The sequence below is a fragment of the Pyxicephalus adspersus genome, chromosome 10 (assembly GCF_032062135.1).
Source record: "Pyxicephalus adspersus chromosome 10, UCB_Pads_2.0, whole genome shotgun sequence".
NCBI classification, from domain to species: Eukaryota; Metazoa; Chordata; class Amphibia; order Anura; family Pyxicephalidae; genus Pyxicephalus; species Pyxicephalus adspersus.
Window position 1 is genome coordinate 48,634,509 of NC_092867.1, and position 67,741 is coordinate 48,702,249.

Consider the following 67,741-nt stretch of genomic DNA (forward strand, 5'->3'; position numbering starts at 1 on the left):
GACAGAGGAGGATATTGAGGGTACATGGCATCCATCCACCCAAACACAAGGCAGCATGTCCTGTGGATGGCAAGACCAGGCAGAGAAGGAGGAGGACAACCCTGTGCTGCTGTTCGACCCACAGGAGTGTGGATCCAGAATTAGCCTTTATGCAGGAGTGCATAGCCAAACATCCACGCATACAACACATAAAAACAAAGACTGATGACTATTGGATTGCTACATTACTTGATCCACTTTACAAGCCTAAGATTCAACAACTCATCTTGCCCCAATACAGGAGACCTAAAATGCAGCACTACCAAGAAGTGCTTGTAAGAGACTTGTGCTCAGCCTTTCCGTCTGCCAGAAGCAGCAGCTATGGCAGTTCGACCAGTCATGGGAGCCAAACAACTACCTTAACCGGCATGGGTGGCAGCAGCAGTAGAGATCGTCTAAGCCAAACTATGCAACTTTTTTCAGTGGAAGCAAGCAGCCAATTGAGCAGCAATTGCCAATGACACTCAGCAGTGCTACTCAGTCATGGTGCAGGACATATGCAACCAGCAAAGCCAAGACCCACTGGGCTACTGGGTATCCAAGCTTGAGCAGTGGCCGGAGCTGGCGGAACATGCCATTCAGATCCTTGCCTGCCCAGCCGCATGTGTGTTATCTAAAAGAGCGTTCAGTGCAGCTTGGGGCGTAGTGAATAACAAGCGTATTCGCCTCTCTGCAAAAAATGTCTACCAAATCACTTTTATTAAAATGAATAAGGCTTGGATCGGCAATGACTTCAACACCCCTTCAACCCCCCTTCTGCAGAGTGAACTGATTAGTTGTCAACTGCTGCACGGCCTACTGACACCCTGATGGAAAGAGCACTTTCACAGCCTTCTGCATCTCCTTCTACTCCTCCCCCTCGTGGCTACTCTGTTACTGAGGCCTATAACTTTCAATGTAGCTGAGTAATTGGCTAATATTTTTATGGAGGACCTCCTCCAGGGCCCTATGCCCCTGTCTACTTTGAAGCCTATATCACTTAACGGAGCTGTGATTCATAAATAAATATTTGTATTTTTTGTAGAGAAATACAAAAACTTTTCTGGTTTTTTTGATAGATAGCAAGTGGTATCAGAATAAAATATCTGTATTTTTTTTAGAGAAATACAGAAACCTTTCTGCCTTTTTTGACAGACAACAAGTGGGATCAGAATGAAAAAATACAGATAATAAATTCTAGGAGGACAGCACTTGGTATCTATCCAAAAGGCCATAAAATGTCTACATTTCTTTACATAAAATACAGATATATTTTTCTGTTCACACTTTGCTATATATCCCCAAAGCCATAAAAATTTCAGTATTTCTCTCCAAAAAATACAGTTAATTTATTCTGATAGTACTTGGTATCCATCCTAAAATCCATACAAATGTATGTATTACTTTAAAACAAATACAGATATTTAACTTTGATAGCACTTGCTATATATCAACATATGTATCTGCATTTCCCATATGATTCTGACAGGCCCGTGCCCTTTTATGTGGTTTCACTAGATAGTAGGTATGTAAGATGTGAATCTCGTTCATCCATTCAATCTCCAAAAGCAGTCTCCAATAGCTACAGCTTCTATTCTGTCCATAGAGGTGATGACCTCAACCTGTAATGCCGTCCTTGCCCAGTCTCAGGGTCAACTGCCTTCTCCTCCTGCTGTTACTGATGCTGCCTGCCCAGTTACCAGCTCTAGATGCTGGATTCCAATGCCGTCCAGACTTCATCTCAGAGCCCACAGCCTCCTCCTGCTGTTACTGCTACTGCCTCCCCAGTATCCAACTCTAGATGCCAGTTACTAATGTCGTCCACACTTGGTCTCAGGAACTAATGCCTCCTCCTCATGCTGTTACTTCTGCTGCCTGCCCAGTACCCAGCTCTAGATGTCAGTTCCTAATGTCGCCCACACTCCGTCTCAGGGCCTAACGCCTCCTCTTCATGCTGTTACTGCTGCTGCCTTCCCAGCACCCAACTCTAGATGCCAGATACTAATGCCATCCATACTTGGTCTCAGAGCCCACCGCCTCCTCCTCCTGCTGTTACTGCTGCTGCCTGCCCAGTACCCGGCTCTAGATGCCAGATACTAATGCCGCCCACACCTGGTCTCAGAGCCCACCACCTCCTCCTCCTGCTGTTACTGCTGCTGCCTGCCCAGTACCCAACTCTAGATGCCAGATACTAATGCCGCCCACACCTGGTCTCAGAGCCCACCGCCTCCTTCTCCTGCTGTTACTGGTACTGCCTGCCCAGTATCCAGCTTTAGATACCAGTTACTAATGTCATCCACACTCCGTCCCAGGGCCAAATGCCGCCTCCTCATGCTGTTACTGATGCTGCCTGCCCAGTACCCAATTCTAGATGCCAGATACTAATGCCGTCTACACTTCGTCTCAGAGCTCCTTGCCTCCTCATGCTGTTACTGCTGCTGCCTGCCCAATACCCAACTCTAGATGCCAGCTACCAATGCCACCCACACTTCATCTCAGAGCCCAACACCTCCTCCTCCTACTGTTACTGATGCTGCACGCCCAGTACCCAAATCTAGATGCCAGTTACTAATGTTGTCCACAGTCCGTCTCAGGGCCCACCGCCTGCTAATCATGCATTTACTGCTGCTGCCTGCGTAGAACCCAGTTCTAGATGCCAGTTACTAATGCCATTCACACTAGGTCTCAGGGCCTACCTTTTCCTGTTGTTTCTGCTGCTTCCTACCCAGTACCCAGCTGTAGATACAAGTTACCAATGCTGTCAATGCCGCATTTTTCAAAGTTACAGCTAGCAGATAGGAAAAGGCAGTCCCCTACAGAGCGATGTCTCCAGTAGCTACAGCTTCTACACTATCCATGTAGGTGATGGCCTCAATCTTTAATGCCATCCTTGATCTGTCTCAGGGCTTACCTCCTCCTCCTCATGCTATTACTGCTGTTGCCTGCCCAATACCCAGTTCTAGATGACAGTTTCAAATGCTGTCCACACTATGGCGCAGGGCCTATCGCCTCCTCCTCATGCTGTTACTGCTGCTGCCTGCCCAGTACCCAGCTGTAGAGACAAGTTACCAGTGCTGTCCATGCCGCATTTTACAAAGTTACAGCTAGCAGATAGGAAAAGTCAGTCCCCTACACAGCAATGTCCCCAGTAGCTACAGCTTCTACACTGTCCATGTAGGTGATCGCCTCAATCTATAATGCCGTCCTTAATCCATCCATGGGCTTGCCTCCTTTTCTCATGCTGTTACTGCTTCTGCCTGCCCAGTACCCAGCCCTAGATGGCAGTTACTAATGCTGTCCACACTACGTCTCAGAGCCTAACACCTCCTCCTCATGCTGTTATTGCTGCTGCCTGACGAGGACCCAACTCCAGATGCCAGTTACTAATACTGTCCACACTTTGTCTCAGAGCCCATGCTGTTATTGCTGCTGCCTGACGAGGACCCAACTCCAGATGCCAGTTACTAATACTGTCCACACTTTGTCTCAGAGCCCACAGCCTCCTCCTGCTGTTACTGCTGCTGCCTGCCCAGTATCCAGCTCTAGATGCCAGTTACTAATGTTGTCCACACTCCGTCTCAGGGCCCACCGCCTGCTATTCATGCAGTTACTGCTGTTGCCTGCCTAGATCCCTGTTCTAGATGCCAGTTACTTATGTCATTCACACTACGTATCAGGGCGTACTGCCTCCTCTTCCTGCTGTTACTGCTGCTTCCTACCGCCCTGTACCTAGCTGTAGATACAAGATACCAATGCTGTCCATGCCGCATTTTACAAAGTTACAGCTAGCAGATAGGAAAAGTCAGTCCCCTACACAGCGATGTCTCCAGTAGCTACAGCTTCTACACTGTCCATGCAGGTGATGGTCTCAATCTGTAATGCCATCCTTGATCCGTCTCAGGGCTTACCTCCTCCTCATCATGCTGTTACTGATGCTGCCTTCCCAGTACCCAACTCTAGATGCCAGATACTAATGCTGTCCACACTTGTTCTCAAAGCCCACTGCCTCCTCCCTCTGCTGTTACTGCTGCTGCTTGCCCAGTACCCAACTCTAGATGACAGATACTAATACCGTCCACACTTTATCTCAGAGCCCACCCTCCTCCGCCTGCTGTTACTGATGCTGCCGCCTGCCCAGTACCCAACTCTAGATGCCAGATACTAATGCTGTCCACACTTTGTCTCAGAGCCCACCGCCTCCTCCTCTTGCTGTTACTGCTGCTGATGGCCTCAATCTGTAATGCCGTCCTTGATCCGTTTCAGGGCTTACCTCGTCCTCATCATGCTGTTACTGATGCTGCCTTCCCAGTAACCAACTCTAGATGCCAGATACTAATGCCGTCCACACTTGGTCTCAAAGCCCACCGCCTCCTCCTTCTGCTGTTACTGCTGCTGCTTGCCCAGTACCCAACTCTAGATGACAGATACTAATACTATCCACACTTTATCTCAGAGCCCACCCTCCTCCGCCTGCTGTTATTGATGCTGCCGCCTGCCCAGTACCCAACTCTAGATGCCAGATACTAATGCTGTCCACACTTCGTCTCAGAGCCCACCGCCTCCTCCTCTTGCTGTTACTGCTGCTGCCTGCCCAGTAAGCAGCTGTAGATACAAGTTACCAATGCAGTTTTTTCTGCATTTTACAAAGTTACAGCTAGCAGATAAGAAAAGGCAGTCCTCTACACAGCAATGTCTCCAGTAGCTACATCTTCTACAATGTCCATGTAGGTGATGGTCTCAATCTGTAATGCCGTCCTTGATCCACCTCACAGCTTACCTCCTCTTGGTGTTACTGCTGCTGCCTGCCCACTACTCAGCTCTAGATGCCAGTTACTAAAGCCATCCACACTACATGCCGCATTTTACAAAGTTACAGCTAGCAGATAAGAAAAGGCAGTCCCCTACACTGCAATGTCCCCAGTAGATACAGCTTCTTTACTGTCTATGTAGGTGATAACCTCAATCTTTAATGCCGTCCTTGTTCCGTCTCAAGGGTTACTTCTTCATGCTGTTACTTCTGCTGTCTGCCCAGTACCCAGCTCTAGATTCCAGTTTCAAATACTGTCCACAGTCGGTCTCAGGACCCACCACCTTATCCTCCTCCTGTTACTGCTGCCACCATCCCAGTACCCAGTTTTAGATGCCAGTTAACAATGCTTTCCATGCCACATTTTACAAAGGTACAGCTAGCATATAGGAGAAGGCAGTCCCCAACACAGCAATGTCTCCAGTAGCTCCATGGTTGATGGAGCAGGCGATGAGGTTGAGGCATTATGGGTGGAGTTGAATGTGGGGATGAATAACAATCAATTAATTTTTGGAGTCTGCTATAGGCCCCCTAGTGCTAAGGAAGAAATAGAGAATAAACTACTAGAACAGTTAGAAAAAGCAGCAAAACATGGAAAGGTTTTATTCATGGGAGATTTCAATTACCGGACATTGACTGGAGTAATGGCACTCCAGGAACACCAAAAGGGAGGAAATTTATGAATTTAATACAAGATAATTATATGGTACAGTTTATAGAAGCCCCCAACTAAAAATTATATTCTGCTGGACCTAGTTCTTTCTAACAATGCAGGGCTTATAACCAATGTGCATATAAAAGAGAATCTGGGTAGCAGTGACCATAATATGATTTTCTTTAATGTAAGCTGTAAACTGGAAGAAAAAACAGGAAAGATAAAAACATTTATTTTAGGCAAGCAAGTTTTCCATTATTAAGGGCAGCTCTCTGTGAAGAATGTAAACAAAAGATGTAAAAATGAGATATGAAGAGAATTTTGCACAGATATACCCGGGTATTTATACAGTCTATAACCACAAATACCTTCAGTTATGATCAGTGTCAGGATGAGTTGCAGAGGCCTCTTGAGTTGATTGTAGCAAAGATGTCCTGATGGGATGATCCTGGAAACAGCAGCAAGGAAATCCTCCAACCGGCAATTAGGCTGTGTATGCTGGGATCCTGGATTGCAGGGATGCAGGCAAAGTCTCTGGACTTCAGGAACAATGTATCTGCACTATCACTTAGACCCTAGCAATCACACTAATCCGAGAGTGCAACCGGACCTCTGCTACCTATGGGCCGTCGGATGCCTAACCTATGCTAGATGTTACTAGACAGAGGGTGAAGATCAGCAAATATAACTGAAAGGGCAGAGCCAATATATATTTGTGTATATAGCTGATATACTGACAGTAGGGATTTCCCAAAGTGATCTCTGATAACAGATATCACATATACTTCATTAACCCCCCTAGCGTTCTAATTCTGTAATTTTTTGATGCAAAAAGTGATCCTATTTTTTTGCATAGAAATTTTTGTTTATATTGTGGGCTTGTACATTGGTGATCGCATCTGCATTTAGATGCGATGCACCAAGCAGAAATCCTGCTTGGTGCATCGCATCTAACTGCAGATGCGTGCAGCGGGGTGGCGGGGACCCCCGGGCAGGCTTTAAAAGCAGATTACTCTGTAATCTGCTTTTAAATTTCCCACCCGGCCACGCCCCCCGACGGAGAAGTGCCCCGCCATCGCAGCGGGATCCTGCGATCGCCGCTGGACCGCGGGGATCAGGTAAGGGGGACCCCCAAAGGTACCCCAAGTGTGACTCGGGATTACCGCTTTTTGCAATTTTTCCGGCCCCGAGTCACACTCGGGAACACCCCTTAGGGGGTTAATATAGAGGGTAATGATATAATACTGCACTACACACAGACACAGCAGTCAGTGTGTTCTGGAAGGGGTGCAGGCACCTACCCTGTCTGAGCACATGTTCTCTTCTCTGCCCCTGTACTTCCTGCATTTCCTTATATCCTAGTGGGGTTTCTAAGGCCACTATCAGGGGCAGGAAACACTTCAACAACTTTATTTGCAATTTACAAAGTTACAAGTCAGCTAGAAGATAGAAAAAAAAGGCAGTCCCCTACATGTGCAAAACTTTGAATTGAAAGACTTATTGCAAAGGAAAGTAAAGCAAACAGCTCTGAGCATGTAGGCACCTTAAAGGATGTCTCTGGGTTGGTAACTGGGGATAAAGAAAAGGCTGATTTACTAAACACTTTTTTAGCTCTGTGTACGCAGAGGAAAATGGCAGAGCTCAGGTAAAAGTTTATAACAGCAATGTCACTGTCTTAAATAAGTCATAATGGCTCATAATTGATATAATTGAGAAACAGCTGGGAAAAATTAGGGGTTGACAAAGCACCACGACCTGATGGATTACATCCACGTGTCCTCAAAGAGCTGAGCTCAGTTATTTCAAAGCCATTTTTTCGAATTTTTAGAGACTCTTTAATCACCAGCATGGTACCAAAAGATTGGCGTGAGGCCTATGGGGTCCCTATCTACAAAAAGGGAAGAAAGTCATCACTACAGACCAGTTAATTTAACATCCATAATTGGAAAGGTCCCAGGGAGTTTGATAAAAACCACATAGAGGATTTTCTGCTAGAAAATATTATTATAAGTGATAGTCAGCATGGCTTCGAGAAAGACCAAAGTTGTCAAACAAATTTACTCTCTTTTTATGAGGAAGTAAGTAAACAGGTAGACAGTGGAATAGCAGTTGATATAGTGTACTTGGACTTTGCTAAAGAATTTGACACAGTACCCCACAGACTGGTATATTGCAAGTTAAGGTCAAATGGTTTGGAAAAGTCAATCTGTAAATGGATAGAGAACTGGTTTAAGGACTGCATCCAGAGATTAGTGATTAAAGTTTTATACTCTGGATGGTCTAAAGTTATGAGGAGAGATTAGCTGAACTGAATCTATCCTTCCTTGAGAAGAGACATTTAGGGGGGATATGATCACCCTGTATAGGTATATAAATGTTCCATATAGAGAACTTTCTTCCCAATTATTCACTTTGAGATCATTACAAGGAACAAGAGGGCACTAAAAGCACAGAATAGAACTAGGTATTCAGGCTTTAAAGTAAAAATAACAGTGACTGTTGATCCAGGGAACATCCGATTGCCTCTTGGAATCAGGAAGGAATTTTTCCCATGTTGAAGCAAATTTTAGCGGGGTTTTTTATGCCTTCCTCTGGACCAACTATGTCCATAGAGTTTTATATCTAGGATATGTTTATTTCCCTAGTGGTTGAACTTGATGGTCTTTTTACAACCTGACCTACTATGTAACTATGTAACTACGAATATAATGTTGGTGAAAGGATATACAGGGTTAATTATTTGTTGGATATTTCAAAAAAAATAGTCAATAAAGGAGAGAAAGTTAAAAGAATACATGTTAAAAAAACAAAAACAAAAAATGCACAGGCTCTGGTGAAGAACTAGACAACTTCAAGACAATAAACACTATTGCCGGGAACACCATATTACATGTGGTAAGCTCACGTTCCAGTTCTCTAATTAAAAGCATCCATTACAGTCAATACCTTAGAACAAAAAGGAATTGCTCTTCAAATGAGGATTTAAAAAAACAAAACAAAGCCAAAGCACTCCAACTGAGGTTGCTTGAAAAGAGCTTACCAAAAAGTCACAGCGCAATCAAGGCAAGAATTACTTTTTATAGTACCAACAAAAAAACCAATGTAGAAAACACCCAAACAGGAATTATAACAACATACACAAAACAGTATGATCCATCTGTCTAAAACCTGGAGCATTCTGAGCAATGATCCTCAACTGCAAAGATTCATATGTGATAAATCCCCAACTGGTTTTCAGGAAGTCGTCATCACTTAGAGATCAACTAGTCATTTTCAAACATCTCCCCTGTTGACTAAAATCAAGGGTAGCTTCAAATGGGGACATTACAAACAATGCTCATGGATTAACAAACCCCTATGTATTCCCCTTCCAAATGGTACAGTACACCACCCAAAAAAACATATTAGCTGCTCCACGCAAGGGGGTCATTAACCTCATCACATGTGCATGCGTCTCCTATTATATAGAAAAATCCAAATGGGCTTTATGAAAGAATATATGAACACATAAATTCTATTACAGCATGAAGAATAATTACACCAATTGGCTACCATGTGGCACAAAACATAAGTACAAACCGTCCATAATCACCTTTTTCGGACTTGAACATATTCCACCCTATCCACGAGGGGGGTACCCAGACACAAAACTGTTACAAGCAGAGTGCAAATGAATTTTTAATCTCCAAGCAACTAAACACCCAGGTCCAAATGACATGTTAAGTTTCAAACCATTTTTATCCCCAATGTAAGTCTATACGTAATCATTTTGAGATATATAAAATTTTAAACTATTGTTATTTCACTTTAATTGATAATTTATCTAATTATGTGTCACCTATGATCTTAATTTTGTAGAATAATGGCATTTTTTTAATATTCACAGTTAAAACCATACGTGGCAATCATTATCTCATGGTCGACCATGTACTATGTTATGCAATTGTGAAATGGTAACATTATGTAACCATGATATAAATCCAGAACTACAACAGTAACAATTAACGGATCTCACTTGCAAATATAAGGCAAGAGATCTGTATCACCAGCAAAGAATGGTTTCCTATGTTTCCTGCCTAAATAATCCTAACATGATCCTGCTATGATCTTGGTCCTGTCATAAAATGATCCTGCCATGGATCCAAAATACTAGCTGTTGTCACACGATATTGTTATGTGAGAAAATATTACAATGATTACATTGCAGAATGTGTAGCAAATGATGGCATTGCAAATATGTACCAAATGTAGCAAATTACATTGCAGAACATGTAGCAAAAGATAAAAGGTTATATATCGTCAAAGGACTTGTTTATGATGGTTCATGTAATTTTTCTTATGGTCAGATTTCTTGTATCTGACAAGTATGCAATTTTTCAATCACTGTAAAGTTAAATCTTGTTATTATTTGCATAATAATCACTAAACCTAATGCAATTGATAATGATGTATATAATTTTTATGACTGAGAAAAATGATACCAATTAGGCTGCCTGTTTTAGTGCTGTAATAATCAAGCTGACCACTTACAACAAAAAAAAATGTTTTTGTGTTTATATACATAGTAGCTATTCATACATGCACACTTCATTGACACATATAGCTATAGTAATATACAGGGGCTTTCTGGTATCCTTCTCTCTCCCCCTCCCCAATAGCGTTAACCAAGCGCACATCTATAGTATTCCCTCCCCCTCTCCTGCTATGCGGGGTGTCCAAACAACAACAAAAAAAAAAAAATACCCGTGAAAAATAACTGCCAGGGGTCGTATACCAAGGGGTGTGTACAATGATGTAATCGTCAGGAAAGTTTCACAGCTTTGTTTGTGTTAGAATGCAGCATGTCATCTACTGTCCTCTACTGCAGCCTTACATCTCTCCCAGTACAAATATCCATATCTCCTGAAAAGGATGTCACATCGACCTGAGATTTTCAGGGTACACAGAGGACCCTCATAGCTAGCACCCCAAATTTCATCTCCCCACCTTTAATAACTTCCAAAATATGGGGGTCATAATTATTAAAACTAGTGAAAACTGAACATCAGGGTTGCTGTTTAAAAAGTAAGTGTGTCTAGAAGACCAAAATTAAACATAGAAATTAGGGACCCCCGGGGCAACATACATAGCAAGGAGGTGCAAACCCCAAATTTACACCGACCTGTCACCAAACTAGAAAAGTCATACTACACTACCCTGTCCCCTTCCCTACTTTGAACCCCAATTTCTCTGGAACAGGGAGATGTACAAAACCAAAAATGAGGGTGCAAGTGGGGGACGCCTGTGGTTAACACCCACTAAAATTTCATCATTAGGCCATTGTCAGAACATGTAGAACTGCGCCCATCAAAAATAACTACCCTGTTACACATTGCAGGAGGCTTCTAGCACCTGAACCCCAACTTACTAGGAACAGGGGTGGGGGGTACAGGTGAACAAAATTAGAGTTGCAAGTGGGAGACACCTGTAAATAACCCCCCTTAAAATGTCATCAATAGGCCATCGCCAGAACATAGAAAAATCTGCCCATCAAAAAAAACTTCCCTGTTACACCCTGAACCCCAATTTCTCAAAAACAGGGGGGTACAGGTAAACAAAATTAAAGGGTCAAGTGAGGGACACCTGTAGATAACTCCCCCTAAAATTTCCTAAATAGGCCATCACCAGAACATATAACATTGCCCATAAAAAAAAAAAGGGGGGGGGGGGGGTACTGTTGACCCAAAAATATCATCAGAAACTGAAAAAACTTTTAGGGACTATTGATCAAAATTTAGGGGGTGTTAGCCATAGGTGTCCCCTACTTGCACCTCTAATTTTGTTCACCTGTGCCCCCTCGTTCCTGGGAAATTGAGGTTCAGGTGCTAGAAGCCTCCAGCAATGTGTAACAGGGTAGTTTTTTATGGGCAAAGTGTTTTATGTTCCAACAATAGCCTATTGTTGAAATTTTGGGGAGTGTTAGCCACAGGTGTCCCCCACTTGCACCTCTATGTTTGTTCACCTGTACCCCCCTTTTCCTTAGAAAATAGGGTTCAGGTGCTGTAAGCCTCCAGCAAAGTGTAACAGGCTAGTTTTTATGATGGGCGGAGTTCCTTAAGTTTTGACAATGGCCTAACGATTAAGTTTTAGGGGGTGTTAGCCACAGATGTTCTCCAGTTGCACCTACATTTTTGGTTTTGTACATATCCCCGTTCCTGGGAAATTGGGGTTCAAAGTAGGGAAGAGGACAGGGTAGTGTAGTATGACATTTCTAGTTTTGTGACAGGTCGGTATAAATTTGGAGTTCGCACCTCCTTGCTATGTAAGTGGCCCCGGGGGTCCCTAATTTATATGTTTAATTTCGGGCTTGTAGACACACTTACCTTTTAAACAGCAACCCTGACGTTTATTTTCACTAGTTTTTATAATTATGACCCCCATATTTTAAAAGGTATATAAAGGTGGGGAGATGAAATTTGGGTTACTGCTAGCTTTGAGGGCCCCCTGTGTACTCTGAAATATGAGGTCGGTATGACATACTATATAGGAGGTATGGGGGTTTGTACTGGGAGAGATGTAAAGCTGCAGAACATGACATGCAGCACTCATACACAAACACAGCTGTGAAACTTTCCTGACCATGACATTATTGTACACACCCCTTGGTATACACCCCCTGGCAGTTATTTTTCACACGTATTTTTTTTTTTGTTAGGACACCCAGCATGGCAGTAGAGGGGGAGGGAATTTTTCCTTGCCTGCTGTTTAGGCATTCTTCTTTTCTGTGTGTGCAGCGAGCCATATCACTGCCCATTATTTGCATATGGGCGGTCCAATAGGGTTTCCTGCGAAGTGCATTCTATAAACATTACCACACTTTCTGGACGCCAAAGACCTTACCATAAAAGGGCAGGATTTCCCTACTCCCAACCCTTTCTTCTGACACAAATATCATCTCATCTGCTCTGCAGCATCATGCTACTTTCTTAAAAATACAGGACTACTTGGGAACTTACACAACTCCCCTAAAAGTAATAATAGTTATAATCTAACCCATCTTCTGGACCTAATACATTGTTCCATAATGAGTAAAAGGCATTTTGATATATATTTATATCTGTTTTTATAACATGTATTCTTTCAACTTTCTTTTATTGACAATTTAATCTGAAGTATCCAACAAAATAATTAACCCCCTATATCCGTTCACACACATTATATTCATGATTAGTTATTCAGTATGTATTCTCATTTTTAGTGATTTTCTATGTGGGGAAAAAAACTTTATTACATATCCTGACAACACAATGGAATTCCTGTGGGAAATTTTCTTACTATCATCTAAAAGTAAGTTATTGGCATATCTTTTTACTATCGTACAGTATAATGCATCCTAAATTGACTATTGAAATTGACTAAATTGAGTTCTTATTTTCCTATGTATCTGTTTATCCTTTTGACAAGAAGGTCAGGGTTGAAGTACCAGGTTTAATGCCCATGAGCTTCTTGGCCAGGTTAGGGAGTTAAAGAGGCCTGGGTATGATCAGGTGTAACTGTCTCACCTGAAATTAGAAATTAGGCTGGGGATATAAACTCCCAGCCTGCTTATTAATATTGTGTCTCTGTCTTGGCTGGTGAGCTGGGAGGAGGTCCAAGGTGAACTGTGAACTGTAAGTACAGACACAGTCACAGACTTTGTTGCAAAAGATGTATGGTTAGGGCCTTTGAGTCCTGCACAGCACTAGGTTGGGCTGGATTGCTAGTTAAGGGAACTAACAGTGAGTTAGTGGCCTCTTCCTTCGATCGGTCCCCAGGCGATTGCATTGGCGTTCCCGATGACCTTGGTGCATTTGGCCGTCGCGAGGGGGCGTGGTGGAAATTTCTAGTCATTTTATATTGGATTCAATACAAAATAACTGCATTGAATCCGATACAAAGTAATCATTATATTTCTGGACTGCTACAGTGATTGTTACAGTGCCCTGCCTGTCTGCCATTACCTTTACTGATCTTTGCCTGACCCTTGACCATTCTCTGCCTGCCGCCTGACCTGACCTCTGCCTAAACTTTGACCACATTTCTGCCTGCCACCTGCCTTGACCTCTGCCTGGATTCTGACCACTTCTCTGCCTGCCGTCTACCCTGATCTCTGCCTGAATTCTGACAATGTTGTCACTTTATGGAGCATGTACCACCAAGCACAAGAAAGCAAGCACCAACAAGAATGTGCATGGTGTGTTGCTGTAAGCGGGATGATGCCTGGAAAAAATAAGAAAAGAGAACTGGTTCTACAGCCCGGATTGTGACGTTGGACCCTGTGCCACACCTGGAATGTTTTTTAGTTTGTCCGTTTTCTGGGATAAAGACAGTATTCTGTTGGTGGACTACCTACCTTAGGGCTCTAGTATCACCAGACAGTAATATGCTAACCACCTGGACCAGCTGAAGGAGGCAATTGATGAAGCGCCATGGAAAGTTGACCAAAGGGATCATTTTTTTGCAGGACAATGCACCTGCGCACACGTCCAATGTTGTGACTGCCAAATTGAACACCCTGGGTTTCCAATTGGTCCACCATCCCCCCTACTCACCTGACCTGGCCCCTTCTAACTATTATCTGTTCCAGCATTTGAAGAAACACCTGGAGGGGCAAAGTTTTGAGGACATTTCTGTCGTCAAAGATAGTGCTGAGAGCTGGTTTGCGGCCCAACCAAAGGACTTTTATTTGAATGGTCTAGAAAAGCTGCAACTATTCTGTACCAAGTGCATCGGTCTCAGGGGGGAATATGTTGACTAAATGTGTTATTTTATAACTCTGGCTCTCTTCTTTCTAGGCAAAGCCAGGACTTTCTCGGCACCCCCTCGTAAATCCAGACAGAAAGGTTAATTACAACAATACTCTTGTAATCAGGGATATTTCAGTACTATCAGTAAATAGTTTTTTTCATCCCAGTGACATTAACTCGGGATCAACCTACTTAAGTTGTTAACTTAAATTATGAACAAACTAATATACTTTATATGGTGTTGAATACAACTTATCTTAATACAACTTTGTTTGCCAAAAAACCCTATCTTTCTTTATTTTCATGTATTCCTGCCAGTGGAGTTGACTAACTATGACATGTCACAATAATAGATGATAGGTAGATGCTTTTTCACCTTTCTACTTCCCCATTTTGTTTATTGCATAGTGCTCTGTACACATGTAAAGGTCTTCTCATGCCTTTTTTGTTCCATTTGGCTTCATTACAAGTACTTCACAGACCAGAATATAAACCAGATATATTATATTTATTTTTATGGATAACATGAACGATTTATGCATGATTTATTTTGATGCATAAGATGTGGTTAATACAAAACTATAATCAACAAATTCTTTAAATCTATAAATGTATGTGTCTTTTCATGTTTAGTTTATATGTACTTGCTATCTGAGTTTAACTTTTTGTTGATTTATCAAATTGTCCTAAAAATTTCATTGCTGTAATTGTTTATAACAACAGTAATCAGTTGTTGCACCTCCAGGTTGTTTATAGATATTTATCGATATATGTGGATAGATATAGATGTGTATATATAATGTATATGTGTGGGGATGTTGGTGATCTGTTTATCTTTGTCAGACCACCTAGGATTTCCAAGGAGTTCCAATGACACTAGGGACATTAGACAAACAGATTCAGTTCCCATAATAATGAAGCCTGAGTAAGCAGGAGTTGGATGAATCTCTGGACAGATGGGTGGGGGTGATGGCCCATCCAGACCTTTTGATGACACCTAAAATTAGACTATCCTGCCTGGTATTACCTCCAGCTTCCCAGCTAGGAGGCCTAGTAAATTCCTGAAGTTACAGTAACCAATCTTAGTCTGGGGGGTGCATCAACCAATAGTGATCTTACAGTACATCCAGTAGCCAATCCAAGAGACTCAAAGATAGCTAAAGAGAATAAACTATATAACAATTGGAGCTGAGAGAATTTAGGTCTCTTCTTGTCTTGCTTGATCTCTTTGTCTCCTGAGTTTCCTTTGGTAAGCTGATATGGAGTCCTCTTCTAAAAGAAATAAGCTCCAGAGGTATCCATTAACCTCTTAGCAGGTAGCTATAAGATATTCCTGATTGTAGCCTTATGGGTGTCAATAGTATTAATGCATTACTTTGCCATTTTGTAAATACTGTATTGTGTACTAAGCATTATTAGATTATTACAGGGGTTACCTACTAATCACTACTACTATTTCCCTGTACTGTATATATTATTGATTGGAGTTCGTTTATCTAGATATCAAACAGTATTGCTGTGTACTTTATGTTTCACCTTGTTATCTTAATTAAACTGTTTGACTGACTAGCTATCATTTGTGCATGAACCTTCTTTTATTGAATATCTTTATGCATTGTCCTGGTGTCACGTGGGACACAAAGCCCTGTATCTGACTCTACTCTACAATCTACATTTTGCCTCCACTCATCATGACAACTGACGCACCATGTGACACCAGGGTTTCAGAAAAGAGCCCCATGTGTCTCTGTCCCAGATATTACTATATCCCCTTCCTCTAGAGGTAGGGATCAGTAGCCCCATGTGAACGCTGTCATTACAGCGAAAAGATTTATAAGGGGACTATATGCATTTAGTCATATGTCTTTGTAGTCTAAGGTCAATTTTTATGAGGGGTAGCCAATAATAAAATTGCATGTTTTTGTAATGTGGGAGGAAACCAAAGTACTCTAAGGAAGCCCCCACAGAAACAGGGAGAGCATGTAAACTCCATGAAGATAGTTCCTTGTCTGAGATTCACACCTGGGATCTAGCACTACAAAGGCCAGAGTACTACCTGAGCCAACATTGCTGCCCCAGTTTATATTAAAGCGTTATATAAAAGGTTACTTGGGCTTTGATCCTTGATTGTGTTTTTTGTATATAATTTTAGTGTGGAGTTTCTTGTAAGACAATACATTTTTTAGTACAAAAATGAAGATGTATAAAAATAGTGATGGTAATACCTACCGGTATTAATATGTGACAAGTGCCCCCCTTCTTTTTATGCAAATTGGTCCCCCTTATTTCATTTAACTTTGGCCACTTTGGATCTGGTTTGCTTCATCATCCAAAGCTTTATTTATATGAGGTGATGGATTTTGACATTTATTGATTGGTTGTTAAATTTTATTTGTATAGTACTTCATCAGTTCTCATAAGCAGTTAAGGTTACCTTGAAGGAGCACGCTAATTTTACAAAATACATTGAATGTACAAGCTATTCAGTAATGGTGGTTTATTCAGTTTTGGGTCATGTTTTAGCCCTTCTGGCAAACTTATATGTTCTAATGACAGCAAATTATTTTCAAAGAGACTATCTGCATCATTTTTTTGTCTTTATTGATGTGCACTAGTTCAATATAAAATTAGTTGTATATTAATTTCACAGACTTTGTTAATAGACTTTTTTCTGTAGAAATCTTCTTTTAACACCTTATCTTAATCTTCTTTGGGCACCTTATGCCTGTACTTTGCCTTGCCAACATGGTTAACTCAATGCTTTGTAACAACTAAACTGGCTTACAGCCACTAATGGATAGGATTTTTCATTTTTGTTAGTTTTACTCTTGCGAGCCCTCACTCTTGCGAGCCCTCAGGACCCTGGGTCCTCAGGAATAGGAGGTTTTAGCTGTAAATGGTTTACTGCTTACAAAATGACCCTAGCATATGTTGTGTTATAACACTAATCATTACTGGGTAGCCACCCTTTTGTAGGCCAAAAATGTCAGAATTCCAGCTAACATGCAGCAAGGATCCCTTTTCTATTTACTCCACCCCAATTGCAGACAAGCAGGAAGCAGCAGAGTTACAATAAATGATAGGGGATGTGGTCTAACAGAGTTGTTTCTTTTCAGGAAGCATAGCAGCTACAGGGTGTTCAAGATGAAAAGGAAGCATGAAAGTTGTGGAATATTTGCTAGAGGTGCTCTCCTGCCCTTCTGCCAGTGTCTTATCAGAAAGGGTGTTTTAGCACAGTTGGGGAAATAGGGTGACAGGGACCATCAGATCTCTGCTGGAGCACGGGGCAAAGGTAAGCGGGGCTTCTAAAGTTACCCCGAGTGTGACTCAGGATTACCGCTTTTTGCTAGTAAAATCCACCCCAAGTCACACTTGGGATTACTGCTAGGAGGGGGTTAAGGCTTTAAAGTAAAAATAACAGTGACTGTTGATCAAGGGAACATCTGATTGCCTCATGGAATCAGGAAGGAATTTTTTTCCCCTGTTGAAGCAAATTTTACCGGGGTTTTTTTGTCTTCCTCTGGAAAAACAATGTTTTATATGGTTTTATATCTGGGATATGTTTATTTCCATAGTGGTTGAACTTAATGGACTTATGTCTTTTTATAACCTAACCTACTATGTAACTATCTATTAGGGCTTGGTGACACTAACACCATGAAAGGAAGCAATGGTCTGCAAAAGATCAGACTCAATCAACCAATCCACCAGCAGGTTTTCTGAACCCAGTAGATATGAAGCTGACCAATCTAGAAGCTGTTCTGCCCATGGAAAAATCAGGGACATTTATTGCAAAAGCAGAAGACTTTCCATTCCTCCTTGCCCGGCAATGTACGATATTGCAGTCTTGTTGTCCACCATTATTTTTACCTTTTACTGATAAAGAATTGGGGGGCAAACTTTCCAAGTATTCTATGTTGCCATCAGCTCTAAGAGAATGGAGCCCTGAAGAGAGTGCCAGCAGTCTTTAGTGACCTAAGCAGTGGGCTGCCCAGCTTCTGAAGCTGGCATCTGAGTTGGTTATAACTCATTCCCCTGTACTCTGGCTGAGGGGAAGATCTCCTGAACCAATGAGGGGTGTTGGTTCCAAAACATACTTCAAGACGCCCAATTTCCCTGGTCCCAGAAAAAAACATGACAACTTCTGCAGCCAACCTTGACACTATTATGAAACACCTTGCCTGAACCGTGTAGAATGCCACCCTGAGGTATTCTATTTCCTATTGAGAGATTAACTAACTATCCGATCAACTAACTATTTTGATAGTTCACCAGGAGTGTTGAGTGAACCCGAACTGTAAAGTTCTGGTCCGTACCGAACTTTACGATTTTGGGTACCCGGACCCGAACCAACCTAATCTACTATTAGTAATGTACTATTAGTTCAGTGTTCGGGCATTTAATAAAGCTTGTTGAAAGGCTGCAGGGTTTAAGCTGTGGGCACTAGTAATGGCATGGCTGTGATTGGCCGGTGCATCATGTGACCCAGCCTCTATTATTAATAATATTATTAAACAGGATTAATATAGCGCCAACATATTACGCAGCGCTGTACATTAAATAGGGATTGCAAATGACAGACTAATACAGACAGTGATACAGGAGGAGAGGACCCTGCCCCGAAGAGCTTACAATCTAGTAGGTGGGGGAATTTCACACACAATAGGATGGGCGATATGTAGTGGTGGGAAGTAGTGAGGGTTTAGCAGACAGAAGAAGATGGGTAGGCAAGTTTGAAAAAATGGGTTTTGAGCGCTCTTTTAAATGAGCAGAAAGTAGGAGCAAGCCGAATAGGATGAGGAAGACCATTCCAGAGAGTTGGAGCAGCTCTAGAGAAGTCTTGTAACCGTGCATGTGCTATAAAAGCTGGATCACGTGTAGCACCACCCATCAGCTCTGAGTAGTGCGGGGACAGGAAGAAGGCGGCTGAAGTGAGGGAGAGTGTTAGGAATCTCATCTGGCTATTTGTTCTGTTGGTGACCTATAGTGAATTTTTTTTGGTTGCTATACACCAGCTTTCCACCCCTGACAAAGAAATATAATAATTATTTTGCCTGTTAATTCTGTGGGTGACCTATAGCGATTTTTTTTGTGGGTGCAATCCACCATCTTTGTATCCCTGACACAAAAATATAATAGTTAATCTGTTAGTTCGGTGGGTGACATTTTCCCATTTTTTGTGTGAGGTACACCTGCACTGCATACATGACACGGAAATTAATATAGTTAATCCGTCTGTTAGTTCGGTGGGTGACATCCCATTCTTGGTGTGACATACACCTGCACTGCATACCTGACAGAAATAAATATAGGTAATCCGTCTGTTAGTTCGGTGGTGACATATACCCAATTTTTGTGTGAGGTACACCTGTATTGCATACATAACAGGGAAATTAATATAGTTAATCCGTCTGTTAGTTCAGTGGGTGAAATATACCCAATTTTTGTGTTAGGTACACCTGCATTGCATACGTGACAGAGAAATTAATATAGGTAATCCGTCTGTTAGATTGGTGGGTGACATATTTCCATTCTTGCTGTGAGGTACACCTGCACGACATACCTGACAGGAAAATAAATATAGTTAATCTGTCTGTTAGTTCGGTGGGAGCATCAAATAAGGGACGTGGCCCTGGTTGTGGTGCTGCTGGTGTTGGTGGAGCTCCTGTTGCAGGGAAAGGACGTGGTCAGTCTGTGCCAGCTACACACCCAAATGAAACACCTTCCTCAGGTGCACATATGCGACAGAACGTTCAGGCTTATTTTGTAGGCCCGAATACCGGTGTACGAATGGTGAGGCCAGAACAAGTAGAGGCGGTAGTAGATTGGGTGGCTGACCATGCCTCCAGTTCATTCACATCATCTCCCACCCGGTTCCCTGCTGAAAGGGCAGAGTTGGCACCTGCAGCCCATGGGCATCTGTCTTTCACCTCACCCCCTTGCAAATCGGCCAAGCAGTCTGAGATCCAAGTAATGCAGCAGTCTCCTATGCTTTTTGATGACTCTGCTGGCAGGGTTTCCACGGGCCGTTCACATAACACTGCCCCAGAAGTGAAAGAGATTGAGTGCACCGATGCCCAACCACTTATGTTTCAGGATGTGGACATGGGAGGACCACCGCAGCACAGATCTGATGATGATGAAACACAGGTGCCAACTGCTGCGGCTTTCTGCAGTGTGCTGACCGGCAATGAGGGCAGAGGTGACGAGTGGGTGGAAGATGATGTGGCAGATGATGAGGTCCTAGACACCACATGGAATCAAGGTCATGCGAGTGACGTGTGCAGTTCGAAGGAAGAGGTGGTGGTCACACAGCGCCAACCGCACAGCAAAAGAGGGAGCAGGGTGCAAAAGCAGAGTGGCCGTCCCCTAGCCAGTATGCCTTTTACTGCCAACCGCACCCAGGGACTGAGCACACTAAAGCCCCAAGGAGTCCCTGGGGTGGCAGTTCTTCAGACATGTGCTGACGACAAGACGCAAGTGGTTTGCACACTGTGCATTCAGAGCCTAAAGCGAGGCATAAATGTTCTAAACCTGAGCACCACCTGCATGACCAGGCATCTAAATGCAAAGCAGGAGCTGCAGTGGAGTAAACACCTCAAAAACCACAAAAGCTCTCAGGCTTCTCCTGCTTCCCCTTCTGCTGCAGTCTCGGCCTCTTCCTCCCCCTCTGGAGTGACAGTGGCATCGGCCACCCCACGAGTGGTTTGCACGCTGTGCAATCAGAACCTGAAGCGAGGCATAAATGTTCTAAATCTGAGCACCACCTGCATGATCAGGCATCTAAATGCAAAGCACGAGCTGCAGTGGAGTAAACACCTCAAAAACCACAAAAGCTCTCCCAGCCGCCACTACTTTTCCAAGCGAGTTATCCCTGCCCTGCACAACCAAGTGGTGGACAAAATTAGGTCTGCACTGCGCAACGCCATCTGTGGCAAGGTGCACATAACCACCGATACGTGGACCAGTAGGCACGGGCAGGGACGTTATATCTCCCTAACTGCACAATGGGTAAATGCAGTGGCGGCTGGGCCTGAGGCAGATAGCAGTTTGGCGCATGTCCTTCTGCCACAAGGAATGCAGGACGTTTCTCTTTGCCTCCTGTTGCCTCCTCCTCCTGCTCCACTTCCTCCTCTACCACCTCCTCATCCAGTCAGCGTAACATCTTCACCACACAACTTCAGCACATCCAGGGGAAACGACATCAGGCTGTTTTGAAACTCATCTATTTGGGGGAAAAACCCCACACCGCGCAGGAGCTGTGAAGGGGCATGGAACAACAGGTGGTTGGTGCACTGAGCCTCAAGCCCGGCCCAGTGGTGTGCGATAACCGGCGAAATCTCGTAGCAGCTCTGGGCCTAGCCGGTTTGACGCACATCCCTTGCCTGGCACATGTGCTGAATTTGGTGGTGCAGAGGTTCCTGAAAAAATTCCCTGATATGTCAGAGCTGCTGCAGAAAGTGCGGGTCATCTGTGCACGCTTTCGGCGTTCCCACCCTGCTGCTGCTCGCCTGTCTACGCTGCAGCGTAACTTTGGCCTTCCCGCTCACCGCCTCATATGCAACGTACCCACAAGGTGGAACTTCACCTTGCACATGCTGGAGAGACTGTGGGAGCAGTAGCAGGTGATAGTGGAGTTTCAGCCGCAGCACGCATGGGTGAGTCGCTCTGCAGAACAGCACCACTTCACCACCAACGAGTGGGCCTCCATGCAGGACGTGTGTGCCATGTTGCACTGTTTTGAGTACTCCACCAACATGGCCAGTGCCGATGACACCGTCTTCAGCGTTACTATCCCACTTCTATGTCTCCTTGAAAAAACACTTCGGGCAATAATGGAAGAGGATGTGGCACAGGAGGAAGAGGAGGAGGAAGAGGGATGATTTCCACGGTTATCAGGCCAGTCATTCACAAGTGGCTCGGAGGGTGGGTTCCTACACCAACAGAGGCCAGGTACACAACTGTCCAGCCAGGGCACAGTTCTGGAGGATGAGGAGGATGATGAGGAGGAGGAACCATGTTCACAGCAGGGGGGCACCCAAGGTAGCTCATGGGCATCACTGGAGCATGGCTGGGGGGATACAGAGGACACAGACGATACACCTCCCACAGAGGACAGCTTGTTGTTGCCTCTGGGCAGCCTCGCACTCATGAGCAACTACATGCTGCAGTGCCTGCGCAATGACCGCCGAGTTGCCCACATTATAACCAGTGCTGATTAGTGGGTGACCACCCTGCTGGATCCCTGCTACAAGGACAACGTGCCATCCTTTATTCCGTCACTGGAGCGTGATCAGAAGGTGCGCGAGTACAAGCGCACGCTAGTAGACGCGCTGCTGATGGCATTCTCACCTGACAGCGGGGGCTCAGCTGAAGCTCAAAGCGAAGGCAGAGGAGAATGGAAGAAGTTGCCAACGCAGCTGGGGCAGCGCCAGCACCTCAGAAGGAAGGGTTAGCATGGCTGAAATGTGGAAAAGCTTTGTAAGCACGCCACAACAACCAGCACCACTAACTAATACGGATTGTCTTAGCAGGAGGCAGCATTTAAGCAACATGGTGGAACAGTACATGTGCACACGCCTACACATACTGACTGATAGGTCTGCCCATCAGTCAGACCCATTGACTTTTCTGGGTCTCCGAATTGGGCACATGACCTGAGCTTGCCCCTTACGCCTTGGAGTTGCTGGCCTGCCCTGCGGCCAGTGTATTGTCCGAATGTGTTTTAGCACGTCAGGGGGGGTAATCACAGACAAGGGCAGCCGCCTGTCCACAGCCAATGTGGACAAGCTCACGTTCATTAAAATGAACCAGGCATGGATCCCACAGGACTTGTCCGTACCTTGTGCTGAATAGACAAATATACCGGCCACACCCAGCCATTGTAATACTCCAGCGCACTTTCTCTTTGCATTCTCTTTTCTATTTCCCAATGTTTTGGGGTCTTCCCAAATTTAAAAATAAAAAATAAGAAATAAAAAACAACAAAAACAGTGTTGGCTACCTCCTCCTCCTCTACCACCGCTTCTACCTACACCGCCACGTCCACCGCCTCCTCAACCTCCTACTCCACTTTGACCTTCGCCTCCTGGTTCAAGAATATTATTTTTTAATTTTTTTCTATTCTTTGTTATTTTATGTCATTTCCCTATCCAGATTTGTTTGCAGGGCACTTGTCCTGCTCTTACCCCCATTTTGCTTCCTTTTGCAGCCCCCTAGCCCTTACTATGACTATTTTGCAGACATTTTAGTGCCCCAAAGTTCAGGTCCCCATGGACTTCAAAGGGGTTCGGTTCGGGGTCAAGTTTGGGTTAAGTTCGGGTTCGGGAGTCGAATTTCGGTCGAATCCAGCGAACCCGAACTTCCAGGTGTTCGCTCATCTCCATTCACCAGTCATCCAAACCAAGCTAAGGTTTTAAGAACCATGGCTTTGTGAACTAACAGTTGCTGCGCATATTTTTTAAGAACCGGAACATCCTGTAGGTAATGGTAAACCCCTGTGCCTTTAATGCAAAGAAGGGCTATTACTGACACAAAGACCTTCACAAAAGGTTGAATTGCCACGGACAGGCCAAATAGGGGACAAGTAAACTGGAAATATTGACTGAAAATTGCAAAACCAGAAACTTCTGACAGCCATCTGAATATGAAGGTAGGCATTCGACAGGTCACTAAGATCAGGTATACAGCAGCTCAGCTGGCTGATAATAACATTTCTAGATTCCATCTAGAATCTTTAGGCATTGACAAAAGCAATTTAATTCTTTATGTCCAAAATACAGGCCCCCGATACCTTCTTTACCAGAAATAAACAGAAACAAAACTGATACCTTCTCTGACAGAGGATCTGGTATATGTAAATTGGACCACAGTACCCCGTGTTTGTGTTGTGCCTTGGGAAATAGCATTTCAACAAAATTAGAAAATGGGGAAAGGGTTTTGAATTCTTTTTTGATAGCCCCTTAATATGACTGAGACTATCCAATCATCTAAAAAATCCTGAACCCAAATGTGTAGAAAGTGGGAGAGTCTTGCACCCACTGGCAGCACACCTTAAAAATTTTTTATCTGTAGATCTAGATGTCTGTGTGGTTTTTGCTTTTGAGGTACAGAGGAAAGTTTGGATTCCTCCCTATTGCAGGAGGACTGAATCCTGGTTTCTGAAGAATTTGGAGTCACAACATTCTCCATGACATCTCCAGTCTAAACAAAAAGCCTGCTGGTGTCTGAATCTGTCCTGTGCAATCAGCCCAAATTTACCTCCAGTCATTTTGAGAATGGCTAGGTGCAAGACCTGGAATGCAAGATGCTCGGGTGCAGATAGTTGATCTCCAAAGCTCCTAAAGCTTACAGCCATATTCTATAAATGTCAACTTTAAAGTGTTATGTAAACTCTATCAAGAATCACCTGCAAAATAAGAACACCCAGTCCAGTAGATTTACTACATACATGACGTTAAACCAGGATAGACTGTGTGAGTGAGGAAAGAATAACAACACAGGCGAGGATGATAAGTGGAATGTAATGTAATGAGGAGTGCCGGTCACCTGCTGTAAGTTAGGCTTTGGAGGGATTGCCCAAGGGGGCTACAATAGGTTTCCTTCCTTGAGTACTTTGCATTGTGTATGGTAGCCATCCAAAAGTTCATTCTGGGTCTTTTATTTTTTGTATAACATTTTATTAAATGTTCTTGATTTCTACAGTTTTACAGGTTTTCTAAAGAAACCATTAATAACAATAAAAAGTTAACACAAATTAGAAAATAATAAAATTAGGGGGAGGGGGAAGGAACAAAAAAGGTGTGATACATGGTTGTTTATCACATTATAGAAAAAAACAGTAAAACAAGTAAAGATAAACATACAAAATAATACCGACAGTAAACTCATATGGCAACATACCGGGACACCTTGTAGCATAGCAAAACAAACAATACAGTTTGATAACTATCTTTGGAATTTAAGTAATATTGAGTAAATACAATGTGGAATGGCAAAAATACATCAAAATCTCAGCTTGTGTTGTAACTGGGAAAAAATGCAAAATAAAAGGATACCATTTAGAAACAGTTTATCAATATGCTTGTCATCTTGCAATTCCATGTCTACTACTTTATTAAAGAATACTGATTTTAAAGCACTTATGACATTCTCAGGTATTGGTGGAAGTACTACTTCTGGGAGTTCATCCCAGCAACCAAACAGCCAAGACAGGGTTGGTCAGAATAAAATTACCTGTAACAGAGTGGATATAATTTAATATCCTCTGACAATAAAGTGAAATCAGGGGACAATTCCAAAGATGGTGGACCAGTGTTGCTGAGGACATTTTACATTTTTGACATGTAAAATCTGATCTGAACACCTTGGGCTCTGTAAAAAAAAATTTAGAATTGAGAGTCCCTCTAAATTAATCATTGTCATTGTCATTAATCATTGTTTTCCATATTGTTTGATAACCCTGCACAATTTTGTCAATTACATTGTCTATACCAAGCTCCTCATCCATTCTGGATCTTTTAGTTATCACCTATTTGTGGAAGCCAACTTTTCCTATTTACTCAATGTTCCCTACTTTTTTCAATGTTCCTTTCTTTTATATAAAAAAATTGATGGGGTTTAATATCTTATTTTTCAGTAGATATCAAGACCCTAGTTTATCTGGTAATTCCAATATTTTGATTCGTTTACTTATCAATATTTGTGATTTTATCCTTTTTCACTGATAATATATTTTTCTATACTTGTAAATAGAAAAAAAGCAGATCTAGTTTTTACAGTTATCCCACATCACACTTGCCATTACAAATTGTGCAGTAGGCTGTTCCTGGGTTCATAGAAAACTTTTGCTATTTGCTCAGGAACAACAAACGGCATTGTAGGTTAACTTGCTTTGCATGCCATTTCCTTGTGTTAGTAGTGCAGTTATTTTTTCAGTGAAGGGAAAACAACTGCACAGTCAGTAAAGACATGCCACTTCAGGAACCACACCACAAAATGGTTTCCAAGTTTTTTCCATTCAGCTGAAAAGGAGTAATTGGGAGCATGGTTGATGCTGAGGTCAAGCGCAAGTGTGAAATGGACCTAGGTCCTTCCTGGTGGGGGGATGGGGACTTGACCTTTCTCTACTGCTGTTTAATATACTGTACAAGTATCCTCCCCATCCTGACATTGGGACTGAACATGAAAGAAGTAGAAACACACTTATGAGCTCATCTTGCTGGCACAATACTTTTTCTGCTCATCAACATGCTTCTTGCACTAAATACCACCAAATAGACCTATCGTACTGATGCTCCTTTCCCTTCTCTGAGCTCTGCTATCCAGTACCCTGGTACTGAATATTTTCTGGGTATTGGGTACAAAAAAAAATCATATTAATGATTACAGAGGTGCATTAATTTGTATTTTTCACATGTGCCTGGAGATTAGTTTTGTTATATTTGACTACCTAGTACAGTAGAACCCCGATTATCCAGAACTCAGATAACTGGCACCGGACAGCTCGGCTTTCTTGATTGCTCCTGCAGCCCTAGCGGAGCATCCAAGAACACATATCACAGCCCCGCTAGGGCTGCGGAAGCAATCAGGAGAGCGGAGCTGTCAGGAAAGCAGATCAGAGCTCTGCTGATTGCTCTGCTCCGTGATTGGCTGACAAAAAGGAAACCCTGATGATGGCTCATGCGTCATCAGGGTTTCCGTTTTGTCAGCCATTCAGCACTACAAGTCTTTCCATTCAAGTCTAGTGCTGAATGGCTGAGAAACCTCAGTTTCAGAGTAACCTCAGTTAACTGAAAACTACACTTATGCCGGATAACCAAGGTTCTACTATAAATTATAGATGTATTTGCCCACTGCTCTAAAATAGGTATGCCATTGGCCTTTAGAACAACAGATTAAAGTCATTTTAGGCTATGTTTTCTGCAAATTCTAAAATATGATATTGGTTTTGCTAGATTGGCTCTAGTTTTTAAATAATGACCACAATATTAACCTCATAGAAAACTAAAGAAAGATGAAAATTAAGTAAAATAAACTACATATGCCTACGAATACAAAATTAAATACCTAATTTCAATATATTCTATATTCAGTATATTTACAGAACTAATCACAAAGAAGTCATTGAAAAACTCAGTTTGTAATATTTCCTTTTTTGCCAATGATAAGGACAATCAAGTTGAAGGCTCCAGCTGTAGTCTGCCATCATGTGTCTATTCCATCTGCCCTGATACCTTTCTTCCATCACTTTTTATCTTGATAGAACCTCTTCCCTTTTTCCTCACTGAAATCGCCAAGGTTTTCTGGAAATTTTCGTAAATAGCTATGGAGACAGTGTATCTTTATGCTTATAGTAGTAACCAAATTTTTAAAGTTTAAGAGCATGTTTTGTACCAGTTATTCATAATTTTGTGCTTTATGGTTATCCAAGAAATTCTTGACAACCATGACAAAACTGTGCCAGACAGAAGCTTCAGTATCAGTCATGTACCTTGTGAAATTCGAATCATTTATCAGTTTTCGAATAGTATATATGCTATTTTGACGCATTTTTTATACATAAATGCATTATCCATCCAACAAACAGTTCTCATCAATTATCCAATTTCCACACCCTTTTCTCCGCCCCCGGTGCTGCCCCCCCACGGCGATCGGGATTTTAGGTTTAAATACACTATTATCCCAGCAATCACAAAAGGTCTGGGATAATGCCCTCCCCTGCTCCATCAGCCTGTATTGCCGCGGGTTATGGGCATCACAGTGAGGGCAGAAGTACTTGATTGTATCCTTACGTACTCGCCATTGACACACAAGGACGCCATTTCATCCATAGGCATAAAACAGCAGTTGCTGCTGCTGTGCCCTGAGCGATTTTCTGGCTCCACATGCAGTTTGCATGTCCCTTTTCATCCTTTACAGCTGCAATTGTTTAAGGTAAGCCTTATCTCCTTTATTGCCTTGGATCAATCTCTCTGGAAATAATACCTATACAACTTATCTCTGACTTAATTCATAAATAAATAGAACATCGGCAGTTTTACATTACTATATACCATGTTTATGATGCATAAATCCTGAGAGTTGATAACTATCTCTCTCCCCTATTATAGTTCTATTAAAATTGTTGTTACTTAACAAACCCTTATTGTTTTAAAAGAACCACACTGTATCAAAGAACTTGTGTCTACCTATTACTAAGTATGACAACACCCATAGGTATCATACCTGCTAGTGAATATTTTTGGGACCACCTTGATGCAACTCATTTAGACCACTTAGTCTAACCCCCCCCCCCCCCCCGCAACAGCAGAAAACACCATCTTTGTGTATATATGTGTCATCTTCACAATTGAGTAAGTTGACCCTCTTTTTCTCCTTTTTTTATTAATAACCAATACATACATTATAGAGTTTATTATTGGATACATTGGATATCGTGTGTGAGTAGGAAAACCTCTAACAACAAACTTGATACCATTTTATGTTTGCATGTAGATTACTATATATTGAGGTCAGATATATATATATTATGACACCAAGGCAGGATTGGTGGTGGAAGGGAGATATATTTGTACAGGATTCCTCTCCTGTGGGAAGTAGCGGGTGGAAGACTCACCTGTGGGATAATTAATGAAGAAGCACTGAGGATGGTCTGTGTGAGAGATTTCTGCATGGGGACACAGACAGGTGGTTTGTGTGAGGGAGCTCTGCCTGGAGACACAGACAGGTGGTCTGTTTTAGGGAGCTCGGCTTAGAGACACAGACAGGTGGTCTGTGTGAGGGAGCTCTCTGCTTGGAGACACAGACAGGTGATCTGTGTGAGTGAGCTCAAGTCGGTCTGTGTGAATGAGCTCATAAGTGAGTAGAAGCTTGCTGAAAGCTTGGTTTTGAGCTGAAAGGGAGAAGCCCTCCAGCTGATAGACAGGAATATCTTATGTTTAGTAAGTGCCGGACAGGCGAGGTTTTCTTTTGCTGTTTTGTTATTTTATCTGCAACCTTCAATAAACCTAGCTACAGGTCAGCCTAACACTTATACCTCGGTGTGTGATCTGAATTGGATGAACCGGACAAGTGTCCTTTGACCCCAGCAAAGGCTATCCTGAGCGTAACCCCTCACAATATATATATATATTTCTAGGGACTAGATAATAAATAAAGGTCTACTACCAGTAGAAACAAATAGGTACAGGTCTTTAGGACCGAAACTCAATGATAGTATACACAGGATAGATCTTAGACCTTGATGTGTTTCGCCACTAGGCTTCCTTTAGGGTTTATATAAAGACCATAGAAATGCTAAATGTTAGACAGAGTTGCAATTAGTGAGTCATGCAATGTTAGCCCAGATATTATAAAAATATACAAATCAATATGTATACAAGTAGTCCCCGGGTTAGGGACATCTGACATACAGACGACTCCTAGATATGAACAGGGCTTACCTGCTCGCTCCTGTGCAGGTGGAGGCTTAGAGGGGGGAGAGGGCAATGTGCATGACTTACAGAAAAAGTCTTTTGCTTAATACAGCTGAAGTTGTGGGTGATCTTAAGAAATAAGCTCTTTCTGCAGCCTCTTGTAACTCTTTAATGACCAAGACAAACTCTGCAGTTGTTTCTTTTTGCATATCAAAGCACAGCTTGCTCCAGAAGTTAATGAATGTCTAGGCTCCATAAAGTTTTTTTTTTTCTTTTGCTTTGTTTGTGATTAACTCACAGTGAGGATTTTATACAGTAACTGACACCACGCTGCCTAATAATATGTTGAGACAAACATCTGTCCTAATTGCATTTAATAAAATAATGTACATGTTCCGACTTACATACAAATTCAACTTAAGAACAAACTTACAGTCCCTATCTCGTATGTAACCCTGGGACTACCTGTACTAATGTTACCAACTAAAGCCCAGTAAATCATCACTTTTGATAGTATACATATCTATAAATATGTGTTTGGATAGATTACATTGCAGTTATGATTATGAAGGGTTCTCTATACTCTTTGCTGCTGCAAGCGACATTGCTGGGCAAAATAGGCTGTGTGGGATACTGCGGTGGCATACAAGGGACCTGAGAGTTTGCCTGGAGGATGTACTAACTGGTGGGGTGCTAAAGGGAAGATAGGTCAGGTGATAGCAGATTAGTAGAAGGTTCCTCATCCCAAAGTTACTGGGGATGTTGGATTCAGGAATATAATTTACACAAGAGTATGATTTAGGGAAGTTACCCCACAAGGCATCTGCTTAAACATTCTCATGTGCACTAGCAACACTGAGAGGCAAAGAGTTTGCCAGACTTTCCCCAACACATGCATTGCCCTACCTGACAATGTGCCCAGATTCTTAATCAATTATTGGATTGTGCTTTCGTAACCACAGCAGTCCCAAAATTACTGGGCATGAAGGAATGTTTAGGAGAAAAATCTTAACATTTCAGGGTGGGGAGAATCCATTGTGACCAAAACTTCAGGAGTTCTGGATGTAAATTTTCCCTGTTGCAATGGAGAATCATCCATAGCAGTTAAACATAATGACTCGGGTAGGTTAACAACTGGGATTCCAAGAGACCGAGCCAGAGATATATCTATAAAATTACTACCAGTACCGCTATCCAGGAATACCTGGCAATGCTTAACCGAAGAATCCCAGGCAATTTTACCAGGTAATAGGAAACAATCAGATTTTGGAGGAAATACCTGCTTGCCTAGGTGGGTTTCCACAGGCCCACCTAAACACGGAAGTTTCACCGACTTCTTCCGAGGACAGAATTGCACAAAGTGACCCGACTCTCCACAATACAAACAGAGCCCTTCGGACCTTCTCTTCAACCTCTCTGTGGCTGACAGCCTGCAGGAGCTCCTGAGCTGGAGAGGAAGGTGAGCTTGACTCAATGGTAGTGAGTGGTCTGGAAGGTGCAGAAAAATTTTCCATGCAACACTCACAAAGCCTGCGGGTCAATTCTAATGGCCTATTTGATAGTCTTATCCAAGGAGTCTGGTAAAGGGTGGTTGACAAAAACATTCTTAATGGCATTGGATAGACCCAGGAAAAATTGGTTTCTGAGTGCTGGCTCATTCCACTGTGAATGTACAACCCAGCAGCGGAACTGTGCAACGTATTCCTCCACTGACCTGTGACCCTGCTGAAGACCACAAAGTTTTGCCTCTGCAGTTGAAGCTAGGTCAGGGTCAGCATACAAAATCCCCATGGGCTTGAAAAATGCATCCACTGAAGAGAGGCTCAGGGTCCCCTTGAGGCAGATTAAAGGCCCATGTCTGGGAATCACCCCGGAGTAGGGAGATGACTAGGCTCACTCTCTGAAATTCTGCGCCAGATGAGAGTGTCCGCATCCAAAAATCTAACATCCATGTATTCATAAAACTATCAAATGTATGGCTTTTACCTGAAAATCTCTCTGGAAGAGGAATTTTGGGTTCCATAGGGGAGACCGTCACTGCAGGATCCAGATCCTGCCTTTGAAGCTCCTGAGCAGCCACTCGCTGTGCCAGCTGGTTAACAGCATCTGTCAGGAACTGTATTTGTTGGCAGAGATTCTCAATGATGGTATGTAGTTTTGTTTGGGCCTGTTGTAATGTAAGCCCTGGTCAGCACCAGTTCCCCAATCTAACATTGCAGTCTTCACCTTTAGTATGCCCCCGCTCAGCCTTGGGAGACAGGTTGCGTCTCCCAGCAGTCGGTTACACCCAGAACTTATTGCACAAGGGATGGTGTCTGGGGATAGGCTGCCAGCAAGCCAAGAGCCCACAGATAAAGCAGTACCAAGATTTCAACAGAGACAGGTCCAGAATATAGAGCAGAGGTCATACACAAGCAGAGTTGGGGTCACAGGCAAAAGGTCAGTTCAGGTTGCATACAAATGATAGTTCAGGAACAGGCAAGGCCAGTAACAGCAAATCACAAAAATACACACCAGCAGCAAGTCAGCCTAGCCTAACGCTACAACAGGCACTGGTCACTAGGACCAGAGAGGCTATTAAGTCCCAGCAGCCAATTGCAGTGCAGGACTGAGTCAGGAACAGATCAGCCTGTAGAATCCCCTTCAGCTATGCACAGCCTAACAATGGATGCTGGGAATGCCATAAAATACATGAGGCTGCATGGCTAAAGGGCAGCAGGGGCTGCTGCTTTTTCTCTATACCCTGCTCGGGCTTCCTCCTTCATTATAAAAGTATTGGATGGCATCTTCTTCCAGAACAATCTAGTGTCATCCATGTTGAAGCTTGTTCTGGCTGACACCTTTTCTCTTCTATTATCGCCTTGAATGCCTCAGGGTACTTCTTGGCTGCTTTTACATCTGCTGATCCTGCTTTCCCATGCAGTGGTGCACTCTTGAGCTGGAATCTCTTTTGAAATCTATCAAACCAGCTTTTGCTGGCTTTAAATGCAATGGGCTGTTCCACTTGTGCAGTCAATCGGAATTCCCCACTCAATAAATGGGGGCATTCCAATTGGCCAGACTTGTTCCTTCTTTGATTCTCAGCATCCCCACACTGCGCTTTCCAAAAAAACACCACAGGTTCGTGGAATCCTCAATATACAATCTATGAACCTCAAAATGGAGGGAAACTACTGTATATGTATATATTATTTATGTATTGTTTTCTATTACCTGAACTCAATCGACCTATGTCTTTTTCCTGACTAACTATGCAACCCTAATCCTGTTTTTAGAGCATATTTCGTGTTACCCTTCAAGCATGTGGTTTGCATTGGAATTTGAGATTTGCACATTTCTTATGGATTGGCTGGTATGTTTGTCTCTATGACATCAAAATAATTAATATGGAACGAATAAATAACCTAAACATTTTATGAAACTGAAGCAGCTGTAACATGATGGCTACTTTCCACAATAGAGTTTGCTGCAAAACTTTTAATATAGAAAGAGTTAATTCAATATCTATGGGGCAACATTTGGTAATGAGGAGTAATAGTCATATACTAATAATCCTGTTACTGCTATCCTGTGCACAGTTAGGCAGCTGTATTAATTTCCCCAGTGACCCAGAGTGTCACTTCTTTATCTTACATTAGCTTTGGCTTAAATCATAAATGTTCTTTCTTTTAATTGTTTCATTAAACAAAGTTAAAATTACTTTAGGAAATGTAAGTCTCTAAATTTTCTGTAATAACATATTTGTTTCTTAAAAATTGTTCATGCATTACAAGTTATGTAAATGGAAGTATACATTTTGGACGTTAGAAGTTACCTAGAGGATCACTGGTATGACAGTATGTATTTATTTTTATTTATTTATTTTTGTAAGTCTAAATTTTTGTGACCTCTAAGAAACCATTTCTAAGAACACAATACACTCTGCATTGCTAAAGGTAAACATAATCATTGCAATATTTTTGGTAATGTAATTTTAGTTATGGTTGCATTTTTTCTTAAAGTAAAAGTGAGCACATTTTCTTTTAAAGAAATATATATTCTTTTAGATATCACTACTTTTGCCATATTCTGGTAGAAATAAGCTATTCAAATTTGTTCTTAAACAGTGATGGTGAGAGAATTCTTTAGAGCAATAGAAGAGTGATTACTGTAAATAATTACATTTATTTCAAATATTTTCACAATTTAAAAAATATAGATAAAAACACTGTTCTGACAAATTAAAGTAGATAAGTAGGGATCAGCCTGTTTATTCTCATGTAATTTAGCCATTTCAGAGCACTATTCACCCTGTTTTGAAGTCGTCTGAATGTTCAGATCCTTTTACACCAGACTTTCTGGCCATACCAGTTATCCCTCTATGTTTGATTTAGAGTCTGAAATCTTGTTGTAAATTAAATATTCCTTTTTTTTTTCTTTTTATTTTGCATTTTCAAAAAATGTAACTTTCTCACAAAAAAGTATGTAAATAAATATTAAACTTAAATTTAGATGTGGATATTTGTAAACACAAATGATATCTGAAGACTCCACAACCTAGAGAAGTAAGCAGTATGGACATGTAACCTGCAGTAAACCTTGACAAAAAAAAATGATTTTTTTTCAGAAGCTAATGTCATTTTCCCCTTTAGAAAAAGGCACTTGTAAAATCTTTTGTTTGGATTTTGAAGGCCTAATTAAGATCTTGCTGTCTCTTTAGTATATAACATTGTATATTATTAGTTGTTTCTAATATATTATCTATATTTGCTGTAAAACCTATTCTTGAACAATAGGAACATCCGTTGGAGGAAGATGAGATCACAAACAACTTTTGTATTTCTAATCTATCCAAAAATAAATCCCAGGTGCCTGCCTGGGAGTTACGTCATGGCAGCCAACCCAATCAAGATGGCCGAAGATCAAAACAAAAAAGAGAAGAGAGAAGGAAATTGTGACTCTTTAGAAATCAAAGTAGGTAATCTATTTTTATTCTCTAGAATGTTGCTGGACTTATCCTCCATAATAGGCGGTGAGAGAAGCATCCCTCTTCTGGAGTGCGTTTCCCCATGGAAGTGACAGTCTCCAGTAGGGATGAATGAGAAGGCTTCTGCCAGTCATCGCAAAAATTTCCTCGAACTTCCGATGGGTCCGTGAAATTTCCGCAAACTGATTTAGCGAATTCCATTAAAGTCAATGGGATGACTTTAAACATTATTAGCAAAGCACTATACATGTTAGAACCACCAAATTTGCTAGGTATGTGTAGGAGAACAGTGACAAGGGAAAAATACAAAAGTACCTTGTGGTTGTGGAGAAGTAGCGCGGTGACATTAGGCAAAAGGATGGAGGACCAGAGACGGAGTGTGGGTCAGCGAGAGCAATAGCAGTGTGTGGCCTCTGGTCAGCTATCGCCAGGGAGACTGTATTTGTAAGTGTAATGGAGAGCTGGGTGTAGTGCATCGTCAATGCCACCCAGAAGTGTGTAATACAATTTTAGTGAATGGAGTCCTGACAGGCAGCAGCAGCACCAGGAGGTGGTGGGCTCTGAGATGGAGCGTGGACTGCATTGGTAACTGGCATCTAGAGCTGGGTGTAGTGCATCGTCAATGCCACACGCTTAACCACAGTGTCCTCCCCTGCTGGCCTTTCAGGAGGAGTGTAGAAAAGGGAGGGGTTGACGGTAGAAGGAATGCAGGAGGAGGAGGAAGAGGACTGGGGTGGCCCATGCTTTCCCACCACACCATTTGGTGGGGGTACCAGGTGCTATATTGCCTCTTGCAGACTACCACCCACTGAGCTATGCAAGGCCACCCAGTGAGCGGTGAAGGACAGGTAGCGTCCCACTCTATGCCTGGTTGTTTAGCTGTCCATGGTGACGTGGATTTGACTAGACACTGAGAATGCCAATGCCCAGGATATGTTATACATCACATGTTCATGTAAACTGGGTACAGCTGTGCGGGAGAGACGTAGTAGCAATGACAGTTGAAGGTGGAGAAGGAGTCAATGGAGGTGGAAGAAGAGACGATGACATGATTGCACCTCCTTCAAGAGAACACAAGTACTGCTCCCACTTTGGTTTGTGGTTCTTGGGCATGTGGGAAAGCAGGGATGCTGTACCCAAATGTGATCCAGCCTGTCCTCTGCCGATTTGCCTGTGGCACAGGTTGCAGATTGCTATGCACTGATCATCGTCTTTCAGCGTGAAAAAGGACCACACTGGACAGGTGCGTGCAAACACTCTGCTTCTCTTTTTCTTTGCCTGCCTTTGCTTCTGCTGGGTGCCCTGCGTCTGCTCCAGCTCCACCTCCCTCATGGTCACATCGTCTCTGACTGTTCCCTTGCTTGTGCCCACCCCTCTGTCTCTTCTTTTGGGACTTTTATGAGGCAGATTGGTGGCCCCTTACATCCCCAGTCTGTTGCTGCTGCTGCCTTTCCTCTATGTCTGTTTCGGAACTGCTGCTAGCCCTTACACGCACCGGTGGTTCCCAGGTGAGATGAGCTCACCATGACAGTCAGGCATAATTTCAATGCAGACTACATTACAGTTATCATTAACCACCCGACCGGTAAACCCGAGCTTGGTTCGGGTTTATCGATTTTGCAAAAATCGATAAACCGAACTTTTCTCACTGTGTAAATCCCAATCACTTACCCAGTCCCCGCTGCGATGATCCGTTCTGTCCAGCGTCGATCGAAAAAAAAAAATACTCACCTTCTCCCCGCAGCTCCTCCGGAGATGTCTTCTGTCTTCTTTCTTCATCTAGTGAGTGCAGTGACGATCATTTATAAAATTTTGGACATATTTCGGTGAGTTATGCGGTAATTAGGTGAATTATAAGTAATTATTGAGTAATTCGGTGAATTATAGCCTACAATCTAAAATAAATTTCCATGCAAAAAATTTAACACTTTTTGCATGGAAGTTTGGAAAGAGTTAGAATACCCGGCGTTCGCGTACGCGTCCCTCGGCGATTTCTGATGATGTCCGTACGTGTGCCCGTCGATGGGGGTCGTAGCGGGAAATTCAAATATTTTGTATTGGATTCAATACAAAGTCCTGTATCCAATCCAATACAAAATAATACAAAATAATATATATATATATATATATATATATATATTGTTTCTTTTTTTTATACAGGGTGATTAAATCCCCCCTTAAAAGTCTCTTCTCAGGAAAGAATAGATTCAGTTCAGCTAATCTCTCCTCATAGCTAAATTCCTCCATTTTATAAATTTAGTTGCCCTTCTCTGCACTCTCAAATTCTACAATGTCCCTTTTGTGAACTGGTGCCCAAAACTGGACCGCATGTTCAAAATGTGGTCTGACCAATGCTTTGTACAGGGGCAGGATTATGTCTCCATCTCGGCAGTCTATTCCTCCTTTAATACAAGAAAGTACTTTGCTAGCTTTAGATATTGCAGCTTGGCATTGCATGTTATTATTAAGTGTATGATCTACCAGAACCTCCAGATCATTTTCCTTTTCTGATTCCCCCAAATGTAATTCCCCTGGACAGTATGAAGCATGCATGTTGTTAGCTCCCAAGTGCATAACGTTACATTTTCTTATATTAAATGTCATTTGCCACTTGGCTGCCCAATCAAACAGTACATCCAGGTCTGTTTGTAGATTATAGACATCCCGTATGGACTTAATTTAATTACATAGTTTGATGTCATCTGCAAACACAGAAATGGTACTTTTAATCCCAAACTCCCAAAATATTATTTTTAAAGATGTTAAACAGTAAAGGGCCCAACACTGAACCATGGGGGTCTCTCTGCATGTGGTCATTAAGCCAGTTCTCTATCTATTTACAGATTGACTTTTCTAAACCTATTGCCCCTAACTTGCATATTAACCATCTGTGGGGTACTGTGTCAAATACTTTAGCGAAGTCCAAGTACACTATATCAACTGTTACTCCACTGTCTACCTGTTTGCTTACTCCCTCAAAAAAGAGAGTAAATTTTGACAACTTCAGTCTTTCTTGAAGCCATGCTGACTATCACTTATATTATTATTTTCTAGCTGAAACTCCTCTATATGGTTCTTTATTAAACTCTCAAGGACCTTTCCAACTATGGACATTAAACTAACCGGTCTGTAGTTGGTAATGCTTCCTTTTTGAAGATAAAAACCACATTGACCTTACGCCAATCCATTGGTACCATGCCAATGATTAAAGAGTCTCTAAAAATTACAAATAATGGCTTTGAAATAACTGAGCTCAGCTCTTTGAGGAGATGTGGATGTAATCCATCAAGTCCTGGGGCTTTGTCAACCTTTATTTTGTCCAACTGTTTCTCAATCATATGAATTTTGAGCCATTGTAACTCATTTAAGGCAGTGACCTTGTTGTTATGAATTTAGACACAGAGATAAAAAAGTGTTTAGTAAATCTGCCTTTTCTTTATCTCCAGTTACCTCCGTTGTTGTCCCCTGTCCTTCTGCTGGTCCCCGCAGGTCCTGGGGACACGTCCTTCCTCCTCAATCTCTAGCCGGCGAATGCAGCGACGATCTCCCGGTGACGTCGATACAATAGATTTGTATTGGATTCAATACAAAATAGCTGTATTGATTCCAATACAAAGAAATATTCATATATTTATATATATATATATATATATATATATATGCTACTGTACGGTTATATTACATGTTTAAATGAGTTTTTTAACAGATTTATTTAAAGTTTAATATTAAATTTGTCAAATTTATGAAATATTGGTGAGTTATGCCTAAAAATTATAGCCTACAATGAAAAATAAATTTCCATGCAAAAAATTGTACTGCTTTTTACATGGAAATTTGGATGGAATTAGACCGCTAGGGAGGTTAAAGGGCCTACATACTCTTTTTAACATCAGCTATGAGCCACATAGGTTTTAATTTTAGCCTTTTAAACTTTGAATATACTTTTCAGCGTATTTGTGTAAAACATACTTGAAACATTCCCATTTCTGTTCTGTGTTGAGGACAATATTGTCTCCCTGCCCATGTCACAGAGAGCTGCCCTTAATAATAGAAAATTTGCACTCTTAAAATTATTATTTTTTTTTCCTGTTTTTGCTTCCTGTTTAAAGCTTACATTAAACTGAATCCTATTATGGTCACTGCTACCCATATTCTCTCTTATATGCACATTTGTTATTAGCTCTGCATTGTTAGAAAGAACTATGTACAGCAGAACTTAATTTCTAGTTAGGGCTTCTAAAAACTGTACCATAAAATTATGTGTTATTGTAATTAAATAATACATTTCTTCCCTTTTGCTGTTCCTTTAGTGCCATTACTCCAGTCAATGTCAGAGTAGGTAAAATCACTCACGATTAAAACATTTAAAGATTTTGCAGCCTTTTCTATCTGTGCTAGTAATTGATTCTCTATTTCTTCCTTAGCTCTGGGGGGCTTTTAGCAGACTTCAATAAATAACTGTGTATTATCCATCCCCATATTCAACTCCACCCCTAATTTCTCAACCTCATCAAATGCTCCATCAACAATTTCTTCTTTCACATTTACTTTCAGATTATTTCTCACATACAGACAGACAGCACCACCTTTTCGTTTGACTCGTCTTTACGAAAGAGAGTATAACCAGGAATATTGACAGCCCAGTCATGTGAAGAACAAAGCCAGGATTCAGCAATACCAGCTAATTCATAATGCTCTTCATTCATTAAGGCTTCCAACCCCCCTATTTTGTTTGCCAGACTTCTAGCATTGGTGAACAAGCTTTTTAAACCATTGCTGCATTTACCAGCAATGTTTGCCAAATCCTTTTGTTTTTCAGTACAAACAGTACTGCGCAACCCAATATTTGTGTGTAACATGGGAAGCTCCTTATATTTATCCATTACCCTCCCCCCAACTATCCCCAATCCTCCCTCCACTAGTGACTGACCCCTGTCTGACCTTTCTGCCACTTTATTTAATTGTCCCACCCCTTTGTACTAGTTTAAATATCCCTCCACCATTCCCCTAAATCTTTCCTTCTTGCTCAGCAGACCCCCTTCCATGCATTTAGCTGTCTAAGCTCCCTCTGCTTTTTGTGTGTTGCGCATGGCACAGGCAATATTCCAGAGAATCCAGAGGTCCTTTCCTTCAACTTGGAACCTAGTTCTTTAATCTGATTTTTAAGGATCCTCCATCTTCCAACTACCCTGTCATTGGTTCCAACATGGACAAGGACAGCTGGGTCATGACCAGCCCCTCCCAGTAATTTGTCCACTCGGTCCACCACATACCGAATTCTGGCACCAGGAAGAAAGCAAACCTTTTGGTTGAAGAGATCCAGACCACAAACTATTCTTTCAGTCCTCCTGATTAGGGATGAGCGAGAAGGCCTCTGACAGTTTCGTGAAAATTTCCTTGAACTTCCGGTGGGATCCCAAAATTTTGGCCATTCGATTTCCCGAATGGGCTGACTTTAAACATTAATAGCAAAGCCCCTGTACATGTTCGAATGACCAAATTCACTAGGTAACTGTATGCGCAAAGTGGCAACAAGGAAAAAATACAAAAGTTTCAAAAGACCTTGTGGTTTTCCAGAAAATGGCAGGCACAGTGACAGCAGGCAAATAGGGCTTTTACGTGATGGACTGCGTCCAGAATGCAACACAAACATTAGGACATTGAGAAAGAGTGAACTCAACCCACTAGCAACAGTCTCTGCCGTCAAAACAGCAGGAAAATGCATTGCTATTTAATGTACACACCCCTATTGAATTTACATTTACAACAGCTGCAGAATCTCTTAATGCTAAATAAATCCTGTTTATTAATAATAATAATTGCTAGCTGGCATCATGACGTGGATGACATGTGTTAGGAATGACACCCATAAAGTTGTAGACAAGTAGTGCGGTGACATTATGCAAGGATGGAGGACTAGAGACGGAGCGTGGGCCAGTGAGAGCAGTAGCAATGTGTGGCCTCTGGTCAGTTATCGCCAGGGAGACTGCATTGCTATGAGTCATGGAGAGCTGGGTGTAGTGCATCATCAATGCCACCCAGAAGTGTACAATTTTAGTGAATGGAGTACTGTTAGGTGGCAGCAGCAGGAGGAGGAGGCAGTGGGCCCTGAGACTAAGCGTGGTCTGCATTTAGAGCTGGGTGTAGTGCATTATCAATGTCACCCAGAAGTGTGTAATACAATTTAAGTGAATGGAGTACTGACAGGCAGCAGCAACACCAGGAGAAGCAGGCGGTGGGCCCTGAGATGGAGTGGGGACAGCATTGGTACTCTGGCATCTAGAGCTGGGTGTAGTCCATTGTCAGAAATTTAACTGTAACAAATAGTCTTCTTTGGTAAAAAGGAACAGGTATCAAACACTAAAATATCTGTACTGGAGCTCCCCGATGTTTGCAATGCGGCCTAACTCACACAGCAAAAGCTGCAGAAGGCTGACATTTATTTGCATTAATTTCATTACCATTTCTATATAGAGTTCACTTCTGGTGAACATTTTCTGAGCTGTATTTTTGGGAAGACTATCAAAATTACAACTGTTAATGGAAGATTTCAAGGAGTTTTACTTGGTGTTAATGCAGATCACACTGTTCTCCTGATTAAAGTCAAGGATTTGAAGACTTGTGAAGCTGTGCGAGGAGCAAGGCTGTTTTCTGGGCAAAATGTTCTAAATGTGGAACCAGTAGAAGACTCAAGAGGCCAAGAGGTTGAAAGAGAGACAAAAAAAGAAAGATTTTGCATCTCCAGCACCAAAAGGTCTTGAGCTTGGGAGCTTCTGGCCTAAACATATGTCACTATGGGAAACTGTGTTGGCTGCAGGTGTGCACAAGAAATCATGTTTACCTCTTTGACATCCTCACCATTGGACCAGGGGTCTTTAAAAATGGTCTCCAAGTGGTGCTTGAAGACAAAGGCTTTCAAAAAGTCACCCACGACTGTCGTTGGCTAGGAGATATATTTTCCCAATGTGGTGTGTTTTTGAATAATGTTTTTGATTTATTTAGTTCACGTAAAAGTATGTCAGGGTCGCAGCAAAGTACAGGGGCGTGTCAGTAGGAGTCACAGCGAGAGGCCCGAGCTCCTGGTGTCATCTAGTGGTCGTGTCTTGACCAGCAACCCAGCGATTCTAGATTGGTTAACTCGGTCATCCACTTCATCCCAAGTGACATCAGACACCCCCAGCCAACAGTCGTTGGGTTCGTTAGACACAACCCTTTATTGGCATGGCCTGGGAGCAGACCCTGTGCCCTCACCTGTTCTCAACTTGCCTCTTTCCTTTGCTGTTCCCTCAGTCACAGAAGTATTGTATGCTGTGGGTTCAGCTCCAATATACAGCGAGGACAAGCTAGTAGAGGACAGTAAGCAGCTACTGCCCAGCCAAGATCTGGAGGAGACCTCCGCTGCTTTCTCCACTAGGTGGGCAGGTAGTGATGAGGAGAGTGGCGTGGGAGGTGGTGTTGCGAGCGGTCAGGCTCCTGACCCAGAGACTGTTGAGGAGGACATCAGTGACATGCATACACTACTTGATGATGATGAAGCCGATCGCACTGGGGAGCCGGGTGAAGAAGGGGCTTCATCATCATCAGGAGAAGAGGGTGGCAGCTTGCCCGTGAGGCAGCGGCTGAGCCAGCAAGGTGGTAGCATGGCTGGTAGTCAGCAGGGTGGCAGCAGTGGGAGGTCGGGAGCCAAACGTGCCCAGCCAGCAAGGTGGTAGCATGGCTGGTAGTCAGCAGGGTGGCAGCAGTGGGAGGTCGGGAGCCAAACGTGCCCGGGGTAGACCACCTGCTGCGCAGCAGCCTACCTGCCCGGGAAGTAGTCGTGCAGGGGTTCAGCGCCAGTAGCAGTCAGTCACTGTGGAGTGTTGGGGGGGAAAATCACCTACTCGGCGGTGTGGCAGTTTTTTTGTTTAGTCGCCGTAGGAGCTTAACATGGCCATATGTAAAATTTGTGGGGGGAAGGTAAAGCGTGGCCAGGGTGCCAATGTTGGCACCACGGCCCTGCGTCAACATATGCAACGTCACCATAAAGTGGCCTGGGAGAACCCTGGCTCTGATGTGGTGGTCCAGCCTGCCGCAGCAACCTCTGCATCATCCAGTGGCACGCACCGGCTTTCAGGCAGTCAAGGCTCCACCACCTCAGCCAATATGTCATTTCCAGCCTGTATGTCATTTCCATCTTCTGCTGGTCTGGATGCTCCTGCTCCTCCTACTCCTCGTCAGTCATTCTGCCAGCAATCGATCAACGAAGCGATTGCCAAGAGACAACAGTATGCGTGCACTCATCCAATTGGGCAGAAGCTGAATGTGCTCCTGTCCAAGTTGCTGGTGCTGCAGTCCCTGCCTTTCCAAGTCGTGGACTCTGCACCTTTCAGAGAACTGATGGCTTGTGCCAAGCCGAGGTGGAGAGTCCCAAGCCGTCATTTCTTTGCAAAAAAAGCAGTACCAGCCCTGCACAAATATGTAGAACAGAAGGTGGGCCAGTCCTTGAGCCTGTCGGTGTCTGCCAAAGTGCACGGCAACGCCCACGTGTGGGGCTGTACCTACGGTTAGGGACAATACATGTCCTTTACGGACCATGTGAATGTGATTCCTGCACAGCCACACCAGCAACTTGGCCAGGTGACACCGCTTCCACCTCCACGTTCCCACGCCGCTGGTCCTGCGACAACGTCCGCCTCTGCCTCCTCATCCTCCACCGTGTCCTCAGCCTCCACTGCACGGACAATTCACAGTGCCCCTCCAGCATACAACATGTGCAGGGCACGGCGGTGTCACGCTGTTCTGCACCTGGTTTGCTTGGGGGAATGGAGTCACACAGAGGAGGAACTGCTCCGTGTGATTCATCAAGAGATTGAATCATGGCTTTCTCCGCGACAACTCAAAATCAGAACCATGGTAATCGACAACGGGAAGAAAAATGTGTCTGCGCTGCGTCAAGGACAACCAGATTGAACATGTGTTCAATCTGGTTGTCAAGCGGCATCCCCCAACATAGGCTGGCTGATGACGTTTCCACCCGTTGGAATTCCACCCTCCATATGTTGGACCGATTATACGAACAGAGAAAGGTCATCAATGAATTCTTTATGATCCAAGCGGATAGGAGTACTCCAATGTGTAACTTTGATGTCAGCCAGTGGCAGCTCATGCGTGACACCTGCCATTTGTTCGGGCCCTTTGAGGAGGCCACGTTATTTGTCAGTTGCCAGGACTATGGGATGAACAACGTCATTCCACTACTTCATGTCCTGGAACAGATGCTGGTAAATCTGGCTGGTCAGGGGACTGGAGACGTGGCGCCTAGATCTCACGGCCACATGAGCCCTGTGGGGGCTGAACTGGAGGAGGAGGAGGAGGACATTGGATCAAAGGCAATGTATAGTGAAATGGGTGGTTTTTCTACTCAGGTGACAGGAGAGGAGGAGCAGGAGCAGCCAGAGGAGCAAGAGGGAGATGAGTAGGACGAGGCAGAGGACCCAGACACACCGTGGCAGTATGCAGTAGAGATGGAAGCAGGGAGTCCCTCCAAGTTGCTTGCAGAAATGGCCCGCTGCATGCTCACTTGCTTGCGCAGTGACAGACGAATTGTCACCATTTGTAATACCAAGTACCATTGCCCAGTGCCCTGATTTACATTTTGCCCACCACTAGCCCTGACCTTGATCTGACCTTTTGAAATTTTTTGATAAATTAGTTTTTTTTTATAAATTACATTGTTGTGGTCTATTATTTCATTATTTTTTAAATTATTATTTGTAATTATTTATTATATTATAATTTATGATTATAATATATTAAATAAATATAATTATCATACCTGGGAGGTAATCCTAAGAATTACAGGCATACAATATAAGCAAAGATTTCTATGCAAAAAAATTGAATAATTTTTTGTATTAAAAAACTGACAGAATTAGAACGCTAGGGGGGTAAAGTGAATACGTAGGGAGAAAAAAAAAAGATAATGCATATTTATTATTTGCAATAATTTATCAATAAGGTAATATTCATAATATTCGTAATATTTTTTAAAAAACCCGTTGCTCATCAATTTCCCACAGCTAATGATCCAAAATGTCAAGGTGCGCTAACATATTATTAAAGAAAAAATAATTATCTTGGCCAAGTACATTCTTAAGTGCACAAGCAACTAAGAGTTATTAAACCAAAGTCTTGTAATCATCAAAACATATTCTGTGTAACCATCAAAAATATATTCTGTATAAAGGCATCTTCTGCTACAAGATGGTGAAGCCATGGGTATATATCCTTACACTTCCCTCCTTTTATTCCAATGGGATAATACCATCAGTCCCTATGTTAGAACTATCATTAAATACTCTTCAGTTGGTCTAACCTTTCTGGTTTGAAAGATGGCAAAACCTGAGCGTAAGGTAACAAAGAGATTTGGCAGGCACTGCAAGCAACAACAAAGGTTTATAATAAGTAAGATTATCACACAATAATACCAAATATTTTTTTAAGCAAGAAAGTTTTGGGAAGCCAAGAGAACAACCATTCCCATCAGTTAACTTACCTAAAATTTTGAGGGAGGTTGTTCAATTTATCAATGTGGGACTGAATAGATGTAGAATGATCACTCAAATTTAAACAACACATTCCTTCAAATGATTTTTAACCCATGTTATGTATGAGCAGCAAATAATCAATAGCAATCCCATTCTGGATAACCACTTTTCATGTACTTTGCATATCAAATAACATTTCATGAAGAGCTGTAGATATTTGATTCAAATTTTTGGCCACAGCACAAATTAATCTATATAATTGATTGTGATCATACATGTCTGCTATAGGTGCTCCTATTACAGAGGCATATAGAGCAACAGATTCAAATGTAGATAGCATGGAAACATCTGTCCAACAATCACTGGGTCAAGCAGGTACCATGGAGCATGTAGATTGCTTGTTCTTATGAGGGTGTGGATCCGTATATTTTCATAACTTCCTAAAATACCTGATTCTTGTACCAATCTCTTTTGTAAATCAAGTTGTATTGGTATAGCATTCATATAAAATATACCACCAACCTTCATATTGTGACTTCAAACCAACTCTCTCGAACACTCCACTACAATAAGCAGAACCGCAATAATCATGGTACATTTTGGCCTCAAAACATTCTAATTCACTGTAATTTACCTAGCACCTGCTGCTGCTTTAGGCCAGTCAAATTAACATGATGGAAAATCATTGCTTCATCAGATGGATTCAAATAAGCAGTGACTGTTCAAACAATAGAACAAATAATCATGGTAAGACCAAGAAAAAAGACAAGGTCTTTTTGTCTTACTGTTGAAATCAGAAGATACATTGTAATTATATGCCTGAAGTTGTTTCAAAGTTTCCTGCTAAGTTCAGATCTTCTAAAGCTGCGTACACACTTCCAATAATTTTCATTGGTAAACGAACGACGAAAGATCCTGCACGATATCTTTGAACGATCGTATAGCACCGATCCTGTACATACAGATAACGACACGATCCTTCAATGATATTGTACACACGATAGATGCGATTGTTTGAACGATACAGGAGGTGACGTGCACCAGAGGAAGTGAATAGTGTGTACGAACGATCGGGTCAAACGAACGACATTCACCACACAGTTCCTTTGTCCCTCTGTGCAATATGCCCTTCAAAGTGTACTCAAGGAAGAAGAAAGCAGCTCTTGCTTTGATATGTCTGCTTAGTGCTGAAGAGGAGGACATTGAGAAGAAGCGGCAAATGTGGTGTAAGGATTGGTTGTTGGACCGAGACAACATTTCACATGAAAATCTGCTACGGGAACTGCGCCACTCATTCCCAGATGACTACAAGAATTATCTTTGTATGTTGGATGTCTGATTCCAGCAATTACTTTCTGCAGTTAGACCTTTTCTGCAGAAACAAGATACCTTCATGAGGAAGTCCATTACACCTGAGCAGAGGTTGATTGCCACGCTGAGATACCTTGCCACTGGAAGATAACTTACCTGGTCTGGTGTCTTGAATATCTCTGGAGTCTCATCAAGGCTTTCCCCAGCATCCCTGTGTGTACCTTCCCCAGCATCCTTGTCCGCTTCTTCCAGGCTGCACACCGATGGCCGACCTTCATCCTGATCTGCGGTGAATGCTAACCGATGCTAACGAGTACCATAATTTAGGTATGTATACATCATCCGCTGCAGCACCTGACCGCTGTGAAGACTTTATTTTGTTCATTTCCTTTTTGAAAACGGTCCGCAGGTTTTGTGTCTTTTGCTTCACATATTTTATGTCAGCGGCAGGATTCACGGTCTTGCAGAGCTCCACCATAGCAGTATACGCCTTCAGTTTCATGTGACCATTGGAATAATCCGCAGACTTTACCTTCCACAGACAGGGATGGGACCTGTATGCCTCCATAAACTCGCGCATGAAGTCAGGATTATTAAATGCATCATAGGCCATGATCTGTCAAAAACATTAAAATATAAAATATAACAAAACTATAAACATATAACATATAAAAACATATAAAAATATGCAGCATCACCTACCTCAATAATGTTGGTCGGGCGGATTGTCGGGCGAATATTCGTACGAACGAACGAAGGCACGTTCCGGACTTGGCACCTTGCACTTCTGATTTCCCACAGCACTTTGCAAATCCAGCCACTTCCTGGTAAATTGTTTCCTGTCACGTGAGAGAGATGTCACAACAAAGAGCTAGCCCAGCCACCCGTGCCACATCTATGGCAAGAGAGGAGATGGAGGTGTTGGTGGATGTCCTGGAGAGGTGGAATTATGATGGTCAGAGGGCTCATTACAAATCCCAGAATGCAAGGAAAAATTGCATTTTAGAGAAATTGCAGCGGAGAATACACAGAAAGTTTCGTGTGGAGCGATCCAAGGACCAGCTAAGGAAAAGGTGGTCTGATTTGAAAAACCGAGAGAGGGACGTGTTGGATTCGGTAAGGCGTTGTATCGCCAAAAAACGTAAGTATAAATTTTGTCAGTTTGAAAAAGTTGTTTTGGAAAACTATTCTTTTGAGGTAATGTAATATTTTGGGAAACTGTTTTATATTTATTTTTTTTTTTTTTTAATTATTAGTAATTTTTTTATTATTGTAAGTTGTTTTTTATTTTTTAATGAAAATTTTTGTTCTGTATTTGTTTTTATGCATTAGGACGCCGTGCTCGGGAGGTAGAGGAGCAGCCGCAGGTGCGTCCAGAGGGGCAGCTAGAGCTGGAAGGTAGGATATTGGAATATATTTAATAAGAAAAAATGTATTATTTTAAAAATATTAAAAATACATTCTTTTTAAATATAGTTCAAATATGGTTTTGATTTTATTTTTATGCAGAGTTGATTCTGGGTTCCCCTGACCAGGCTGGGTGTCCGGAGGAGCAGGTAGAGGTGGAAGGTAGGATATTGTTATATATTTAATCAGAAAAAATGTATCATTTTAAAAATAAAAAAATACATTATTTTCAAATATAGTTCAAATATTATTTTGATTTTATTTTTATGCAGAGTTGATTCTGGGTTCCCCTGACCAGGCTGGGCGTCTGGAGGAGCAGGTAGAGGTGGAAGGTAGGATATTGTTATATATTTAATAAGAAAAATGTATTATTTTAAAAATATTAAAAATACATTATTTTTAAATATAGCTCAAATATGGTTTTGATTTTATTTTTATGCAGAGTTGATTCTGGTTTCCCCTGCAGAGGAGGTAGTGGAATCTGTGGTGGAAATTGACCCAGGTATGTACCAAAATTTTAGAGAGGTAGTTTGCATATAATTGTGTGTAATTTAACTTTTTATTTTTGTTTGCTCTTAAAGTTGCAGAGGGAGAACGAGAATGTAGAACTGCGCTGGAACAAACAGGATGAAGTACTGCGCTGGAACAGGGTGTAGAACTGCGCTGGAACAAACAGGATGAAGTACTGCGCTGGAACAGGATGAAGAACTCCGCTGGAACAAACAGGATGAAGTACTGCGCTGGAACAGGATGTAACTTTACACCTATATGTAAATGTCCAATCTTAATAGAATATAAGGTTGGTTGGGTAATACTTAATTACTTCTCAAAGGTATTCGTAGACATAGAATAGTTGGACTATGATAAATAGATAAAAATTATTGCGTTCACTTATTTAATGTCCGCGCTGCATCTGTTTCCTTACTATCCTCAATCGCTTGTTGGTATGTCCCAGTTAAGTAGAAAATACTAATCGTTGGTGTGAATAGGGATATAAACAGCTGTTCCTTCTTAGGATCGTTGGTGCTTGAGGGTGAATTTAGGAACGAGATGTCAGAAGCCAGAATTGATTTATGTCAACATCAGAAGTTCTATGACTATAATAGGACCACAACAAAAAAATCTTTTTGATTAATACATGTGAATTCTTTATTTAAAGACTTACTTAAAAAGCCTCTTCACTTTGCTCTTTTTTTTCTCATACCATTTTAGGTTATGTTTGATGCACAGATTCCAAATATGGTATTGGTTTTGCTAGATTGGCTCTAGTTTTTGAAATAATGACCTCAATAATAACCTCAAAGAATACTAATGAAACATGAAAATTATACAAATTTAAACTAAATATGCCTACGTATACAAAAATAAATTTTTGAAATACATAATGTCAATATATTCTATATTCAGTATATTTACAGAACTAATCACAAAGAAGTAATTGAAAAACTCAGTTTGTATGATTTCCTTTTATGATGATCAGGACTAGTGTTGGTGTTGGAATTCGGGTTGTCCTTATATTCGACCTGAATATGGCTGTTCCAATTCGTATAGACCTGACCTGAAAAACACGAGATTCAACTTTGCAAATTCGTGTGTAAAAAAAATGTGTTAAAAAAAGAGGCTTTAATGTTAAAGTAATTCATTGAATGTGTGCGATTTGTGTACCTAACTTTTATTTATTTACAGGTTATCCAACAATGACAGAATGATTCTCATGGCTGCACAGCCGTGGGAATCCTCCTGTCAGTGTGGGATCCCCGGGCGCTAGAGGTTAAATGAGGACAAGTCTTCCCATTTTTTTGAAGGCAGGGTACAATAGTGTAGTTTTAATGTTTTGTGTTCAAAAATTAGCTTCTAACAGAGTCCAACTAAACACTATTACATAACAAAACTAATTGAGTTTAGTGGTATTTTGAAAATATAAGTGGTTACACACAATATATATTGTACAGTCAGGTCTCAAATTACCAACACTTTTCGCCATTAGGCATCCTCAGAGGATTTTCTTGAGTAATTGAGTGAGGAGATTTTGCCTGGGTAAAATCAAATGTGTTCGTTGGAAGCAAAGAAAACATAGGAAAATATATATATATATATATATATATATATATATATATATATAAAACGTTGCAATCCAATACACGACTATCAGGCAAAACAAGAATATTATACACAATATATAAAGTTACAGTTACAACTATCAAACCACTATGTAAAGATGAGAGTAAAAACATCTGTCAGTGTCACCGTGACTGGGGAGTAAAAAAAAAAGACTCAGAAGTAGTATAAGGCACAAAAATAATTTGTGCTGAAAGAAGACAAAAAAACATTTTTTTAAGAACCATAGATGTATTGCCCATGTGCTAAAGATTGAAGGTAATCAATTTTTTCAAAGTGTAATTAATATAAAGACTTAATTACTTACATCAATGAAAAGGCCTCAAAGATATTGAAGAAAATCTTGGTTCTTAGGTACTGTTTATATTGAGTGATACTGAAAGATGATCTTAGGAACTGCTGGTATCAACCACCTGGGCGGTTAGCCCGACCTTGGTTCAGGGTAAGTAAACTTGCTACTATCGTTTACCCCGAACCAAGGTCGGGGTAGCTAAAAGTATGAACACGCGTTACAGTGCAATCCGATTGTCATACATTGTGTGACATTCGGATAACAACTGAAAAAAAATACTTACCTTCTCCCCGCAGCTCCTCCGAAGACATCTTCTCTCTTCTGTCTTCATCCGGCGTGTGCAGTGACGATCTCCGGGGTTTCCCGGTGACGTCGCTGCATGCGTCGGTGCGGGCGGGAGGCGGGGCGGGAAATTCAAATAACTTTGCATTGAACTCAATACAAAAAAGCTGTATTGAGTCCAATACAAAGAAATCTTTATATAATATATACATAATTGTATTATATATATATATATTATATAAGCCACTATACAGTTAAATTACAATATACACTATTTTTTTTTTTAAAGATTTTTTTTAATAAAAAATAATTTTTGTTAATAAATTTATAAAACTTTGGACATATTTCAGTGAGTTATGCGGTAATTAGGTGAATTATAAGTAATTATTGAGTAATTTGGTGAATTATAGCCTACAATCTAAAACAAATTTCCATGCAAAAAAAGTACGGAAGTTCGGAAAGAATTAGAACACCTGGCGTCCCTCTGCGATTCCTGATGATGTCAGTGCATGCGCCCGTCGACGGGGGTCGTAGCGGGAAATTCAAATATTTTGTATTGGTTTCAATACAAAATCCTGTATCCAATCCAATACAAAATAATACAAAATATATTTATGTGGTTTTGTCTATCGGTATATGACGTTGGACACTGTTTTAAATTTTACCACACTAGAGAGGTGTTTTAGAAAAACATATTACTGTACAGTATACCGAATTATTGCATTTTCAGTATTTTTGATTTATTTATGTATTCTTGTTTAAGCTAATTTCTGTGTTTTTTATTTAATTTTATTAAAAGTAATTTTTTTTTTTTTTTACATGATTGTGTGTTTTAAACTTTTTTTATATTTATGATATCTACTAGACCCTTGCTCGGACATATTTCTGTAATTTACAGGTCTACAATTAAAAAAAAAAATTCAGTGAAACACCCAGGTGGTTAAGTAATACTGAGAGATAATCAGTATCATGAACTGTGGGAGAGATTCAGATTAATTTACCCATTAGGTCTAATTCCTGAGGTATAAAGGCATTAAGAGAAAGGAAACCGTGAAAGAATATTACTTCAGTAAACAAAAATTATTCACCTTGGAGCGCATGTATATGACAGTCAGATGTAGAGGATCAGAAGTGATTTCTAAAATGATAGGACAAGTCTCAGCAAGGAGGCGTTTTCTGCATGCAAGTGGTATAAACAAAGTTTGTCTAAGGAGCCCTACTATTAGAAAGAACGTTGGTGGTACAAGTGGAGTAAGGCACAGGACGCCCCCAGCCAGACAATATAGATATGCACTGGTCAGCGTCCCATACTTAAATGACTGCCGCAAGTTGTGCTGGGAGGCGAGATCTCGCGAGACAACACTCTCCTCCCTGTTGGGTGGCGAGAGCTCACAAGATCACGCATCACATACAATTGAAATAGCGAAATCTCGTGATACTACGTCACACTGACGTGTATTATTATCGCCATAGTTCTCATGTATACATTTTATTTGCAGAGGGGAAGGGGAAATGGAAAGGGAAAAAAGACGAGATGCTTATTAGAGTGATCAGTCTTATAATCAGTAATTAAGTGTAATTAGTCAGTTTCTGGTATACTGAAGATTGTATAATTATTGTACAGTATAAGTCAGACCCTGATATTGGTTTAAATAAAAGGACAGGGAATGGAAAAGGAATAAACATGGTTTTAACACTGGGTGAAATTGTTAATAGTTATAGAATGTTGAATTCCAATCTGATTGAAAAATATAGGTAAATGTATTTTTTTTTTTAATTCAAAGGAATCTCAATAGGTAAGCTTGTAGAATGGGGTTAATTCCTTAAGACCTTAAGGGGGGGGGGGGGGGGGGGTAGGGTGAGGGCAGGAAGCCAGCCCTGCAGTATAAGGTTCACTTTTCTGTCATATCATCTATAGGCACCCATCTGAGATATATATCAGCATGGGTGCCCCCGTCCCCCAAAGGTTGGAAGGGAAAAAGTTAGAGAAAAAATAAATGAAGAGGGCTTGCTTGATCTAATATTCACTTAGATGTTTTACTGTCTAATGTCCAATACTCTCAAATGTTTCATTGTCAACAATACTTACAAATAATAGATTCACAATCACAAGGCTTGTTTCAAACGATTCACAATAATAGTAAAGTACACTATAAGAAAGCATTGATGTTTACAATATTTCAATTAATTTACTAACAATGTAGGTTTAGTTCCCAATGTAAAAATAAATGGTTTACAATACTCAAGAAAAAAAAATATATATAGGTCCTTTGAAAGAATGATGGCAAGATGATGGTTTGATATTTAATCAGAGGAACGGTTTAAAAGAGAAAAAATCATTTAACCCCGGTGGTTGGGTAGCATTAGGATGAAAAATCCAATTGGCTTCCAGTTGTAAAAATTGCTTATCAATATCACCTCCATGTGAATTTTGGGGGATATGATCCAATGCAGTGAATGAAATCATTGTATTGTCAAAGTTGTGTTGGGTTCCTCTTCCAGCACAAATTATATTCATGGCTTATACTACTTGAGTCTCTTGAATTCATTGATTCATAAATTCATGTAAGTTATATGTAACATCGATACCTTCATTTAACCCCCTCCCCTTTCCTACAAAAAATGTCATAAATTATCTTTTTACTAAAAAAAACAAAACAAAACCTTTTTTCTCCTTTTTTTTGCTCCCCAGAATTTGGGGTATAGTCAGGTGCTTTTACTCTCACATTTACAAAGTGGTTTGATACTTGTAAGTAACTGAAACTTTATATATTGTGTATATGATTTTTGTTTTGGCTGATAGTCGTGTATTGGATTGTAACATTATATATATTTTTTCTTATATTTTCTTTGCTTCCAACGAACACATTTGATTTTACCAGATGGTTATCTCAAGCAAATCCCCTAAGGATGCCTAACAGCGAAGCGCGTTGGGAATTTGAGATCTGACTGTACTATATATATTGTGTGTAACCACTTATAATTTCAAAATACCTCTAAACTCAATTAGTTTTGTTATGTGATAGTGTTTAGTTGGACTCTGTTAGAAGCTAATTTTTGAACACAAAACATTAAAACTACACTATTGTACCCTGCCTTCAAAAAGCCTGTGCTCTCTCTGCTCCTTTTTCTATATTCTTGAATATAACAGGCTTGGCAACTTAAAAATACCTTAACACAGTTTAGGCTGTCCTGGGATCCCCCAGTCTTTTTACTTACTATACCTAGGGCTCAACCCCCTTCTCTTGTCTTTCCCAGCAGGGAATACCCATTTATATATTCTACTCATGGACATACTTGGTCCTGAATGGGAAACCTTTATGTCAAAAATTAATTCTGATCACCAATCCTCACCAACCAATGAACAAAAATTTACATTGTTTATTTACAAATTTAAACATTTACTAGAGAAAAAATCCAACATTCATTGGCATATGAAATACTTGGATAAATACATAACAGAAAAATGTAACCTACTTGGACTAAGAATCCAACTTTTCCCTAATATCAAACAACCAAAAAGAATTTGAGGAGACTGGGAAATGACACTTAAAAAATGTACAGAGACCTTAATGTATATTCTAATAAATTACTATAAACAAGAAACTTTAGACTTAAACCAAGAACTATCTTATGTATTCCCAAAATATGGACATCATCAATTCACCATTTTTTCAAGAAAAAAATTCAAACCTTGAAAAGAAACTTGGAAAAATATAATACTGAATTGGTAAACAAAAAAGGAAACAAAATTTCAGAAAGACAAAGACAAATGGGCCTTCCCTCTGCACAAAGCCTATAAGTGGGAGTCCCACACCCTTACCAGATATCAGACAACATCAGATAAAAATACACACTCTTAAGCTACGTACACACTTCCAATTATTATCGTTGGAAAACGAACGACGAAAGATCCTGCACGATATGTACGAACGATCGTATAGCACCGATCCTGTACATACAGATAACGACACGATCGTTCGTAGATATTGTACACACAATAGATGCGATCTGGTTACTTTTTTACGAACGATTTTTTGCCCAATCGATCGTTCGTCGTTCGATTGGAACGATAAAAATTGGAAGTGTGTATGCACCTTTACTCTAAACCCAAACCACTATCCACAGTTTCATCATCTTTACAACCTTCTAAAGATACTCAGCTTATTGCTGACAATCTATCTGACCTAATGTCCATCCCCAACACTAACCAACCAAAAAAAAAGATCACCAAGAGAAATCAGTCTCTTGACTTCTAAAAACATTAAAAAGCAAACCTGCAATGACAACTCCCCTACTATTTCCACTACCCTGTCCCCACAGACAAATAACCTAACAATCAGACCACCCAACACTCCTCTGAACCTACTGGCAAGTAATCTTGCCACTTCATCACTGGATAGTCCTATACCAGATTTCTCCACGCATGGATCTCCTACTCTAACACCAGATCACCTTCTATTACCGCTTCCCCCCAATATAAGCTCCCACACAGGAGCCATTCCCAAAACCAAGAATACATTTTTAGTGTTACACTCCCCACCATTACCATCACCCACACCAACATAGGGTCCAATGGACAAGTTTCTCTTGAAAATGTCCCTAGAGGACAACATTGACAGGGGAACTCACTGCTGACCTAGTCTCTCTGTCCTTCCACGGTTTGAGTAAATTGATATGATACAACTGTTCAGGCTTTCTCTTACCAGGCTGGTAAACTTTGAAATTTACCTCTCCCACTCTCTCTATTACCTCATATGGCCCTTGCCACTTAATCAGGAATTTACTCTCTACGGTGGGCACTAGAACCAACACCCGGTCACCTGGGTTAAAGGTTCTAACTTTAGCTGACCGGTTGTAGACACGACTTTGTGCCTCTTGAGCCTGCTATAAGTGTTTTTTGACAATGGGCATGACAGCAGCTATTCTGTCTTGCATGAGAGCAATATGCTCTATTACACTTTTGTAAGGGGTGTTCCTGTCCCCAAATTTCCTACCAATGTCAAGGAGTAGTGTTGTTGTTCGAATTCGGGTCATCCTAATGTTCGACCCCAATATGACCATTCGAATTCGGGTGGACCCGACCCGAATTTTGTTGAATTCGAATACCCGAATTTGACCATCCCACAATGCCGAGGGACCTCCCCCATGATGCAAAGGGCCCTCCAATTAGAGCAGGGATGCCCCCCTCCATGTTTGTTGTTGTCTATTATTTCATTATTTTTTAAAATTAATATTTATAATTATGTATTATATTATAATTTATGATTATAATATAATAAATAAATATAATTATCATACCCAGGAGTTAATCCTAAGAATTACAGGCCCACACTATAAACAAAAAATTTCTATGCAAAAAAAATAGGATCACTTTTTGCATAAAAAATTTGACAGAATTAGAACGCTAGCTAGCGGCATGGGTGGCAGCAGCAGTAGAGGTCGTCTAAGCCAAACTATGTAGGCAGAAGCAAGCTGCCAGTCGTGCAGCATATGCCAATGACACTCAGCAGCAGTACTCAGTCATGGTGCAGGAATATCTGAGCTCTGCATGGGACATCTACAACCTGCAAAGCCAGGACCCACTGGACTACTGGGTATCCAAGCTTTAGCAGTGGCCGGAGCTGGATGAACATGCCATTCAGATTCTTGCCTGCCCAGCAGCAAGTGTGTTATCTGAGAGCGTTCAGTGCAGCTGGGGGCGTAGTGAGTGACAAGCGGATTCGTCTCTCCGCAGAAAATGTCGACCGAATCACTTTAAATTAAAATGAATAAGGCTTGGATCGGCAATTACTTCAACACCCCTCTGCAGAGTGTACTGATTAGTCATCATCTGCTGCACAGAAACCTTGATGGGAAGAGCACGTTCACAGCCTTCGGCATCTCCATCTACTCCTCCCCCTAGTAGCCCTTTACCTCTACTCTGTCTCTGAGGTCTATAACTTGCAATGGAGCTGTGTAACTGGCTAATTTTTTTTACTGAGCACCTCCCTCAGGGCGCTCTGACTCGATCTACTTTGAGGCCTATATCACTTGTAATGGAGCTGTGTGATTCATAAATAAATATTTGTATTTTTAGTGTAGAAATAAATAAATTTTCTGTCCTTTTGGATAGATAGCAAGTGGTATCAAAAATAAATATCAGTATATTTTTTACAGAAATACAGAAGTTTTTATGGCTTTTTTTATATATAGCAAGTAGGATCAGAATGAAATATCTGTATTTTTTTGAGTGGTATCAGAATTAAATATCTGTATTTTTTTACAGAAATACAGAAATTTGTATGGCTTTTTTGATAGATAGCAAGTGGTAACAGAATTAAATACCTGTATTTTTTATGGATAAATAAAGGAATTTTTCTGGCTTTTGTGATATATTACAAGAGGTAAAATTTAGGACAACTCTTGCAATCTATCACAACTTAAACCTAAAAATTTCTGTATTTCTGTAAAAAAAAATACAGATATTTTATTATGATAGCACTTGGTATCTATCCTAAAACCCATAAAAATTTCGTTATTTTTCTCCAAAAAATACAGGTTTTTCATGCTGATCCCACTTTGCTATAAATCTCTAACGCTTTAAAAATTTCTATATTTCTCTCCCAAAAATCTAGATATTTAGTTCTGATAGCACTTGTTATCGATCCAAAAGACCATAAAAAAATCTTTAGTCTGATTTAAAATTATCTTTAGTTCTGATCCCACTTTGCTATATATCCCTAAAGCCATAAAAATTAATGTATTACTCTACAAACAATACAAATATTTAATTAAGTTAACACTTGGTAGTTCATATATATCTGAAAGGCCATTAAAAATTTTATATTTTTCCCAAAAAAATACAGATATTTTTTTCTGATAGCACTTGCTATGTATCCTAAAAATGTATGTATTTATGTGAAACAAATACAGATATTTAACTGTGATAGCACTTGCTAGATATCCACAAATGATAAAAAATTTATGTATTTCCCGTGGATTCCACCAAGCCTGTACCCTTTTATGTGGTTTCACTAGATAGTAGGTATGGAAAGTGTGATTTTCATTAATCCATTCATGTCTCAATTAGCTACAGCTTCTACACTGTCCATAGATGTGATGGCCTCAACCTCCAATGCGGTCTACGCTCTGTCACAGGGCCCACCGCCTCCTACTCCTGCTGTTACTGCTGCCGCCTTCCCAGTACCCAACTCTAGATGCAAGATACTAATGCCATCCACACTTTGTCTCAGAGCCCACCACCTCCTCCTTCTCCTGCTGTAAATGATGCTGCCGCCTGCCCAGTACCAAACTCTAGATGCCTGATACTAATGTCGTCCACACTTCGTCTCAGGGCCCACCGCCTTCGAATCATGCTGTTACTGCTGCTGCCTGCCTAGTACTCAACTCTAGATGCCAATTACTAATGTTGTCCACACTCTGTCTCAGTGCTAAATGCTAAATCCTCCTCATGCTGTTACTGCTGCTGCCTAGTACCCAACTCTAGATGCCAGTTACTTCTGCCGTCCACACTTTGTCTCAGAGTACTCAACTCTAGATGCCAAATACTAATGTTGTCCACACTCCGTCTCAGTGCTAAATGCCTCCTCCTCATGTTGTTACTGCTGCTGCCCAGTACCCAACTCTAGATGCCAGTTACTACTGCCGTCCACACTTTGTCCCAGAGTACTCAACTCTAGACGCCAATTACTAATGTTGTCCACACTGCGTCTCAGTGCTAAATGCCTCCTCCTCATGCTGTTACTGCTGCTGCCCAGTACCCAACTCTAGATGCCAGTTACTAATGCTGTCCACACTTTGTCTCAGAGCCTACCACCTCTTCCTCCTGCTGATACTGCTGCCGCCTTCCCAGTACCCAGTACCCAGCTGTAGATGCCAGTTAACAACGCTGTCTATGCCGCATTTTACAAAGTTACAGCTAGCAGATAAGAAAAGGCAGTCCCTTACACAGCAATGTTTCCAGTAGCCCACCACCTCCTCCTCCCAGTACCCAGCTCTAGATGACAGTTAACAATGCCATCCACACTTCTCAGGGCCCACCGCCTCCTCCTCCTGCTTGAACTGATGCTGCCACCAGCCCAGTACCCAACTCTAGTTGCCAGTTACTAATGCTGTTCAAACTTTGTCTCAGGGCCCGCCGCCTCCTTGTTTTGCTGTTACTGATGCTGCCGCCTGCCCAGTACCCTACTCTAGATGACAGTTAGTAATGCTGTTATATGTTATATATTTATATTTGTTGGGTTTTGCACATTTCAAGTTATGGGGGAGAATAAAAAAAAAACTTTTGTAAAAAAAACTAAAAGCCAGATTTTGTGAATGTTATTTTCTTTTCTTTCAAGTGCACATTTGAAATCTGTTTCCAGCCTAGCCAATCCAATTCCACCCGAAAAAAAAACACAAAAAAGAATCCTTAGTTTTTACACAATGGTTTTTTGAACCATAAAATATCGAACATGCTCTTATCCTACACCAACCTGTTTTTTTTTTTTTAAGGTAAATACAGCAATACTTGTAGAGTATTAAACTGGGACTTCATACTTGATTAGAATCACTTTGACAAATTTACAAACTGGAACATTCTTCGGGGATTAGATAGCAAAACTGCACTTGGCAGTTAACAATGCCATCCACACATCTCAGGGCCCACCACCTCCTCTTTCTCCTGCTTTAACTGATGCTGCCGCCTGCCCAGTACCCAACTCTAGATGCCAGTTACTAATGCCGTCCAAACTTCGTCTCAGGGCCCACCCCCTCCTTCTACTGTTACTGATGCTGCCTGCCCAGTACCCTAATCTAGATGCCAGTTATTATTATTAATATTATTAATAAACAGGATTTATATAGCGCCAACAAATTACGCAGCGCTGTACATTAAATAGGGATTGCAAATTACAGACTAATACAGACAGTGATACAGGAGGAGAGGACCCTGCCCCGAAGAGCTTACAATCTAGTAGGTGGGGGAATTTCACACACAATAGGATGGGAGATATGTAGTGGTGGTTTCAATTGACAGAAGAAGACGGGTAGGCAAGTTTGAAAAAATGGGTTTTGAGCGCTCTTTTAAATGAGCAGAAAGTAGGAGCAAGCCGAATAGGACGAGGAAGACCATTCCAGAGAGTTGGAGCAGCTCTAGAGAAGTCTTGTAACCGTGCGTGTGATGAGGTTATGAGTGAGGAAGTCATTAGTAGGTCATTGGAGGAGCGGAGAGAGCGGCAGAGGGAGTATTTTTTAACCATGTCAGAAATGTAAGTGGGACAATAACTGTGTAGGGATTTGAAGGTAAAGCACAGGAGCTTAAATTTGATTCTAAAGGTGAAATGGAAGCCAATGGAGAGAACTACAAAGAGATGCAGCTGAGTTACTAACGCCGTCCACACTTTGTCTCAGAGCCCATCCCCTGTTCCTCCTGCTGTTACTGCTGCTGCATGCTCAGTACCCAGCTGTAGATGCCAGTTAACAATGCTGTCCATGCCGCATTTTAAAAAGTTACAGCTAGCAGATAGGAAAAGGCAGTCCCCTACACAGCATTGTCTCTAGTAGCTACAGCTTCTACACTGTCCATATAGGTGATGGCCTCAACCACTAATGCCGTCCTTGCTCCGTCTCAGGGCCCACTGCCTCCTCCTCCCAGTACCCATCTCTAGATGCCAGTTTACAATACCATCCACACTTCTCAGGGCCCACCGCCTACTCTTCCTGCTATTACTGCTGCTGCCTGCCCAGTGCCCAGTACCCAGCTCTAGATGCCAGACTAGACTCAAACTCAACAGGGTTTTCTTTCCCCACTGATTCCGCCAAGCCCTGTTCCCTTTCATGTGCTTTCACTCGATAGCAGGCCCTGAGATGGAGTGTGGAAGGCATTAGTAACTGGCATCTAGAGCTGGGTGTAGTGCATCTTTAATGACACCCCAAAGTGTGTAATGCAAGTGTGTAATCTGAAATTTGTGATTGAATGTAGAAGGCCACGTCTTCTGCTTCATCCATTGGTACCACGCTTTATCAGACGGAATTTCTGTGTATGTTACCCCAGAACTGGGAAGTGGGACAGCAGTCCCTCTGTATATGTCAGGGTGATGAAATGGGAGACAGCAGTATGTGGTCATCCAGGACCGAGAGGTCCTGGATGACCACATTGAGCCATGAAGTTATTGAGCTCAGCAGACGTCCGGAGACCTCGCCACAACAAGTATGTGGCCGTCCTGGGAGACTCCATTCAAAGATCCGTCAACAAAATACTGCAAAATGATGAGTTTCGGACTGTGAAGCAGCTGAAGGGGAAGGGTGAGATGTCATTTGCAAACGACACTTTGTGGGATCTCTGGGTGAAATGCACAATGGCATAATTTACCGCCAAGTGCGTCATTACAGAACTGACCACCACCTTGTACGGTTCTATTTCCTGACCCGTGTCTCTTCGGAGTACATGGAGAGTGTGCTGGCCAACTTCCAACATGGACCTCAGCCCGACGTTGTCATCAGCTGCATCAGCTCCTGTATATAGGATGTTTTCAGGTATCATGAGCAATCACTGCAAATGTACAAAACCAACCTGGACCACCTGTTTATTCGGCTCACCAAGGTGCTGAGACCCAAATGTCTGGTGATATGCAACAAGTCCATGTCTTTTGGGTTTAAAGCTGGTAAAGTGCTAGAGTACCCAATTTCTAATGTGCATTGGACATCATAGAAGGGAATTTCTACAGCGCCACACTGGCAGATTTGCACCAATTGGATGTAATTGACATGCACTTCCACTTTCGCTTCGAGCTGCTCTGTCGGCTTAAAGATGCCACCTACTTGAATCAGCTGGCTCATCGGAAGTATACCTGCATCCTGGCTAATTTGAACTATGTAGCTGGTTAATTTGACTGAAAGACCCCCCTCAGGGATCTCTGCCTGTACTATGAAGCCTGTGTATGGCTTGTAAAGGAGCAATGAAACCTGGTGGGTAATCTTTGGACCAGAGAATCCCCCTCATGGCCCTCTCTGCCTCTACTCAGAGACCCGTATAAAATCCGGCATGTTCCCAAGACCACCCCATAAAATGCCCTTGCCAGCAACAGAAAAAAGACTTCCTTATTTTTTTTTACTTGTACAGTGTTGTGCAGAGCTGGGGGAGTCTTGACATGTCTTTTTAAATGTATTTATAGACTGTAGAAGCTCTACACAGTCCCGAAAAACAACCCAAATTTTTCCCCTGTTGACTTTAATGAAGTTTGAATTCGACGTTCGTTCACCCATATAATTATGCATTATTCGACCGAATAGCGGTCGAATCGAATAGTGAGCTATTCGACCAACACTAGTATTCACCTTCAAAAACTGTTACAACCTTCAAATACAAGGAGTCACAATGGGGACGAGAGGTTTCCCATCATATGCTAACATCTTCCTGGGCGACTGGGAAGAGAAATTGTTTACAAATCCAATATTAGAACCATTTCATCAATATGTCTTGGAAAAGATATATTGATGATATTATTCTTATTTTGGACAGGCAAAATTTCTTCCAATTATTATTATTATTATTTCGGAATAACCGCCTGAGGTTATAGTAAAGGTTAGGTTATAGTGGGGTATAGTAAAAAAAACTTTAAGGAATGCATACAATAGAGTCAAAGGACTAGATTGCCTTGATCTCTTGTCTCATCAAACTTAATCAACTCAAAATACCATGCTCAGATTAATTACAACCTTCTCTAGACAACACCGATTAATCAGAAATATTATTTCTAAGTATTGGTACCTTCTATTAAGAGATCCATTTACTAATAAGTTCCTCGATTCTTATCCAGCGATTACATATCGTAAATCACCGTCCTTAAAGAACACGCTCTCTTCTAGTCATTACAACCCGGTTATTACAACCAATACAAAAGTCGTTTTGTATCACACAAAGCCACCATAGGAACTTTCAAATGTGGACATTGTTCTCAATGTTACTGAGTGAAAGAAAATAACACAATTCTTCTTTCCAATACATAAACCAAAATACAACATTGATTGTTCCACTACTGGGGTTATTTATCTAGCCTCCTGTAAATGTGGCAACTTTTATGTAGGAAAAATGAAATGTACCTGGCAGAAACGTATTTATGATCACATTTATACAATAAACTCAGGTAAAATAATAACCCCTGAGTTTTCACGTAGAAACCCAACACAACTTTGATAATACAGTAATTTCATTTACTGCATTGGATCATATCCCCCAAAATGCACGTGAAGGTGATATTGATAAGCAATTGTTATAACTGGAAGCCAAGTGGATTTTTCATCTTAATGCTACTCAACCATCGGGTTTAAATTATGTTTCTCCTTTAAACCGGTTCTCTGATTAAATATCGAACCATCATTATGCAATCATTCTATCATAGGATTAACATTTTTTTTTTACTTGAGTATTGTTAACCATTTTTTTTTACATCAGGAACCAAACCAACATTGTTAGTAAGTTAATTGAAATATTGAAAACATCTAAGCTTTATTATAGTGTACTTTACTATTTTTGTGAATCATTTGAAACAAGCCTTGTGATTGTTAATCTATTATTTGTAATTATTGGTGACAGGGAAACAGTTGTAAGTATTGGTGACAATGAAACATCTAAGTGATTTTCTTTGCTTCCAACGAACACATTTGATTTTACCAGATGGTTATCTCAAGCAAATCCCCTGAGGAAGCCTACCAGCGAAATGCGTTGGGAATTTGAGACTTGACTGTACTATATATATTGTATGTAACTGTAACCACTTATAATTTCAAAATACCACTAAACTCAATTAGTTTTGTTATGTAATAGTGTTCAGATGGACTCCGTTGGAAGCTAATTTTTGAACACAAAACATTAAAACTACACTATTGTACCCTGCCTTCAAAAAACCTGTGATCTCTCTCTTCCTTTTTCTATAATAATGAGGAATAAGGTAAACCCTAATGACAGCTCAGGCGTTATCAGCATTTCCCCAGCCAATTTTTTAAGCACTAGAGGTGAATGAATGGGGAGACTTGTCCCCATTTAGCCTCTAGTGCCCCGGGATCCTGTGGGACTCCTGCGTTCTTGGATAGAGAATCTCTATTCAAGAACACATACTATAGTTACGCTAGGGCTGCAAGAGCAATCGAGAGCGGAACTGTCAGCTCTGCTCCACTGATTGCTCCTGCAGTTCTACACAGTCCCAAAAAATAACCCCAATTGTCCCCTCATGGACTTTAATAGTGTTCAAATTTGACGTTCAATCACCCAAACAATATCCCCCTATTCGATCCAATAGCTGTCGAATCGAATAGTGAGATATTCGACCAACACTAATCAGCACAATCAAGTTGAAGGCTCCAGCATTAGTCTACCATCATGTGTCTATCCCATCCGCCCTGATGCCTTTCTTCCTTCACCTTTAAATCTTGATGGAATCTCTTCCCTTGTTCCTCACTGAAATCGTCATTGTTTTCTGGAAATTTTTGCTAATGGCTATGGAGATAGTGTACCTTTATGCTTATAGTAGCACCCAAATTTTTTTTATCAGTTTCTGAATCTGTGTTATTCCTGCTTTTAACACTGGGGAATGCATTTTTTGTTGAGTTCGATCTTATACTTCCTTTTTTACTAATTTTTGGGTGGTGAATCCAGAAATGACCCTAGTTTTTTGCTTTCACATCCAGTTTTTACGATACAGGGTACCCTCCATTTTTGTTGAAAAACATACAAATTTTACATACAATGAAAATAATAATTAAATAATAACTTGAATGTACTGTTTATTTAAATTTCTTTGGTTCATACAAAGAATTTATTTTTACTCTGTGACATTATTTTACAGTAAAACAATTAAAAATTAGTCTGGTAAGTGGTAAAGGTAAAAATTTACACCTATAGCTTTTCCTGGAGTGTTCAGTGTTAGTACAATCCCGCCGAATGCTCCAACAATAGTCAGCTATCATATATACATCCCATCTACCCTGATACCCTCCTTCCATGACCTTCAAATCTTGTTGGAATTGTTCACCTTGGTCCTTACTGACTGCACCATGCTTTTCTGGGAAGTTAGAAAGAGGGCTATACAGAAAATGCACCTTGATGCTCATATTGCCACCAAGCATTTTGCAGTTCTCCAGTTTCTGGAGTATCTGGACATTTTTTGTGTAATTATTTGCTTGTATGTTTCCAAGAAAGTCTTTGACAATGGCTTTGAATGATAACCAAGCATTCTTTTCGACTTCCTATATTATCCTGATAAAATGTTCATCCTTGATGAGCTGCCGAATCTGTGGACCATCAAACACACTGGCCTTTTTTTTTTTCCAATGACAGGCTAGAAAATGCCAAAATGAGGTGCTTGAAACAGTCTCTTTCAGTTGGCAAAGCATTAACGAACTGCTTCATCAGACCCAGTTTCATGCGTAGAGGCGGGAATATAATGTTCTTTCTAAGTGGCTCATGTAGAATGTTTGGATCACCCGGTTTTAGGGCAGATTTTGGAGACCAGTTGCTTTCCACCCAATGCTTCTCTTGAGCTCTGCTGTCCCACATGCACAGACAACAGGCATATTTGGTGTATCCACGTTGCTGATCAAGAAGGAAGCCATTTTAAGGTCAACACAGATTACCCAATTGTGTTGGTGATATTGCAACAACTTAATGACTCTCTTTATGTCTGCATATTCTTTACAAAGAGAAACTGAATGGCCAATTGGGACTGATCCAAATATATTGCCATTGTAAAGGAGGACACTTTTAGCCCTGCTTTGAGCCATTCAGTTGAGTTAAAGATTGGAATTCCCAATTCCTCCATTAAACCGGATATGTTATGCCAATACACAAAGCCACTGTCAGTTCTAAAGTACTGCAGAAATGCAATTTCTCTGGTTCAAAAGTACGATACCTTAGCTCTTTTTTCAAGTAAGTTTTTCTCATGCAGTCTTGATGCTAGGACTTCTGAAGCCTTCTTCGATATTCCAAAATCACGTGCCAAATCACTCAACTCATGCTGATCAAATCCTTTATGAACAGAGTCCTCTTAAATTTCAAACTCTTCATTGTTGTCCCCTAGTTTATCACCATAACTATGTTCTTCAAGAGAGGGTAGTGTAACAAAAACCGGCACTGGGATGCCATTTGAATGAGCCACTGGGCGTATAGCCGATGATAGACTAGGATACTCTGTTACATTTATTTTTCTTGTTATATCCTGAAGTTTTCACTATACAAAAGTAAGTCACTGAAATGATCTCCTGGCTTTCGCCAAACGATGGGTATACCAAATGGCATCTTATCATGTGTTCCCTTTGTCCACATCCATAAACCCTTGACACAGTTTAACTTTGAAATATGCCAAATAGGCTTGCCCTACAAATGTGCTGATGTTTGCCCTTTGACTGGGAATGGTGAAATTGCCACTGATATAACAAAATGAATCAGGGTTGTTTAGGCACTTACAACGAGAAACAGCAGAGCCAGGCATGATCTGAAAGAATGGAAATACGTAGGTAGAAAAATACATTTTGCTTTTTGACTACTTAGAGCAGCGCACAACCTCTGACCACATTGTCTTGTGTAACTAAATAGCCTATACAAATCCACACTACAGTAATCAAAATATAAGCATATAAGCGGTAGAGAAAAAAACTGGCACGATAGAAGAAAACTAACTGCACTTTTAGAATCAGCATACCTATTTTAGTGTAAATAAGCTTAAAAATTGAAGTCAACAAAAATGTGTTCAAAATTGTTCCCCAGTGTAATTTTTCAGTACTCAATCCAGGGAAGAATCTACAATGTGTAGTGGAGGGAGAATGATTTTTTCTTTGTAAACCATTTACAAAGGTGCAGTTGATGTTTGCTGCACCTTTTTTCATGTTTTCCCTTGGAGGCCATGTCACTTTTTTCCAGTAATCCTGCTTTGCTCTACTATCCCACAAGAAGATGAAACATGGGTACTTTGTGTATCCACTTTGCTGTCCAAGTAGGAAGTTCACCATTTTTAAATCAACACATATGGACCATTGGTGTTCATGATAGCAAAGCTTTAGTAAGACCCTTTTGATATTTTCATATTCTTCTTTAAGTTTTGTTGGTGACCCATTGGAATTGATGCATAGCAGTTGCCATTATGCAGTAAAACAGATTTCAAACTTCGAGTTAAACTGTCTATGAAAAGCGGCCAGTCTTCTATCTCGGTATTCTGGTACTCCCATATGGGCTAGTAGTCCAGGGATGTTACAACAGTACACAAAGTCTCCATCTTCACTGAAATATGGTAGGACTGTCACCTCTCTTATCCTATAAACCGTTATTTTAACTTCCAGTCTCAGACAGTTCTTTTCTTTTAGCCTTGATGCTAAAAGTTCATATGCTTGTTTTGACAGACTTAGGTCACATATTAAATCATTGAGCTCTTCTTGCTGGTTTGATAAAACACTTCCTTTATATTCACTTCCACTTCTAGCTCCTGGACTACACTCCAAACCCTGTATATCCTCCATGTCAGATCCAGGAAGATCAGGGAGTGAACTGAACATTGGTATCGGAACATCAGCACCATGCGGCACAGGTTGTCTTGCTGATTCCAAATCAGGATACTCCCACTTGTTTTTCTTTTAACGATTGAAACCTTTTTACATTCACAGCACAAAAATAACAGACATTATGATAATTTTTGGGCTCTCGCCATACCCTTAGGTACATAAATTTCAAGCTTTTCAGTTTTCCATTTTTCCACTGACATAGACACTGTACACAAGTTTTGCACACCATATGGGGAGCCCAATACTTATCTTGATCCCCCAGTTTAATACCAAAATATGGAAGATATGCTTGTTTCACAAATTCTGTAATGTTTCTTCTCTGTTTTTGCTGAGAATATTCACCACAAATGTAAATAAAAAATCCGTAGGGTCATTTAACCACCCGACCGTTAAACCCGACCTTGGTTCGGGTTTATCGATTTTGCAAAAATCGATAAACCCGAACTTTTCTCACTGTTAAAATCCCCTCACTTACCTGGTCCCCGCTGCGATGATCCGTTCTGTTCCAGCGTTGATCGTTAAAAAAAAATACTCACCTTCTTCCCGCAGGTCCTCCGGACACGTCTTCTGTCTTCTTTCTTCATCCGGCGAGTGCAGTGACGATCTCCGGGGTTTCCCAGGTGATGTTGCTGCATGCGTCGGTGCGGG

At 41.3% G+C, this 67,741-nt stretch overlaps 1 long non-coding RNA gene across 1 annotated transcript; it reads right to left on the reverse strand.

The window, feature by feature from the left end:
- Positions 1 to 48,995: 48,995 nt before the first annotated feature.
- LOC140339560 (uncharacterized) lies at positions 48,996 to 51,889 on the reverse strand. The gene is made up of 2 exons (XR_011922476.1): positions 51,652 to 51,889; positions 48,996 to 49,429 (listed from the first exon to the last, which is right to left on the reverse strand). It is a non-coding gene; the product is annotated as an uncharacterized lncRNA (long non-coding RNA).
- Between the last annotated feature and the right edge of the window lie 15,852 nt (positions 51,890 to 67,741).